The sequence below is a fragment of the Nicotiana sylvestris genome, chromosome 12 (genome assembly GCF_000393655.2).
Source record: "Nicotiana sylvestris chromosome 12, ASM39365v2, whole genome shotgun sequence".
Lineage (NCBI taxonomy): Eukaryota > Viridiplantae > Streptophyta > Magnoliopsida > Solanales > Solanaceae > Nicotiana > Nicotiana sylvestris.
In genome coordinates this window covers 163,617,352-163,689,440 of record NC_091068.1, presented here as the reverse complement: position 1 = coordinate 163,689,440, position 72,089 = coordinate 163,617,352, and the positions used below count along the sequence as shown (strand labels likewise).

The 72,089-nt window shown below is 38.9% G+C and overlaps 2 protein-coding genes across 2 annotated transcripts; one reads left to right on the top strand and one right to left on the bottom strand.

Annotated features, from left to right (window-relative positions):
• Positions 1 to 28,382: 28,382 nt before the first annotated feature.
• Positions 28,383 to 30,060, top strand: LOC138884045 (high mobility group B protein 6-like). The gene is made up of 7 exons (XM_070164784.1): positions 28,383 to 28,463; positions 28,628 to 28,710; positions 28,798 to 28,903; positions 29,023 to 29,088; positions 29,300 to 29,455; positions 29,562 to 29,759; positions 29,968 to 30,060. The coding sequence occupies exons 1-7, from the start codon at positions 28,383 to 28,385 to the stop codon at positions 30,058 to 30,060; spliced, it is 783 nt and encodes a 260-aa protein (XP_070020885.1).
• A 16,983-nt stretch (positions 30,061 to 47,043) lies between these two features.
• Positions 47,044 to 48,057, bottom strand: LOC138884044 (uncharacterized). Its single transcript, XM_070164783.1, has 3 exons — positions 47,692 to 48,057; positions 47,539 to 47,592; positions 47,044 to 47,199 (listed from the first exon to the last, which is right to left on the bottom strand). Exons 1-3 carry the CDS (start codon positions 48,055 to 48,057, stop codon positions 47,044 to 47,046), a joined length of 576 nt encoding a protein of 191 aa, XP_070020884.1.
• Positions 48,058 to 72,089: the final 24,032 nt, after the last annotated feature.

The following is a 72,089-nucleotide window of genomic DNA, read 5'->3' as shown; positions in this document are numbered from 1 at the left end:
GCATGCAATATGTATTTTATTTTATTTTTCATTTCATTATGACAAAGTAAACATTTACGGACATAACACAAGTATTTAACACCACGCAAAATTCAAAAATTACACAGTACGAGAAATTTATTTTATTTTTTGATTTATTTTTGGAGTAGTTTTCGTTAAGGCAAAAATCACGTGCTCACAGCTGCCCCTCTTTGTGCGGAAACTCGAAGAGTTTTCGTGCAAAGATAAAGTGAGCGGATACGAGCGATTTTTGCCCGTTCGAATACTCCGTGGGAAGCATTTTTAGAAAGATTTGACCGAACCTCTGCTTCAAAGGTTTCCTACATATCCTTGGCTATAAAGGAATCAGGTCAGTGTAGTTCGGGAATTTTTGGGTAGCTGGGACTACCGTGGGACTGTGATGTTACTGCTGCTTCGTGCTGTTTTTTACTGCTTGCTGATCTCCTTATTACACCTTACTTCCAAGGTAATACAAAAATTAAACTAGATTAGGGTACAAGAATTATAAAAATCTTATCTAGATCATGCCCTTGCGTTTCTTGTTGTCTTGATATCTTGGTGACTCTTGGGCATTTGGCTTATTCCGTATTCCTTTTGGAACTCTTGTTGTTTCTTGCTAGGGATTCTGTTGGACTCCTCTGCTTTATTGATTCTAAGTGTGCTCCTTTTCCATATGAGCGGGCTTTTGATTTCAACATTTCAATTTCATTCCCTCGTTCTTCAGGTGGGTGCCTTGACTGTTTCTTTTCTTTCTTCATCCTCATTCTCCAGGTGGACGCCTGACTTCTTCAATTCTTCATCCTCATTCTCCAGGTGGACGCCTGATTTCTTCAATTTCTTTATCCTCATTCTCCAGGTGGACGCCTGACTTCTTTAATTCTTCATCCTCATTCTCCAGGTGGACGCCTGACTTCTTCTTTTCTCATCCTCATTCTCCAGGTGGACGCCTGACTTCTTTTTAACTTCTCCATCCTCATTTTCCAGGTGGACGCCTGACTTCTTCAATTCTTCATCCTCATTCTCCAGGTGGACGCCTGACTTCTTCAATTCTCATCCTCATTCTCCAGGTGGACGCCTGACTTCTTTAATTCTTCATCCTCATTCTCCAGGTGGACGCCTGACTTCTTTAATTCTTCATCCTCATTCTCCAGGTGGACGCCTGACTTCTTTAATTCTCATCCGCATTCTCCAGGTGGACGCCCGACTTCTTCTTTTCTTTGTCCTCATTCTCCAGGTGCACGCCTGACTTCTTTAATTCTCATCCTCATTCTCCAGGTGGACGCCTGAATTCTTTAATTCTCATCCTCATTCTCCAGGTGGACGCCTGACTTCTTCAATTCTTCATCCTCATTCTCCAGGTGGACGCCTGACTTCTTCTTTTCTCATCCTCATTCTCCAGGTGGACGCCTGACTTCTTCTTTTCTCATCCTCATTCTCCAGGTGGACGCCTGACTTCTTCAATTCTTCATCCTCATTCTCCAGGTGGACGCCTGACTTCTTTAATTCTCATCCTCATTCTCCAGGTGGACGCCTGACTTCTTTTTAACTTCTTCATCCTCATTCTCCAGGTGGACGCCTGACTTCTTCTTTTCTTTGTCCTCATTCTCCAGGTGGACGCCTGACTTCTTCAATTCTTTGTCCTCATTCTCCAGGTGGACGCCTGACTTCTTCTTTTCTTTGTCCTCATTCTCCAGGTGGACGCCTGACTTCTTTAATTCTCATCCTCACTCTCTAGGTGGACGCCTGACTTTTTTAATTCTTCTTCATCCTCATTCTCCAGGTGGACGCCTGACTTCTTCTTTTCTTTGTCCTCATTCTCCAGGTGGACGCCTAACTTCTTCAATTCTTTGCCAGGTATTTCCTGACACAAATATTGTATTTGCCGCTATTTTTAAAGCAAAGAAAACTTCGTTAGTTTAAAGCAGGGTGGTTGACTGGGGTATTCTTGCCGATGGTGATGCTTCTCTTCATTTCTCTTTGTTGCCTTGGAATGGTTGAAAAGACTGTTTTGTCCTTGTAATTGATTCTTGACTATAGGATTCCCCTCTGTATGTTTTCCTTCAAAACCTTTTAACTGTAATCATATGTCCCTTCTGACTTTGCTGATCCACTTTCGATTTCACCTTTCTTACACCCATATCTTTTATCTCCCACCTTTCGTGGCCGTATTTTGTCACCTTGAATCTTGGTAGTATATCTTGACATTCCTTCTTATTTGTTTGGAATAAAACTTATCTCAAAGCTTTTAGAAAAGTAAGATTATTAGTGACGAAAACACGTTGATTTCGACAATTATAGAATGAAAAGAAAAATCCAATTTTGGATGACTGTTGGAGCAAGAATGAAAACTTATCTGATTGGAGTTACTGGCACCAATGATCATGGTATGCATTTCGGATTAATCAAACCAGTCTTTTAATCAATCTCCTTTCAATTGTCTCATTTTTGTTTTTGCCAAAATTTCCATAACCCAACTTCATTTCTCATTTCACAGACCTGTTGGACTTGCAATGTCTTAAAAAGTCTTCACTGATAAACTTTCCTCATTTGTTTATTTCTCACTTCCTTTTCGCCTTATGGTGCCTACAAAGGTTTTCACCAATAAGACTCTCTCATTTTTACTTTTCTCTCAACTTCCGTCGCCTTATGGTGCCCGTTTGGGTTTTCACCTATAAGACTCTCTCGTTTTTACTTTCTTTTCTTGTTTGTACCAGAATGTTATGAACCATCTTCATTTGCTTGACTTAGCATTTTTCTAAGATTGGTCGAAAGGTCTTTCTGGTATGGGGTCAGAAATGGAAAAGCTAAACAATTTTGGTATGTGTTTAAAATTACGACTCTTGGAATCTTTTCTTGTTTCCAATACAATTCTTGCCCCAGTTCCTTGATTGGGGTCGCTTGATGTTTCTTTTTGTGCACATTTTATGTATATTGTGCACCTTATGACCGAGCCGTAAAGCGCCTACGTATCCTTCTTTGAGGAATCAGGTCAAACGTAGTTCACCGGATGATAGTGATTTTTTTTTCATTGATTCCAAGAGAGGGTAGGAAAGAAACAAGTATGGCTCAAAGGGGAAACAAATGGTATAGTGTTTCGGATAGCAGAATAAATTGCCTTTGTCATTCCAATCTTCGAAATAATGCTAAATACAAACATTCAAAAATTCATGCATAATATCTCTTTACCGCGTCAGAATTGATCGCGATGTCTATGCACTTGCCTTCAATGTCTGTTAAGCATAGTGCACCATTCGATAATACTCTGGTCACAATGAATGGTCCTTGCCAATTCGGGGCAAATTTGCCTTTTGCTTCAACCTGATGTGGAAGAATACGTTTCAGCACATGCTGACCTACTTCAAACTTCCGAGGACGCACTTTTTTGTTGTATGCTCTTTCTATTCTTCTTTGATATAATTGACCATGGCATACTGCAGTCAATCGTTTTTCATCAATCAAGTTTAACTGTTCTAGACGGGTTTTGACCCATTCATCATCATCAATCTTTGCTTCGGCGATGATCCGAAGGGAAGGAATCTCAACTTCCGCAGGAATTACTGCTTCAGTGCCATATACCAACAAATAAGGAGTGGCTCCTACTGAAGTGCGAACAGTAGTGCGGTATCCCAATAATGCAAATGGTAATTTTTCATGCCATTGTTTTGAACCTTCTACCATTTTCCGAAGTATCTTCTTTATGTTTTTGTTGGCTGCTTCTACTGCTCCATTCGCCTTGGGCCGATATGGGGTAGAGTTGCGATGTGTAATCTTAAACTGTTGACATACTTCCTTCATTAAGTTGCTGTTAAGATTAGCACCGTTATCTGTGATGATCACCTTCGGGATTCCGAATCGACATATGATATTTGAGTGGACAAAATCGACCACAGCTTTCTTGGTCACTGATTTGAATGTCTTGGCCTCAACCCATTTGGTAAAATAATCAATAGCTACCAGAATGAACCTGTGCCCATTGGATGCTGCCGGCTCAATTGGTCCAATCACATCCATGCCCCAGGCAACGAAGGGCCATGGTGCCGACATTGTGTGCAACTCGGATGGTGGAGAATGAATCAAATCTCCGTGTATTTGGCATTGATGACACTTGCGCACAAAACTGATACAATCTCGCTCCATGGTAAGCCAATAGTAACCAGCTCGGAGGATTTTCTTTGCCAACACATATCCACTCATGTGGGGTCCGCAAACTCCTGAATGTACTTCAGACATGACAGTTGTAGCTTGTCTGGCATCTATGCATCTTAATAATCCAAGATCTGGTGTTCTTTTATACAAAACTCCTCCGCTTAAGAAGAATCCATTTGCCAATCGCCTAATGGTCCTCTTTTGATCTCCTATGGCTTGTGCGGGATATTTCCCCATTCTGATATACCCCTTGATGTCGTGGAACCATGGTTCACCATCAAATTCTTCTTCAACCATATTGCAATAAGCGTGCTGATCGTGGATTTGAATATGTATTGGATCTACATAAGCTTTGTCCGGATGGTGCAACATTGATGCTAGGGTAGCCAATGCATCGACAACCTCATTATGGATTCTTGGAATATGTTGGAATTCCACTGATTGAAACCGTTGACAAAGATCATGTAGACATTGCCGGTATGGGATGAGCTTCAAGTCTCGGGTTTCCCATTCTCCTTGAATTTGATGTACCAAAAGATCCGAATCTCCCATGACTAAGATTTCTCGGATACCCATGTCTGCAGCTAGCCTTAACCCCAAAATGCAAGCTTCATATTCAGCCATATTATTGGTGCAATAAAATCGCAATTGAGCCGTAACAGGATAGTGATTCCCTGTTTCAGAAATGATTACAGCTCCTATTCCGACTCCTTTCATGTTAGCGGCTCCATCAAAGAAAAGTTTCCAGCCAGGTTTTTCAATTTGTTCCACCTCGTCGATATGCATTGTTTCTTCATCAGGAAAATAAGTCTTCAACGGCTCATATTCCTCATCGACCGGGTTTTCGGCTAAATGATCGGCCAGTGCTTGAGCCTTCATTGCAGTTCGAGTCACATAGATGATGTCGAATTCTGTGAGCAATATCTGCCACTTTGCAAGTCTTCCTGTTGGCATAGGCTTTTGAAAAATGTATTTCAATGGATCCAACCGAGAAATGAGGTAAGTAGTGTAGGATGACAAATAGTGTTTCAATTTTTGAGCTACCCATGTTAGGGCGCAACATGTCTTTTCCAGATGAGTATACTTAACCTCATAAGCTGTGAACTTCTTGCTAAGGTAGTAGATGGCCTGTTCTTTTCTGCCAGTGAGGTCATGTTGCCCCAATACACAACCAAATGAATTTTCCAAAACCGTCAGGTAAAGAATCAAAGGTCTTCCTAGCTCTGGCGGGACCAACACGGGTGGGTTTGACAAGTACCCTTTTATTTTATCGAACGCTTCTTGACACTCATCGGTCCATTTGACTGCAACATCCTAATTTGAAAATTGGCTCACAGGTTGTTGTGAGCTGAGCAATAAACCTTCTGATATAATTTAACCTCCCCAACAAACTCATTACTTCAGTTTTGTTTTTTGGAGGAGGCAGTTCTTGGATGGCTTTAATCTTTGACGGATCTAGCTCGATGCCTCGTCGACTGACTATGAATCCCAGCAACTTTCCGGATGGAACTCCAAATGCGCATTTGGCAGGGTTAAGCTTGAGGTTGTATCTGCGAAGTCTCAAGAAAAACTTCCTCAAATCCCCAACGTGGTCGGCCTGATGCTTTGATTTTATGATCACATCATCCACGTACACCTCAATTTCCTTGTGTATCATATCATGAAACACTGTGGTCATTGCTCTCATATAGGTTGCCCCGGCGTTCTTTAAACCGAATGGCATTACCCGATAGCAATAAGTTCCCCATGGTGTGATGAATGCCGTCTTTTCTGCATCTTCTTCATCCATTAGAATTTGATGATACCCGGCATAACAATCCACGAAAGATCCTATATCATGCTTGGCACAATTGTCGATCAAAATATGGATATTGGGTAATGGGAAATTATCCTTTGGACTTGCTTTGTTGAGATTGCGATAGTCGACGCATACTCTAATTTTGCCGTCTTTCTTTGGCACAGGAACGACATTAGCCAACCAAACAGGATATCTAGTGACTCGAATGACCTTTGCTTCCAATTGTTTGGTGATTTCTTCCTTAATTCTCATACTCATATCAGGCTTGAATTTTCTCAGCCTCTGCTTGACAGGAGGCACCGTTGGATCGGTGGGCAATTTGTGGACCACTAAATCAGTGCTCAAGCCCGGCATGTCGTCATACGACCATGCAAAAACATCTTTGAATTCTATGAGTGCTTTAATTAACTCTTCTCGGATCTTTGGTTCGAGATGGACACTTATTTTAGTTTCCCGGACATTACTCGTGTCCCCTATATTGACGTCCTCGGTATCACTCAAGTTAGGTTTGATTTTTTCCTCAAAGTGAATTAACTCTTTACTAATCTCTTCAAAAACCTCATCTTCATCATATTCTGATTCATAATCACAATATATTTCTTGAATTAATATTTCGGAACCAGATTGATTTTTAAGACTGGGCTGAGGATTCCTCATGCATGCCATATCACTAGAGCCAGCGTAAAAGGAACTGTACAGAAAAGAAGAAAAAGAAAAGAAAGCTATTAGGAATGATAATAAAAAGGAAACTGCTTTTTATTGGATGATGAAAGATAACAAGGTTTTGCACACTTCAAACCAACTGTAAGATAAACTTTGGGATTACAACCTTGAAATAACCCAAACAAACTGAAAGAAAATCAAAATAAACTACCAAGACTCCTTTCGAATTGGGAGAGGAGTGACTTTCCAATTATTGAGCTTTGTTTCTGGCCCAACGAATTGAACTTCTGCGTTGCTACACCCTTCTCCGCTTTCCAACATATTCACATCACTAAACAATTTCTCGAATCTTTCAATTAATTCCTGCTCAGGATTGACCCGGGATTTAGGAATTGTTGTTATCGGGCGATTTTTAGCACCGGTCTTGACAAAAGACTTTGACAGATGTGGTACTGGTTTTGGAAGAACCCATGCTTGGTGTTTCAACTTCCTGGCCCTTATCACGTCATTGGTGGTGGGTATGAACCCTAAACCGAATGTTCCCCAGTTCTCGGGGAGAGATACTGGTTGTACAATTCCTTGCAGAAATAAGCCCAGACCTTTGCCGGGTATAAAGCCATTCTTTAACATTTCATAAGCTATCATGACTGATGCAGAGGATATCCTTGGATTCGGAAGGTATTTCCCTTCTGAAATTTTCTCTATCGACACTGTGTTTGTCACTTGGTATACCCATGGTCCCTGGTCATTTTCTGTTCCCTCGACCGGTACAATGGTACTGCTGTGAGCATTTAAACTTTCTTCTCCATACACGACTACTTCTTGATGATCCCATTCAAACTTGACAGCCTGATGTAGTGTTGACGGGACTGCTTTAGCAGCATGGATCCATGGTCGACCCAATAACAAGTTGTAAGAAACAGATATGTCCAATACTTGGAATTCCATTGTGAATTCAACTGGCCCTATAGTTAGTTCCAACACTATGTCGCCAAATGAATCTCTGCTTCCACCGTCAAATCCTCGTACGCAGATACTATTCTTCTGGATCCTCTCCTCTTTAATTTTTAATTTGTTTAAAGTGGAGAGAGGGCATATGTTTGCACTGGACCCATTGTCAACCAATACCCGGGTTACTACGGAGTTTTCACATTTCACGGTGAGGTAAAGAGCTCTGTTGTGCTCGGTACCTTCCACAGGTAATTCATCATCAGCAAATGTAATTCTGTTTGTTTCAAAGATTCTGTTGGCTATTTTGCCCAAATGATTTACAGAGATCTTTTCAGGAACATGAGCTTCATTCAGGATTTTCATCAACGCCAGACGGTGTTCCTCTGAATGGATCAGTAATGACAACAATGAAATTTGAGCGGGGGTCTTCTTTAATTGATCCACAACAGAATAATCATGGAGTTTCATTTTTCTTAAAAACTCCTCCGCCTCTTCTTCCGTCACAGCTCTCTTTGTTGGCATTGGATTGTTTTTAGTTTTTCTCAACTCTTCGGGAGTAAAACATCTTCCCGAACGTGTCAAGCCTTGCACCTCACACACTTCTTCCTTGATTTCTTTGCCCTTGTACATTACAGTCACCCGTTCATAGTTCCATGGGATGGCTTTGTTGTTGATGACCGGCAGCTGGATTACAGGTGCAACAATAACCCGATCTGTACGGGCTCCTTCCACGAATACAATGGGTTTGTTAGCAACCCCTGGTACTATCACTTTCGGCCTTTCTTGTTTTGCGGCAACTTTGCTCGATGATCCCTCATCGACTATCATAGACGGTTCATCACCATTTTTGTTCTGCTTAGACACCGGCTTCTCCTCCATTAACTGCTTATCTGGCTTGGTTTCATGAGACTTGATCATCATGACAGTTTGTGACGGCTTCTTTGTCTTCCCATCAGCTTGTATGATTTCTATCATATTAGCCTCTTGATGGGCTGGCATTGGATTTCTATTGATATTTGGAGCTTCGGGGGTTTGAACCTCGATTTTATTAGTATCAATCAGCTCTTGTATTGCATTTTTCAAATGCCAACATTTCTCCGTATCATGGCCTGGTGCACCGGAGCAATATTCACAGCTAATGGTGTAATCCAGATTCTTTGGTGGAGGATTGGGTAGTTTGGATTGTATTGGTCTCAGCATGTCTAACTGTCTCAGCCTGTGGAACAGACTAGTGTAAGACTCTCCCAATGGAGTGTAAGTTTTCTTTTTCTGTTCCCTTTCTCCCCTGAATGCTGGCCTAGGCCTGAAACTTGGTCCGGGATAGGCTCGTGGGTAAGTATTTGATGTGACAGGAGCACGCCAATTGGTGTGAACAGGTGGCTGATTGTATGCTTGATCATGGTTAATGGAAAAATGAGGCTCTGAAGGGTGATAGTAGTTTTGGGATGAATCATGGTGGTAAGCTGATGGGCGAGGTCGTTGTTGATTATAGTAAAGCGGTGAACCTCTGGGTCCCGGCCAAATTCCTGAATCAACTACGGCTGCTTCCTCCCTCTTCTTTCTTCCGATTCCTCCTACCCCGCCTTGAATAGCTTGAGTAGTTGCCTTAATTGCTGAATAGCTCATGATTTTATTTGTCTTGAGGCCTTCTTCCACCATACCTCCCATCTTTACTACTTCGTTGAATGATTTTCCAACCGCTGAAACCAAGTGGGCATAGTAAGTTGGTTCCAAGGCTTGGAGGAAGTAGTCTACCATTTCGCTCTCCTTCATAGGAGGATCTACTCTTGCTGCCTGTTCTCTCCACCGAAAACCATACTCTCTGAAACTTTCATTGTGTTTCTTCTCAAATTTGGTCAAAGATAATCGATCTGGGATGATTTCCAGATTGTATTGGAAATGGTATGCGAATGCCTGTGCCAGGTCATCCCAGGTGTACCATCTTCCATGGTCCTGGCGTGTATACCACTCCAAAGCTGATCCGCTTAGACTTTGACTGAAGTATGCCATTAATAATTCATCCTTTCCCCCAGCTCCTCGCATCTTGCTACAGAAACCCCTTAAGTGGGCTACTGGGTCGCCGTGCCCGCTGTATAGGTCAAATTTGGGCATCTTGAAGCCAACTGGCAATTGTACATTAGGGAATAAGCATAAATCTTTGTATGCTACACTGACTTGCCCACCTAATCCCCGCATGTCTCGGAACGATTGTTCTAGACTTTTGACCTTCCTGAACATCTCTTCTTGTTCAGCATTTTTGGCTGGCTTGTCAATTTCGGTTGGGAGATCAAAATGAGGAGTGGCTGAATGAATTTCGGAGGCTTTGAAGGTGGGCTCCGGGGGTAATATTGGTTGTCTTGGGCCTGGAATGTAGGCTCAATAGGAGATTTGTGAAATGTAGCAGGGGGAGGTGCTACGAAAATAGGAGTCATAGGCGGAGGAAAGTACGGAACTGGTTTTGGAGGTGGAGACTGTGGTGTCTGAGAAGTGGTGCCTCGGTAGTGCTGATAAATGGGGAAACTTGGGGATAATTCGGTGGTGATATTATCCTGAGTTTGGGTCATTGATGGAGCAGGGTTATTTGGGTAAGATGGGGGTAACTGTCCTGTAGACCAAGCTTGGTACATCTCAGCCATTTGCTGCTTGAGCTTAAACATCTCTTCTTTCATTTTCCCGACATCCATCTCTTCTATCTCCATACCTGTGTCAACATCTGGGATAGACATACTTTCGGGTATCGGTCCTTTTGATCTTGTGTGATAGTGATAATATGCCAGTATACTCTTTAGAGAAACTAACTGCTTGAATTCTGGAAATGGACAAACTTGTTAGTTTTGAGAGTTTAACACATATATAATCACACGTTGAGATGCAATGCTCCTAGACAAATAATCCCTTTCTATTATGCATTTGCTCGGCTGCTTGTGTCGTCCCAGCCTTCTTGAAATTTTTATTGTTATTCATTTTTATTTATTATATATATCTTTTATCGTGGTGGTCGAATCTGAGAGATTGCCTACGTATCATGTTCTTACATGAATCAGACCTTGCGTAGTTCGGACACAAAGGCAATCATTTTTATTCAATACACAAAGATGGAATTACATTTGAAAACTTTAAGAAAATTTGACGACACACACACTTAAATCAAAATAAAAGATACAATTCTTAACATCTCACAACATGCCCCACTTTCCACTTTTGTTGTCAAATATTGGATTATCTGCTCAATGTGGGGCTTGACCTGGATGGCCTCCCAGCGTACGATACATCCTTTCCAACTCCATTGCTAGATGACGAGCAAAAGTGGGCGCATGCTCAGTAAATCTTTCATAATCCATTCCTTGGCAGTTTACATAACTTTGAGATGTGAAGACTGCCAGGTCGTGGATTTGTGCCCTGAAACCTTGGAGACGTTGGTCTTGGTCTTGCAATTGCTGCTGACGAGTGGTGGCTATATCTCTGACACGGTTCTCACGATCTAGAGCTGATTCTAACAAAGCTCGGAGTCTGGCCTGCTCTAATCTTGCTTGCGCTCTTTCCCTGTCGAGGTCTGCTTGTTGGTGTTCTCTGTTGCATCTTCTTGCCTCTTCTAGTTGTGCACGAAGCTGGTCTTCTGATCGCATCCAATAGTCTTTTTCCTTATTGAATTGTGCCTTGTCTTTTTCGGATTGCCTATCTTGGCGTTCCTTGTTAGATCTGGCTTCTTCGTTTAATTGTTGGATCTTTTCTTTTGCTTTGCTCAATGCCCTTTCATTTTCCGCAAGAATGAAATCATAATCTTGCATTCTTTCAAAGAGATTGGCGATGGTTTTTTGATCCTTCCAGCTCCTCTTTGGCGTTTCAGAAACTCTTTTCATTTTTTGGAATCGAGCATGAAGATTTTCATTCTCACAAGCTAGACTCTTTTTCTCGCCTTCGGCTTCTTGTTCTTGCAAATCTTTCTCCAAACTGAGGCTTCTTAGATTTTCTTTTAGGGCATGGATAGTTGCTTTGTACCCTTTTTCTTTTTCTCCCCAGATCAACCGCTCTTGGATTTTATCATTGAAGTTTTGAACATGGGGTCTTTTTGTTGGCCTTTTCAGCTCAGGTTCTGGTACATCATCCACGCGAGACCGTTTTTCGAACCACCTTGCATATCCAGGATTCATCTCACCCTTTGTAGTGTCTGGGACTTGAGTATCACTTTTCAAGTATCGACATCCATTCCACATCTGCTGAAGTAGAGCTTCGGGAATAGTGGCTTCTGGGTGTAATTCGATTACTTGCATACTCAAATCTTCATCATCAGGAACTATTTGATATCTCCCTAGTTGCCTTAAGACTCTTAGTGGTGCATACGGCTGAATGCTTCTTAATCCCAATAGTAGTAGATAACTATTTGAGGTTGACATATGTATTACTTCCCTCATCGGGAACCATCCCAGAGTCCATTCAATTTGATTTGCCGTTAAAGCCTTTAGATGAGATACCCATGCTTCTATCCCTTCTGGAGCTTGATAATTTTTTGTTCTTTCCTCATAGCTCTCGATGCAATTATCATTTTTTGACCCATATTGTATGATCTTGGGCTGTTGTTGGAGATGCTCCATCACCCACATTTGCAACAAAATTTTGCATCCTTCGAAGACCGTTGCTCCTGATTTACATAAAGTCAGAGCCCGATAAATATCTGATAGAATGATGGGGACAAGGGTGTGATTTTCTTTGGTGGTAAGGATTTGCACAACTTTTGCGGTGCGAATATCAATTGTTCGCTCTTTATTTGGGAAGACCATGACTCCTAGAAAAGCCACCATGAAAGCAAATCGACGGTGAATCTGCCAAGTGTCTTTGTTTTGCTTATTAGTAAGGCCTTTTTCATGAATTTCAAACCCATCTGACTTTCCGAACCTTGAATACAAAAAGTTGAAGGAACAACATCCATTGATGACATTGCTTTTCCTGATTTGACTGCTGATGTTCAAAAGACCGAAGAATCGATGTACTGAAGGAGCTTTTGTGAATATCAAGCTTTGATTTCTTAAACTTCCTTCAAAACCAGTATATCCAGCTATCTCCTCTAATGTAGGAGTAAGCTCGAAGTCAGAGAAACGAAAAACATTGTGAACAGGATCCCAGAAAGTTACTAACGCCGCAATCAGATCATCACGGGGTTTAACTTTCATAATGTCCGTGAGATTTCCCAAATGCTTGACGACCCATTTTTGACCGTCTTCGCCTAAATCATACCACCACATTTGAAGCTGACATAGAAATTCTTCCGTACTTGTGGATGAGGGGCTTTGTGTGGTGCTCATTTTGTATCTGAAATTTAATTTTGATAAAGTCAAAATTCATTTTTTTTTGAAAATTTATACTAAAAAAAATCATTTTCGATTTTTTTTTTATATATTTTTTATTATTATTTCATTTATTAAATACCTTTATTGCAAAATTTAAAAATCATTTTTTTTTTCGAAATATTTTTTTTTATATTTTTTTTTTAAAAAAACAACTCATTTTATTCCTTTCTCCTTACCATGATTTTATTTAAGCGGGTCAACAAGCATGTTCGAGGCAAATGAATGCACAAGTAACAAGTAGGATGCATTCATGATGGTCTTTTTATTTTGGGTTCACCTGTCCTAGACAGACCCAACCCCTGTGTTGAGTCTCCAAGGCCAAATGCATATGATGCAAATATTCGTTCCTACTAGGGATCCGGTACATGGCTGAGTTATTCTAAGTGTAAAACCTTAGGTTGATTGTTCTAAACCTGGCTTACCCAAACGGACAGTTTGAGCCGAAGCGGGGGCAACGTACCGGGAGCACGAAAGTCTGCCCGGCCTAGTTACTTGTCCCAACTCCGTCTTATTTGGTATGACTTTAACAGAAAGGTGGGTCACGCGCACGTGTACACCATAAATTCAGAAGACTCAGAAAGAAGGGGGTTTCGTAGCAGTTGTATATATTCACAATTCAAATAATATTAAAGCGGTAAACAACAACATTTAGCATATTAGCATATAAACAGTTGAAAATCATATAGTAAAAAAAGCCAATAAAAACAGATATTTGAAGCTCGAATTCTTTAAACCCTGAACCAATGGTTCTGGGTTATAATCACTTTTATCCCCAGCAGAGTCGCCAGAGCTGTCGCACCTCCTTTTTGCCGCGCCCGCGGGGCGCGTGGGGAGTTTTCTCCAATTAAAGGACAGTCGAAACGGGATTTGTTTATTTGTTTCAGAGTCGCCACCTGGGAATTTTGAGGCGTCCCAAGTCACCAATTATAATCCCTGAATCGAGGAGAATATGACTCTGTTTATTTTTCTGCGAACCAGAAATCCTGAGTAAGGAATTCTGTTAATCCGGAAGAAGGTGTTAGGCATTTCCGAATTCCGTGGTTCTAGCACGGTCGCTTAACTGTTTTTATTATTGGCTTAATTATCTTGATTTTTATTAAATACTTTTTGTTACGTGATTTTTCTACCACTTTTACTTATTGTGATTAAGGACCCTTCTTTGAATCGAATTACGCGTACGTATATTCGTGTTATAAATTTAAAAAATGCGGAATTGTGTCACGCGTATGTGTACACAATAATTTTTGGGTAATATATTTATTAAACAATCATTTTTCGAAATTATGTCGAATCAAGAATATTTGTGTTTTCTTGAATAGTGAACCGTACATCTCAAGTTTTTATGAAATTAATTTAACGCCTTTGGAAAAATCCTTTTATTAAATATTCGCTCGAAGTTGCGCGTACGCATAATCCGAATTTTTTGTTTTTTTTAAAAAAAAAATATAATCAGGGTACGCGAACGTATCCCTAATTGCGCAAAATATTTGTAATGATATTATGGATTTTCCACAAATTGTTTATTATATCCATACATTTTTATGTGAAAATCGTGATAAGTTCCCATTTAAGGTGCCCTTAAATTCTTTGAAAAGAATTCACAATTTTATTAAATGTTGACCGTTGATTATATTTTCCGAATATAAATTATATTCATTCCAACTATTCAAATTCAAAGGACAGAATAAAATATGATTAATACTATCTTTAAAACAAATATGACATATATATGTATATGCCAAAGAATAAATTGCATATGAAACTGAAAATGAATGATTCATAAAGGAAAGAAATATTTTCCAAGAATTTTTATTATTTACTTAATGCAATTTTTGCTTACCATTGATTTAAAGTGTTGCAATCTGTACATGTACATCTCAACTTATTCTCATATATTCGTTTTTAATCGAATAGGCGAAATTATTATAATTGATTCTGCTTATGGTTAAACGTAAATGTATATATAATCAACCCTTGTTACTAACTTTCACATTATAACCTCCTAGGCCATTTGTTATTTTAAGAAAGAGAACAAATCTACCTAATTGACTTAATAAAGTAATATTGCCTACAATATTATTCACCCTGTTTCGACGTTTGCAAACATAATGGGGGATAATAATGCAACTTCCAACTATTGGTGTTAACCATAATCATTATTATGCCATATATGAATTAAGTACAATCAATCATCGTCTAGCCTTAATCCACAACCAAACAATCGAAATACACTAACCACTCATTTCTTTATATTCCCGGACTACTTTATACCTGTCTAACAATGTCGTAAGACTTAATTAATAACCAACCTCATGCCATATTCCCTATCTTAACAATTCAACCATAACTATACCTTAATGAAATTCTGGAATAGATAAAATTATTACAATACTTGTATGAATTTCAAAGGAAAATGATCAACTGATAATTAACATGTCCAGCATACCTCTATATGAAATAACATGAAACAAAACTGAAATTTATAATAACAAACTTAGATAAATGGAAAAATAGAACTGCAACTCAAACTTCATTGATTTATCATGCCAAATCTCTTTCCAACATAGAATTTAAGAAGACATGTACCTGAAAATGAAGGTAGGAGGAGTAAATTTCAGCAGTAGCAGCAGTAACAAATTCAACAGAATAGCAGTATTTCCACAGATTTGAGCGATAATACGACCCGAGGAAACCAGATGCACAATACAGTATTTTAAAAGACACTTCAGATTTTAACTGAACAGTGGAATCACATAAAGTTGAACAGATTCAACAAAAGAACAACATTTCAGATTTCAGTTTCTTTTCAGTTTCAAATTCCCATTTTTTCTGATTTTCTGTTTCTGCTGCTGTATCTGTGTGTGAGTGTGTATGTGAGTGTTCTATTTTCTGTTTCCTTTACTATTTTTCTTTCTTCTCAGATTTCTGTTTTTCTCTCAAAATCTGCCTTTTCAGATTTTTCTCCTCCAAAAATCTCTTAAAGTCTGCCTTAATTCTAAAAAAAACTGACTGCCCTCTATTATGAAAAGCTGATTTCCCTCTCTCCGGAAACTGATCCCTTTCTGTCTGTCCAGCTCCTGTATTTATACAGGGCTGGTTGCACCCTTTTAGTGCTGGATGGACCCTTTATCCCTTTAAAAATTAGAAAGTTTCCATTAAAAACTACTTTTTAATACTTTATATGATCCTAACATGATTTTCAGCAGCCCCATTATCCCTTGTTTCCCATTAGTATCTTAAACTATAGCCACTAACATTACATTATAATACACTAGCATTAACACCCTGTTTTTACTGTTTCATTCCCAGAAATGCCCCTGACCTACTGTAATTACTGAAAAATCAGAACCTACTGCAAAACAGATTCTAAAATCTGTATAAACTTAACTATCTTTCTGATTTATAGCTAAAACCAATCCTATTAACCTCCTAACACAATTGTATTTGACCAACTTTTGTAAACTTGAATTCAAACTGGACATTACAACAATATTACACTGAATTCAGAACTAACATCATAACAACATATTACTGAAATTATCATAACAATTCAGACTGGATTTAACATTGAATCACAATCAAACACATACAGGATCATTGTCAATACTGACAATGCCCTGAAACTTTAATGTTCAGACAATAACATATATACAACACTTATTTTGACAGATTCATATAAACCAGGATGATTTAACTGACGAGTATTAGTTAAAAATGATTATCTACAATATCTGTCAACAAACAGTACATAATAATAGAAAACAGGTTGTTTCAATCAGTATTATTATGAATGAGAATTCATAATATAACTAATCGACGAACTAAATCGAGTCGATTGCTTACATTATAAATAGTCACAACCAACAGAAATAATTTCATATTTGACCATATATACGGGCATGAGACAAAGATGACAGAATTAATCAAATAAATATGAAAAATTAAAAAGCTATTGACACAGACAACAATACACGTAGAATACACAAAATAATAGAAAAAATACCTTTGAATCTTCAAACTTCATACGGACTCGAACTCAAATTTGGATTCGGACTTTGTTTGAAATCAAACAGACTTTATTCGAAGTATTCTCAGTTGAGAATACCTCGATTAAAGTCTCTTAGACCTCAACCCTTTACTCGAATTGGAAAAATTCCAAGATTGGAAATTTTTAGGGTTTCAGGTTCTTAAATCTTAAATCCGAACATTTCCGGGCAGATTCGAAGGGAACCAAACATGATACAAGGGTGAGGGTAGCCTAGGGGTCATTTGGTGTTAGTTTGAAATGGATCTGAGTTTGTTCTTGTTTGGTCCGAATCTTCAAAAGAAGATTCGAGAAGTTCAGAAGCTGATTCGAACCAAACTAACTTCAGATCCATAACAAGGGTTGTTAGGGGAAGCCATGGTGTTAATTTGGGGCTGATTGGTTTAGATCAGGTTTTCAGGCCAACCTTCGATTTAAGATTCGAAGGGTTGGGGCCTGATTCGAAGGAATCTAAGGTCATATTCGTGTAGAGGACGTTCAGAGGGTTCTGGGGTGTCAAGGTGGTGACCGGCGGCGTTGATGCCGCCGGGTTTCAGGCTTTGGGGTCTTAGGGCGGCTAGGGTTAGCTGGGAGGGTCTGAAGAAGATGGTGAACAGTGAGAGGAGGGGGGGTGTTCAGTTAGGGGCCGGGGTAAGGCTTGGGATTTATATAGGGGTGGGGTGGATTGGTATTGTCCGTCCGATTAAGTAAGATGAAGGGCCAGGATCAATCCACTAATCCAAACGACGTCGTTTGGTTTAACGTTGGGGTCGGACTGAGTCGGGTCAATGGGTCGGGTTATGGGTTGCAGGTAAGGGCAGGGGATCTTGACCGTTGGTTGGATTTAATCCAACGGCCCTTGATGATAGGTGACCAAACGACGTCGTTTGGTCTTAGCTTGGGACTGGGTCAGACTTGGGCTGTTTGGATTGGGCTGTGGGGGGGGGGGTGATTTGATTTGGGCCTGGATTTAAATCCAGGTCCGATTTTTTTTATTTCCTTTTCAATTATTTTCTAATTTTATTATTAAAAAAAATCCTAATAAAATTATAAAACAATTTTTAACCTTACACAAAATATTAATTACTTCATAACAACTATTTAACACATAGTCAAAACATTAATCACACAGTAACACATTTAAAAATAGAACGAATGCATATTTTTTGTGATTTTATTTTTTAATTAATTCTTAAATGCATAATTAAATCCTATATGCATGCAATATGTATTTTATTTTATTTTTCATTTCATTATGACAAAGTTAAACATTTACGGACATAACACAAGTATTTAACACCACGCAAAATTCAAAAATTACACAGTACGAGAAATTTATTTTATTTTTTGATTTATTTTTGGAGTAGTTTTCGTTAAGGCAAAAATCACGTGCTCACATCTATCGTAGGATGCCACACTAATGGAGTCACAAGCGTATTTATAGGTAGGCTAGGGACTCTTAGACAAATATTTTAGCCCTAGGGACTTCTCCATAAATTATAATTACCCTAGAGACTCCTAATATATGGTAATTTGTTTCCATCAAAGAAACTACCATATATGCATAACTACAGAATATTATCTGATATATTATTTCTTTTGGGAGACAAGGTAAATAATTTAGTACCTTATATGTGGGCCACACTAGAAGTCTCTAGAAGAGACGGTAATTTCTAACATCCAGCTCATATTTCCGGGTAGAAGTACTCTTCACTCAAACTGTTTTATGTAGCTTAACCCAGGTAGAACCTTTTCGCCTAGGGGAATCCAGCTCATATTTCCGGGTAGAAGTACTATTCGCTCAGGCTGTTTTACGTAGCTTAACCCAGGTAGAACATTTTAACCTAGAGGGACCCAACACTCTATCAATAATACAGGGCGTCAATCCCTGGCTACATTCCTTCCTAGTGATACAGGGCGCCAACCCCTTGTTATATTTTCTTTCAGTAATACAGGGTAACCCCCTGATTACATTTCCTTTTCTATGATATCGACCGCCATCCCTAGGTTATGTTCTCTCTTTAACATAGGGTACTACCTCTCTGATTGCATATCCTCACATAGCTAGTTTATACTCTTGTCTTTATCTTCTTTCCAACAAATTAGATAGTTTATAGCTTTCTCTAATAACTCACAAAATTTTTCTAGTGTCAAACTGGGGCAGAAAATTTTTGTTCGTTTTGTTCGTCTTTGATGGCTTTGCAGGACCCTACCTTAAAGCACACACATGTGATAATTAAAGCTTGCAGTTTCAGTTTCTCGTCAAAAAAAAGAAGAAGTCTTTCGATCACAAGGTAGTTGGAGTTAGCTTTGATAATGTGTCAGCAACTCAGCGTCTTAAGATTCATCTTCTCAATTTGGATCAGGAAAGCAAGCAATGGAGAATAATCTTTTCTACAAAAAGCATCAAGATTAAATAAGCGACTTAACAGTCGTACGGGATGGACCAAGTCACAATCTCCAATGGTGCATGACCTCACGCTCGTCATCTTATGTGTGTGTCACCTCAAAGTAGCACAACGATGTGAAATTCGGGGTTTCATACCTTCAGGACAATATTTACAATCATTACTTACCTTAATCCGGTCCAAAATCTAGCCCGCAATGCCTTTACCCCTCGACTCTGCCTCAACTCGCGTCGAATCTATCCAAAATCAGAACCACAACATCAATATATGCTAAGGGAACGAAGCACATGCGAAAATAATCAAATAACATCAAAATTCCGAAATTGGTCAAACCCGACCCCGGACCCACGTCTCAAAATCCGATAAAAATCACATCAATAGCATCCTTATATTCCCACGAGTCCGTCCGTACACACCAAGAACATCAAAATCAGACCTCAAATGGTCCCTCAAATACCCAATTTATACTCTCCAATTTCAAGCCCTAATTTCCCAATTTTAGGCTTTAAATCCCACTAATTTCATGTCCAATTAGTTAGAAATCGTCATAGAATCGAGTATTGAGTTAAATAATCTTATCTTCAAGTGTTTCCCTTTGATTTCCTCTTCAATCCCTCTCAAAAAGCTTCAAAACCGCTCAATAATGGTGGGAAATAGACTAAAAATCGCGAAGGCAACTATTTAAAAATTCTCCCGAGGGATAAATTCCTTCTTCGCGAACGCGGTAGCTCCCTCGCGTTTGCGGAGCACAAAATTCCACTGACCAATTATTCCTCCTTCTCGAACACGACATCCTCCAGGGGAACGCGAAGCTTCAACTGTCCAAGCCTTCGCGAACGCGACCTTACCTACGTGAACGCGAAGTACGAAACTTCTGGGGTCCCAACTGCTCCAATTACCCTACGCGAACACGACTCCTCTCACGCGTTCGCGATTCACTGGAATCCAAATCTACGCGAACGCGGCCCCAGGATCGCGAACGCGAAGAACATTTTCTCCTCCAGGCCCATCTCTTCTTCGCGAACGCGGGACTATCTTCGCGAACGCAAAGAACAAATTCTTCTGCAACAAAAACTAGAAAATTTGCAACTTTCCAAAACAAGAATTTGATCCGTTAACCACCCGAAACTCACCCGAGCCCCCCGGGACCTCAACCATACATGCCAACACATCCCATAACATCATTCGAACTTAGTCGAGCATTCGAATCACTCAAAACAACACCAAAACACCAAATCAATATCTGATTCAAGCCTAAGAACTTAGAAACTTTCAAATTCCGCAAACGACGCCGAAACCTATCAAATCAACTTCGAATAACCTGAAATTTTGCACACACGTCACAAATGACACTACAGACCTACTCCAATTTCCGAAATTTCATTCCGACCCAGATATCAAGATTTCCACTACCAACCAGAAAGCGTCAAAATTTTAATTTCGCCAATTCAAGTCTAAATCTACCACGGACCTCTAAATTACATTTCGAACACGATCCTAAGTCCCACATCACCTAACGAAGCTATTCGAACCATAAAAACCAAATTCCGAGATCATTTACTCATAAGTCAATTTTTGGTTGACTTTTCCCAACTTTATAATTAATTTAAGAGACTAAGTGTCTCATTTCTCTCTACAATCATTCCGAACCCGAGCCAACCAACTCAACACAACATAAAAGAGTTGAACCACACAAAATGAAGTAGAAATGGGGGAAACGGGGCTAAAACTCTTGGAACGACCGATCGGGTCGTTACAACTTCATATAATTCAACTGCACGGATCCTAGATCCAAAAATCTCACCCAGTACGAACTTCTCCGGCAATAAGTCACCCTGGTCATGATCAAAAGTCCCATATGATGCCACAACATGCCAATAGGCTGTAAGCTCGAACATGATACGTAATGAAAATGAACTCTGGAAGGGACTACTCAACTCATGCAACTAATATGAACTTTCCTCAGAAAATGGGAAACAAAACATATAAAAACAGATATAGGGAACTGTACTCAACATCACACTGTTGCGGCATGCAACCCAATCCAAACCACATATCTATCGTGGCGTGCCACCCGATCTACATATAAAATTCACATAAGAAGATACATACCGAGCTAAATCGCTCATTACTACAAAATACCGAATATCAGCCACAAGCACGCCAAGTGCATAATACCATCCATGGGGAGACAGATAGCGCCATAAGCTACAAAACCCAAGCACAACTGAAGTGTGATATATGATCTGAATCTCAAGAGCATCCTGCTCACATAACACCATCGCTATGCGGAACCTAAACACATAAGAAATTTATCAAGCTATTTTGTAGCTCACACGTCACAATATAGCATTACATGAAATAGCCGACGACGAAATAACATCCAACATCCGAATACTCCTCCATAAGGAGCGCTATGCTGAAATGAACACATCTGGCCTGATATAGAGCCCATATTCATATTTAAATCCATTCACAAACCTCAAGCCGATTCTGATCGTATCGACCTAGGCCAATAATCTTTCCTGGGTCCATAACAACCCCCTTTTTCCCATAACACACAAGAACAACCATCATAACCGGAGCAATCCTCCACAGTCCACAACCCAATAAACCGAGAGCCCTCTAGGCATAAATTCTCAAATTAACGATATCACCACAATCTTCATACTTGGTTTAATTCTTCAATCAATCAAGTGGCTACATACCACACTTATACAATCTTCCCATGGGGCACGCTCCCACAACCTTCCGTAACAGATAACAAGTCTGTAAATCCATACCACCGGCCGCACTAACGCTAAAAAGCAATCAAGAATCCATAACCAGGATGCAAAGACTTTTTCACAAAACACCGATCTCAAGTGATGCTGAAGACAATGCCAGCTTACTCTGAACATTCAAACCCCTTTCACGCTCATCCCAGCTTGTGACATCCTTGTCAGCACCTAACCACAACCTTGATCCTCACTTTCAAATTCATACCACTCACTGCACTTAACATGCTAATATGCGATAGTACAAGATTTTCATCATAACTCCGGAACCACTAATAGATTAATACTTCGTCATATAGAAACTTTTTACTTAACTCATTTCAGGAGAATCATAGCAATACACAAGTGAATTCTCATAACCGTAGAAGATGCAAATCTTTAAATAGTGGTCTAAGCCACCATAGCCCTTTCTGGGATCCGCCTACATATAGCAGGCCATAATACTAGAATACTTCTGAATAAAATCAATTACGGCGGTCGACAAGCCTTACACGTACCGTCACAAATCACTTGCATAACTTAATCACGCTGAAAGAACTGATCACTGCCACCAGTATGCCAATTTAACCATGGTTAACCAATCCAACCTCTTCCAATTTATCCTTAATTGACTTAGAATAATAATAACTTCATTCAACACATAATGCACTCAACCCGCACTCATCCCGAGTGGCCTTGTAACACGAGACCATGTTGTCTCAAATCCCACGAACCACCTCATACCTTCCTTGTGCGCATATTTGCATCTCGACTAGTACATCCATTCTGATAATTCCTCTACGAATCCGAAGTCATTTTCTCTCATTCCCCCAACTGTTACACTGCAAGCCGAAGATATCATAGAACATTCCAAGACTCTTTTCATAATCTGCTGCAAAAGCTCAATTCTTAATCATACTTATGGGCTCGAAATCATTAGGCACCACACTTTAACTTTTGAATCCACTAGAACCGTTGTTGAGATCCACCCACTCTGACTTGGTCCCGAATATAATCAACTCCATGAATCTTCTAGCACATGAACACCCTCTCGACGAAGCACCCGACCGAATCACTTTCCTTGAAACCCGATCTATGCAAGGCATAAATCCTGAATCCTTCCCCAAGTTTGAACATGAGTCAATAAGGCCAACTATAGCACGCCTTTAACAAGTCCTTTGCTCAAATTACCTCTTATGTTATTTTCCCTTAGCTGAAATAGCCCATCAATATGCTAATAACCAGAAATCTCACAAATAGACGACCATGCAATCCAACCGTAGGCAGTGGGACTCTCCCACTTAGCTTGAAGCCACTATTACACAACTCTAGAATCTACCAAGATTCTTTATCTCTTATTGACATGACCTTGTGCAATTAAACCGCCAGATTCCTCGAAATCTGTCGTTAGCATTTCATGAACACTCTGAATCTCTAGAAACATTCACATATTAGACCTCTTACCGAATAACCAATAAAATCCTTCGCGAGAGCTTCACCATCCATGCGACCGCTGACCCGCTTATAGGAGATAACCCACCTGAGCCCGTGCTCATTCACCAGCTGCACAAGTCCTTTGACTCCTCATGGACATCAACTGAATATGCGACAATATCTTCCAATTCAAAGTTATGTTGTATCCTTCTTCATATCAAGCAACTCCTTTCCGTCATATCAAATCTCCCGTCGTATGCTAGCCAATATTTCAAATTAAGCTCGTAGACCCAATCATTATCCACTAAAATTCTCAAATCACTCCAAACTTTCCTCAAGGGTGTAGTTTTCCTGCCACTGAACCTATGTGATTCTCTGCCACTCTCCCACCTTGGCAAACCCTCTTCTTTAAGCAACTCTTCGACTTCCGCTTCTTACACCTGGCTTCCTTAAAAATTTAGCCATCGCATGACACTTCCCACTTGTCCTTCCCCATCCTTTGTTGCCCAACTATTGCCTTAATTAAATCTTTATCTCTATAACATTTGAAACAACAAATCGTTACTAACTTTAAACTTTTTCGAAGATTATCTTTCTTTATTAGTCCACATTAGAAACATCGATTTAATCCTGAACCACCGCACCCTGCGATCTCTGAAAGCAGCTTCTCCAATACTATTTCATAATATCCTGCCCCATAGGCGAATCGTAGAAGACCATAACACCGGCGAACTTAACACATCCAATCGAGGACAACGATACCACGTCGCAGATGAAATCCCACCACACTTGAAAACACCAAGTCTCGTTACTCCATCGGTCCAAATCAGGACATTCATAGGCCAATTACTTTTTTTCGCCGGAAATGAAATACCGAACCACTGAATCGCACACTGAGTAGACCTCCTTTCAAGTCATTCACTGCCCCAATACATAGGCAAGTATCCTATTATCACGTCAATACCGTGCGATAACCAGTCATGAGCAATCATAGAAATCTACGCATAGCCTCAAGCTCTCAGAAGTGCAGCTACCGAGCCACAATAATAGAATATCTTTCCGCAAGGCGACGACAATAGCCGAACCAACTATGCCAGGAGAAACATCCCGCACCACATCTGTAGTACCATTACAATTCCTCAATTCTCGATTTATAATAAGTGCTTCGTGTCGCATAAGATTGAGTAGGAAAGAAACAAGGGCATAAGCCTCAATGGAATCAAACGGCACGATGAGAAATCAAGAAGGGAAGTGCTCATAACAACCCTATAGCCTCTCAGAGATAAGTGTAGACGTCTCCATACCGATCAGCAAGACTCTACTAGACTCGCTCATGACTCGTGAGACCTAAGTGAACCTAGTGCTCTGATACCATGTTGTCATGACCCAAAATCCACTAAGGGTCATGATGGCGCCGGACACGCAGTCAGGAAAGCCAACCATAAATACTTAATTAAATTCTCGTTTTAATAATTTTGAAAACTATGATTTTCCTTTAATTTAACTAGGAAAAGATAATCTTTACAAAATAAATATAAGAATGTTTAGAAGTTAATACATAATACCCCATAATCATCCCAGAACCCAGTTTGACAAGTGCATGAGCAATTTTTAGGAAATAATGTAATACAATAACCGTCCGGAATACAATTGGACAGAAAAAAATTACAATACTCTAAAAGAGACTCTGCTGGATGCGGGCCGTCTCGAGAAATGTAGCTCACCTAAGTCTCTGTATTAACCATGCCACTACGCCAAACTAGGCCATTAGACCAACATGTGCCTGTGCAACAAAAATGCACAACAAGTGTAGCATGAGTACGATAACAACGTGTACCTAGTAAGTATCTCACCTAATCTCGAAGAAGTAGAGACGAGAGGTCGACTTCGACACTTACTAGTGGCCCAATGATGATATACCAATAATGTAGTAAATCGAGGATTTTCATAAAGATGGCTGTAACTAAATAGAATTAAGCAAGTAAGGAATTCTTTTATTAATAAGAAATTTCCAAATTCATTTTCATCATTTATACATTTATCTCAAGCCAGGGAGAACAAATATCAACATCTATAAATATCAAGGCAAGCAATACAAGCATGCGCAAATCATGCCGAGGTCGTACGGTCTGATTCAACAAATAATTAAATTGTGCACTGCTAGAGGATCGAATGGCGTGAACCATAGGTGCATCTATTACCCCACTCGCGAATCAAACATGCGACGCAGTCAAACATAAATAAACAATCACCTCGCTAGCGAATCATACATGCGAAGTAGGTACACATAGAAATACACATTCAAATAGTCAATCAAAACTTCATCAGGGAGGCAATTATTCAAGGAAGTGTCAATTTCTCTTTTACAAGTCGAGAAAACGAAGTTTAACTCTTTTAGAAAATCATTTACCACTTTGATGCAATTAAAGCAATTTAAACTTTCAATAAGGTTACAATTATTATAAGAAAGGCATGCTTTTGGGTCCTAGACTACCCGGACTTAAGCATAATAGTAGCTACGCACGGACTCTCGTCACCTCGTGCGTACGCAGCCCCCACACATAGAAGCACATATCCAATTAATTCACCTATGGGGACAATTCCCTCTTACAAGGTTAGAAAGGAGACTAACCTCGCCCCAAAGTTCCAAAACCGGCATTCCAAGCCCTTCCGAAGACTCAAATTGATGCCCCAATGCTCCAAAACTAGCCAAATAAGGGGCAAACCAATGAAAATATATCCTAATACTCATAAAATTCAATTTATAACAATTCCTAACCTCGATCGAAATGTTGACAAAATTGCCCTTAGGCCCACGTGCCCGGATTTCGAAATTTTTGGAAGATAAAGCTCACCCAAAACCTCACGAGCTCAAATATATTTCATGCCCAAATTCGTGGTATAAATCCAAAATATCAATTTTTAGGTCTTCTACCAAAAATCCACAATTTCCACTAATTTTCATGCTCAAATCCATATATAATCCTAGTATTTAACTTGCAATAGGTGAGAATCACTTACGTTGACATAGATGACGAAAATCTCCCTTTCAAGAGCTTCAAAAATCCCCCACTCAAATGAAAAATGGAGGAAAATGACCAAGATCCGTCTTTAAAACAACTCACTGCCCAACACTGCCCTTCTTCGCGAATGCGACACTGCCCTCACGTTCGCGAAGGCCAAAAATCAGCTTCGAACAAATTCCTCTTTCGCGAACGCGAGACCCGACTTGCGAACACGTAGCTTCACCAGGCAACCCCTTCACGAACGCGGGCACCACTTTGCGAACGCGAAGGCTAAAAATCATGGGCCTAGTTCTTCTCCTTCGCGAACGTGAAGACAAACTAGCAGCCAACACAAGACCTTCTTCGTGAACGCGGGAACTCCTTCTTGTTCGCGAAGAACAAAACTAGAACCAGACATCAGCAACCCTAAAACATCCCGAATTGATCTGAAACCACCCTGAAATACGCCCGAGGCCCCCAGAACCCTGTCCAATCACACCAACTAGTTCCAAAACATAATGCGGACCTGTTTGAGGCCTCAAATTACATCTAACAATGCTAAAATCAGGAATCAAACTCCAATTCAAGCTTTATGAAATTTACAACTTCAAACTTCTACATTCGATGCCGAAACCCACCAAATCTTGTCCGATTGACCTCAAATTTTGCGCACAAGTCATATTTGACATTACGGACCTACTCCAACTTCCGGAATCGGATTTCGACTCCGATATCAAAAATTCCACTTCTGGTCAAACTCCTAAAAAACCTTCAAAATCTTTAGCCAAATGACTCCAACATGACCCACGGTCCTCCGAATTCACTTTCGATCCGCTCCCAATACCAAAATCACCATACGGAGCTATTCCCACACTCGGAATCCCAAACAGACATTGATAACACTGAAATGCACTTCAATCTAAACTTATGAAATTCTTCCAAAAATGTTAACTTCCACAATAGGTGCCGAAACATTCTCAGGTCTTCCAAAACTTGATCCAGACATACGTCCAAGTCCGAAATCATCATACGAATCTGCTGGAACCTTCAAATCTCGATTCCGAGGTCGTTTACTCAAAAATTCAATCTTAGTCAATTCTTTAACTTAAAGCTTCTGAAATGAGAATTCTCTTTCCAAATCAATTCTGAACTTCCCGAAATTTAATTTCGACCATGCGTACAAGTCATAATACTTGAACTAAAGCTGCTCATGGCCTCAAACTGGTGAACAACGCGCTAGAGCTCAAAACGACAGGTCGGATCGTTACAATGAGTTTCCAACATAACATAGATACAAGATGAATCTTTTTTACCACACCGATAAAATATCAAAGTAGTGAAGAGATCTCTTTTTTTTTAAAATAAACAAAAGAAGTGGCAAGTAGTGAAGTGTTCTCTTGAACTGCAACACTTTGCTTGTCACCTGTCAACCTAGATCAAACTACTTTGTTTAAAAGAAAGCTGAAAAGTGAAAACAATGAATTTTCACAGCTAAATTCTTCTTTTCCTTCTTTCTCTTTTTTGGCAGGAAATTCACGGTTATTAAGGTCCAATCGGAGTCAAGTGAGAAAATTAACGGCAGCAGATAGTCATAGATGTGGAAAAGAGAGATTAGTCATGCAAGCACAAAAACAACAAGAAGCTAAGCATGAAAACTGACAGATACCCACCAAATTCAATTACTATGAAGTAACGCGTGCAACAAAGAAAACGGAAGAGAGAAAATACTCACCTGAGCTCAAGAATACAGATGAATTGGAACCAAAAACAAAGGCAAAGAATATGAATACAAAAGAAGAAGAGTAACTTCTTCCCCCTCTCCCCACAGAATAAATAAATAAAACTCCGATGAATGACTAGCCATCAAGAAGAATTACTAGTCGTCTCTGCTAAAATTATTCTCACTTCTTCAACACCCAATTGGATTTTGAAAGTATCCTCTTGCTTGCACAACACCTTACGCTCAACCAATTGTAACAAAATTAGTAGAATCTACATGACTATTGATCATGTGATTCATGTTTCTCACACAAAATGTTCACCAAATATTTATTGATTTCTCAGTTTCAACTGTTACATGCTTTATCAATTCATCAGGAACAGAAAACAGCTATGGAATTGCTTGAACAATATATTAAATTCCAACAAGGAGCAATTGAAAATGAAAAAAAGAAGAAAAAGTAAAAGTTCCCTTTCCCTTGAGTCCTATTTATTTGGTGCTTACGAACTTAAAATCTTATATTCGCCTCGTTAATTCATTTTTATAGGAAAGAAAAGAACCCCTTGAAACCAAAACAACCAGTGTCAGCATTTTTCGTGTTTACAAAAGAGCATCGCATTGCTCTACTTACTGAGAACAAGAATGTGAAGGAGGTAATGATGAGTTTCATTGTTTGCTCGAACTGCACTACTTGGAATTGAGGCACAGTTGTTGTCGTTGTTATTATTATAGGGATTATTAAATTTCTAAGCTATTATTTCACAATTTATAGGTGGCAAAGATTACAGGCGAAGAATGGAAGAACATGACAGAGAAACAAAAGCCGCCTTATGAAGAGGTCTTTTACTTTGTCTTGGAAAATTGAAATCCCTTTGCTTCACTCAAATATTTCTATTTTTATCGGAAACAACCTCTTTGACCTTCCAGGGTAGGGGTAAGGCGGTGTACATTCTACCCACCCCAGACTCCACTTGTGGGAATACACTGGGTTGTTGTTATTGTTGTTGTCGTTGTTGTTAGAAGCTAAATAAATGCTTTCAAATATGCAGATGGAGCAATATTTGCAAGAAATGGAAGTTTATAAGAAGAAAAAAGATGAAGAAGCTGCTGAACATTTGAAGGAAGTGGAGGAACTGATGAAACTTAAGAAGCAAGAAGCACTTCAATTGCTCAAAAAGAAAGAAAAAACAGAAAATTTAATCAAGGTTCTTATTATATATTGTTGCTCTAGCCATTCTTGATCCAATTACTGATTAGGCTATGAAAAATCGAATTAGCTGATGATTGATATTGGTTTGTTGTGGCGATTAGCAGAAAACGAAAGGAAATCACCAAAAGAAGAAACAAAAGCAAGAGAAAAATGTGGATCCTAACAAACCAAAGAAGTCTGCTGGATCAGTCTTTCTTTTCAGCAAAGAGGAAAGGAAGAAACTAGGAAGAGCGACCTGGAATCAACAATTCTACCATTACTGCTCTCATTTCTCTGAAATGGAAAGTAAGCTCCGTGCAGTGTATTGATTCTTACGCTATTAGTTTAATTTGACCTATAACATGTAAATCTTTATAGCAAACCTATATGGTAACTTGAAGAAATAAAATTAATAAACATATTATAACCAATTAAATTGAATTGACTATGTATATAACTTTTTTCAGTCCAAAGTATACATATTTTTCTTTAGTATGTGGTGATGTGAGCTATTGTTTTGATTTGTAGGAATTGAGTAAAGAAGAAAAGCAAGTGTGGAACAACAAAGCAGCTGAAGCAATGGAAGCATACAAAATGGAAATGGAACTAATTATCATCTAACCTAACTAATTTTGTTCTAAATTGCCATGTGGTCTATTGTGAGACTGTTTACATATAATCGAAATACTATCATATTTAAATTAACTTGTAATTTTAAATTTTTTAGAAATATAAACAAATTAGTAATTTTACCTTTTTCATAAATTTACTGATATTTTTAATAATTTTTATTTTTGTATTATTTGCCATAAGCAAATGAACTTTTACTTTATCTCAACTCAAATATTTCTATCTATAAATTGAAATATATTTTTATCTTTAAATTAGAAATCAAATTATTTTCTTTCTCAAAAATAATATTGGCAGTTTTTTTTATAGATATAGACTACCATATTAGGAAGAAACTACTCCCCAATTTGAATAAGCATTTTTTTTCTTATTTTTTTTATTTTAGAATAATTTTAAGACTCCAACTTTGTTGGAGCTATCCTCGTATTATCTCTGTTTTCATCTTTGTAATTTTTTTTCTACTGTAATATTATAATTAGTTTTTTTTTTATTTTGAATTTTAGATAAAATCGAAATACTATCATATATTATTAACCCGTCAACTGATAAATATTGGTGCAACAATCAGAAAACATATGGGTAATAATATAATTAGTAGGTTGAAAAGTTGTCTAATTGCCCGATCAAGAAATCTTGCTATGGTACAAAATTTTTCAAATTCAAAAATAGTAACTAATTATTAATAATACGTAGAATTTTTTTCTATATTATATGGAATAAACAATTAGACTTTCTTCTATTTTATTTTCAATATAAAGTTTTAATTTTTATATTTTTTATTATGTTGCTTGTAGTAATTTCAATTTCAAATTAGGCTTTTCTTCTATGTTTAGATTCAAATTCAAAATAGTAAATAATTATAATGAGCATAATTTATTTTTGTAAAATTTAAATTCAAAGAAAAAGTAATTACTATCTAACCTAAATAATTTTGTCCTAAAATTGCCAAGTGACTTTTTATTATGTTGCCCCTTGACTTACTTTCAATATAAAGTTTTGATTTTTATATTTTTTTACTATGTTGCTTGTAATTGTTTGAAATTCAAATTAGACTTTTCTTCTATGTTTATATTCAAATTCAAAAATAGTAACTAATTATTAATAACACATAGTGCACAATTTATTTTTCTAAAATTTAAATTCAGAGAAAAACTAACTATTACCTAAGCTAACTAATTTTGTCCTAAAATTGCCAAGTTGCTTTTTATTATGTTGCCACTTGGCTTACTATGGTGTCTTTGCCTATCCTATATATATAAATTTCAATATAAAGTTTAGATTTTTAAAATTTACTATGTTGCTAGTAATGGTTTCAAATTCAAATTAGACTTTTCTTCTATGTTGAAATTGAAATTCAAAAATAGTAACTCATTATTAATAACACATAGTGCATAATTTATTTTTTTAAAATTTGACTTCAAAGAAAAACTAACTATTACCTAATCTAACTAATTTTGTCCTAAAATTATCAAGTGGCCTTTTATTATGTTGTCACTTGGCTAACTATTGTGTCTTTGCCTCTCCTGTTATATATAGATAATAATGGTTTCAAATTTAAATTAGACTTTTCTTCTATGTTGAAATTCAAATTCAAAAATAGTAACTAATTACTCATAACACATAGTGCATAATTTATTTTTTAAAAATTTAAATTCAGAGAAAAACTAACTATAACCTAAATCTAACTAATTTTGTCCTAAAATTGCCAAGTGATTTTTCATTATGTTGCCATTTGACTTACTATGATGTCTTTGTCTCTCATATTATATATAGATAGATAGATAGATTGTTGGGGGGGGGGGGAAGAGAGGTTAGGAGGGAATTAATAACTGTTTCCATTGAATTTTTCTCCAAGATTCGTTGCAATAAATATATCTATTGGAACGGTTCAAATAAACGTTGCAAAATAAAACATCTATCGGAACGGTTTCCACCCAAATGCAACGATTTTATAGCCAAAGTGTGCCGGTAGTACCAATGTCTTATTGCAACGGTTACAACCGTTGCAATAAACTCGTCTATAGTAACAGTTTCTGAACCGTTGCCATAGGCCTATTTCTAGTAGTGAAAGTCAAAGATTTCAAAGGTCACATTAATCTAGAAGTAAACCACTGTATATAACTTAATTTTAAAGATTTTCCAAATATAGAAAGAATGGGTGTAGAACGTGCAGGTCATTTTCTCCAAGTATCATAATAAATATAGTAATTATTAAATTTGTTGAGCTTCGATAGTTATCATATTCCTCCACGTTGCGTGCGTTTGATTATAAATTGGCATTGATGATTGATACGCTCAAATTACACTTAAATAAATATTGTAAGGTGGTTGGTGTCAAATATAATAATCCAACAAGGTTGGGTCGAATCCCACAGATAACATGTGTGAAAATATTACTTGAATAGTGTGAAGCTTGACTTAAGTCGTAACTCTACTCCTTTAGCTTAAAAAAAGAATGATATAATTGTGAATTAACAAGATGACTATTTTGTTGTGAGAATGTTAATTTGATTAAGGAAACCAAGGTTGTGTCCCCATCAATGAAATCTAATGCTACCAGTATTAATATAATATATTTTTAATGGAAGGTCCTTTGATATGCAAATGGTTTCTAAATAACTGCCTAATATTTTTCAATAATTGGGTAGTATTTTCTCTTTATGATTTTTCCAAATATAAAAGAGTTGCAATTAAGAATAACCAATTTATGCCAAGTAGAACCTACTTATTGCTAAGCGATTCTATTAAACAAGGTTTAAAGCCTTGAGTTCTTGATATTCACTTCTACCAAACCCTAACCCACTTTTCCAAGTAAAGATAGAGTAAAATGGAATGAATCAATGTTTGCAACCACCAACAATAAATAAAGCATAAGAAATGAATAAATATCAACCAACCATTATATATATATAGATTCAATGTTAAACACTCATTAACATTGCACCCATTTAGGGTCCACAACTTTAGTATTTAAAACAAGTACAAAAATAAAGCAATAAATAAAGTCATAAAGCTTACAAAGGTACAAGATTCTCTCTTCAAAAGCTTCAAAAATAATGGTATATTCAATGCCTTCAATGTGGTCTCTTTTTTAGACTCAATAACCTACAAAAACCCTAGTAAATCTATTTATATTAGACTAAAAGTCGGGGTTAAGATTGGACAAAGTTGCCCCTGCAGAGCCCTTCTGCAACCGTATAGTGGTCGCGGAACATGTATGCGGTCTGCATAATTGAAACAGGCATCACATAATTGCAAGTCTTGAAGCCCAGTTCTCCATCGCATTCCGGTTCTACAGTCAGCATAACAATTATGCGAATGCAGACTTCATCGCAAAAAGTGTTAAGCCAAATTTCCAGTTGCAATTGCGTGGTTATTATGCGGTCCGCGAAAGTGTTATGTGATCGCATAATGGACTGCATAATCTTCTCTCTAGTGTCCAAAAGAACTGCTTCAGTCTGCGGTGGGTTTGCGGTCCGCACATCACTTCTGCAGTTGCAGACTTGCCGCATTTCCGCCCTTTTATGGATTTTTGACTTCTTTTCCATGTTTTTGGTTCTTCAAGTCTCGTGCACTACAAAACACCAAAACTTCATAAGAATTAACTAAAAATACTTTGAAAGACTAACTAAAATCTATGTAACTGGTATCAAAAGTGCCGAAATTCTACGGCACATCAGCACCTCCAACTTAGACATTTGCTTGTCCTCAAGCAACTAAAACAAAATTATCCTATCCTATACTACTTCTATTTCCGACATATCACAAAACAGCAGTGCCTATAGATAGTTTTGCCTATCAGCTAACAAGCATGTAACCTCTTTTATTTGCCCTTTATGGAAGACAACGATCATTTAAAAATTTGACTAATCAACTTGTAAAATTCGAGCCTCAACCAAAATGACAGAATGCTACCCATAGCTAAGTGTGCACTTGTATTCTACTTCAAGAACCTAACTTCTGCTATGTTATGCCAAATTCCGGATAAGGCCGTGATGGCGCCCAACACCGTTGTTAGGCAAGCCAATACTAATCAACCAATAAATTCTCATTTGAATAATTAGTATGTGAGAACGTTTCCTTATTGATTAAGAAATTTAGAGTTTAAAATTTAAGAATAATTAAATGAAAGTAATATATACGAATTGAAATCATGAAAGTAAGCCAAAAATCATAAGTCTACTAATGTGTGTGCCAAGACCTAGTATCACAAGTGTGTGGGCAATCTAGTAGAATATACAAAATCATGCTATCCTACTGTATAGAAAAGAAATAGATAGGAACATAAAGACAAAGCAGAGACTCCAGCTGTTGCGGAACGGCTCGGAAGGGCAGCTCACCGGGAAGTCTCGAGCTGAGGAGTCCAAATCTACGCGCCGGACTGATGGCCAGATGCACCTGCCTCAAAGCCTGTACATTCAAGTACAGAAGTGTAGCATGAGTACATAAAAATATGTACCCCAGTAAGTATCTCGTCTAACCACGAAGAAATAGTGACGAGGGGTTGACTTCGAGACTTACTAGGGCTAATAATATGAAGTTCAAGTTATAAATCATGATGTATGTAGATGTCACGACCCAAAATCCCAACCCGGTCGTGATGGCGCCTCTCGTGAGGACAAGGCCAACCAATCAACAAAACAGTACATCTCTTTATAATTACTTAGCAGGAATAAGTATAAATCATGAGCAATATAATCTTAAATGCAAAATAAACGTGATAGAACAAGGAAAACCATCCCAACTCAGCCCGGAATCGGGGTGTCACGAGTCATGAGCTACTACAGAGTTTACTAATATTTTACAAAGTCTGGAATTATCATAAATAACAAAGATAAGGGAGAAAACGGGGCTGCGGACGTCAACAGCTACCTCGTTACTCCTAGTCACCGCCTGGTCTGGAAAGAATCAGCGCTCAGGAGCGAACTCAGCTCTGCCTGTATCTGCACACATGGTGCAGGGAGTAATGTGAGTACTCCGACCCAGTGAGTAATAAAAATAAATAACGACTGAAAACATGAAATCTCATAACGGCACAATATAGCGCTATCCCAAGCAGTAAAATCAGTTATACAGTAAAATAGTGAGTATCAGATAATTCTTCTTTTAAAACAGTAAAGACAAATAATTTCCACAGTAAGGATAAATCAAAAGCTTGCCCCTCAGGCTCAATATGTAAATCTCAGTATAGTATCAGCCCCTCGGGCTCACTCCCAACTCACCAGCACACAACATCAGCCCGTCGGGCTCACTCCCAACTCACCACACACAAGCAACGGCCTCTCAGGCCCACTCCCAACTCACCTGGGTACCCTGCGCTCACTGGAGGTGTGTACAGACTCCGTAGGGGCTCCTACAGCCCAAGCGCAATATCAATAGGCTTGAAAGCCTTCACACATCACACACGAGGCCTGAAAGCCTCCTCATATAACACTCGAGGCCTGAAAGCCTCCTCACATCACTCAACATATCCTCACGTATGGCCCTCGGCCTCAATCAGTCCAGAAAATAATCATAAGCCTCTTGGGCATCAGTAAAACAATAGTGCTCAGCTCAACAACATTATAAATATCATTAAATCTCGAGTTGAGTATAAATGTAGCTGAGTTCACAAAATAATATAATTCAATTGGACTGAGTTCAAATAATATTTCAATTCGTGAGGAAAATAGTGATGTAAATTCACAAAAGATTTCAGATAATTGGCACGAAGCCCAAATATGGCAATAAGCCCAATCATAGTGAAAAACAATAAATCTTTATCAATTACGCGGTAAAAATATCAACTGGGATGGACCAAGTCACAATCCCCAATAGTAAATGACCCCGCGCTCGTCATACAACGCGTGTCTCATCTCAACATAGCAGTATGTTGTGCAATCCGGGGTTTCAAACCCTCAGTGCATCATTTAAAATCATTACTCACCTCGAACCGGTGAAATCTATAGCTTGCGACGCCTTTGCCCCTCAAATCGGCCTCCACGCGCGTCGAATCTAACCAAAATCAGAGCAAATATATCACAATATGCTAAGGGAACAATTCCCAATCGAAAATACTCGAAAAACACTAAAAATCACGAAGTTGGCAAAACCCGAGCCCCGGGCCCACTTCTCGAAAAATTATGAAAGTGACATCACCGGATTCGTCGTCTCGCCACGAGTCCGTACATATAAAATTTACCAAAATCGGAGTTCAAATGACCCCTCAAATCTTCAAATCTTATTTTCAAATCCCTAGGCCTAAATCCTCAATTTACTCCTCAAAAACATGTAATTTAGTCGGATTATTCGATGATAATTCAATATTATGGAGTAAAAATGATCACAAGTGACTTACCTCAAGATTTCCCGTGATTTTTCGCTCAAAATTGCCTAAAATCCGAGCTCCAAATCGTCAAAAATGGAAAAATCTCCCGAACTTAACATTCTGTCCGATACTGTTCACGGGTTACTGTTCCGCGTGAGGTCAATGTTCACTGTTCACCTGCGCGGTTACTGTTCACGCGCGGGTACTGTTCACTGCTGCAGAAAATACAGCAGCTTTTAAGAAATTTGCAGCACAACCATGTTTCACTAAAATGGCTCTAACTCTATCATACGAACTCAGAATTAGATGATTCTTGTTCTTATGATTCACAAATAATAATACGAACACAACCCTTCAATCTAAACTCAATTCGGAGCTCGTTTGCCCAGTTCAATACCCATTTCGCTCGTTAAACGATTAACTCACATTTCACGTCAAAAACCCAATCGCGACTTGATGAAATTAAACCAAAATTTCCAGATCAGTCCTATAATTCATGATTTAAATTCTGGAAGTCTCGAAATAAAATTTGGATCTCTAGAACTAAAAATGAACCTTTAGATCATTACATTTATGCTCAAAACGGCAAAAATCTTCCAAAAATAATCCGTTGGGCATCCGAAATACACCCGAGGCCCCCGGGACCCCGACCAATAATACCAAACAGTCCCAAAATATATTATAGACTTGCTCGAGGCCTCAAATCACATCAAACAACGCTAAAATCATGAATCAACCTCCAATCCAAGTTTTATGAACTTTAGAATTTCCAACTTCTATTTACGATGCCGAAACCTATCAAATCACGTCCGATTGACTTCAAATTTTGCACACAAGTCCGAAATGACATAACGAAGCTGCAGAAATTCTCGGAACTCCATTTCGAATCTCGGATCAAAATTTCACCTATCAACCGAAAATTGCCGAAATTCTAACTTCGCCAAAATAGGCTAACTTCTTCACCGGACCTCCAAAATTACTTCCGATTGCGCTCCTAAGCCTTAAATCATCACCTGGAGCTAACCGAATCATCGGAATTTAATTCTGAGCCCTCTAACTCATAAGTCAACATCCAGTTGACTTTTCCAACTTAAGCCTTCTTAAAAGAGACTAAGTGTCTCGTGTCTTATCAAAATTACTCCAAATAAATTCTAACGCACCCAATACCGATAATGAAATATAAGGAAGCAGAAAATGAGAAGAACGGGGTAGTAACTCATGAGACGACGGGTCGATTCGTTACAGTAGATAACAACAATAAGCTCAAGACAAGGATAATAACTGGAAAGTCCTTCCACCATGTCTAAGAATTCAACACCTTCTTTATTTAAAAACAAGTAAACCTTCAAGCAACAAATTATGCAAACTATTAAGAGGTTTCAATTCTGTTATCACACACAAAATACTACCGAGAACGTTTGGCCTGATGCAACATAAATGTAAACTGTGTACTGCAGAGGGTCGAGTGGCGCGAACCATAGATGCATCTATTCACCTCGCTGGCGAATCATACATGCGACGCGGTAAAACATAACCCTGCTCGCGAATCATACGTGCGATACAGCTAAACATAATTTTATAATTTAATCATAACACTTCCTTTATTCCTTTTCAAAAATGAAGACAATTCAACTACAAGCCTTTAAATGTTACATCTCGCGTTTCGTACGTTAAAGTTTCGTCTTCAGTTAATCGACGTAGACGCGGAGGATGAGGTTATCTTGAGGTTAACATATTTATGCTATTTATAACAAGATATAAGTAAGTGCCATGAAGGATAAATGGTACACGAATCAAAGAAAATAAGTTTCGTTGAAGGTTGGTGATTTGAGATAAAATACGGTCTGAGCTATAATACTCGATATTTATGGACTAGTACCATACAAGGTATCATATGACCGTGATAGTATGATGTATAAAGTATATTAAAAATGAGTAGTATTTTATGTAATTTGATATAATTTTTAATTATGCGGGTAATTAATTAATTATTGGATAACGGGACATTACCTAGTTAATTAATAAATTAAGAGATAAGACTAAACCCTCCCCCCAAATGTGACAGCAAGGAAGCTAGGTCATATTGGCTTAGGTAGCTATGTAAGATAACAAGACTTTTAACGTATAAAGTAAAGACATTCAAGTTTGGTTCATTTGGACATAGTATTCTATAAGCTAAACTCTTGCAATGTATAATGTTCTTGAAATTCTATAAGCTATTCTACAAGTTTGGTTCTTATATATATTTCTTCCTAATTCAAAGTATTTCAAGAACAGAAGCTAAACTCAATCCAAAAAAAAGCTTCCAACGAAATTCTTGCAACCAAACAATTCCAACAAGAATTGTTAGAACCATAGCAACGTAAAATTTTACAGTTTTAAAGGAGTACGGTGCAATCTTTTCCAAGAATATTATAGGATTTTTTTCCCCTACTCCATGTATGTTAAGGCTATCCCTTCTTTCTTTTTGGCATGATCTATACACACAAGCGAAATGAGCAAATGCACAACTTCCATAAATTACTCTATTCGTTGAAACGCTAGAGATGTGTATATTCTTATTTCGTTGAAATGCTAGAGATGTGTATATTCTTATTCTCCCATAAGTCTTATTATTCTATCGTCTATTCATGGGTCTCAGAAAATACGTAAGTTGATAAAGTCTATTCCATGATATTAATCAGAGGCAAAATGGTCTTATAACACTCCGAAAGTATTGACGTACTTATCATGCATTGCATTCACTTACACTAACCCATGACCAGATGGCGTTATATACACGCATATATGTAAATATATGTATATGGAATATGGAAAAAGGTTACGGCGTTATATACGTCCCACCACCTGATCAGTTGGTATATGATGATTTTGCCCACAGTGGCCGAGATGATATGATGGAATGCCCTCAGAGGCTTGATGATATTATGTACATCTATACCTATGCATGACACGATATTTATACGTACGTGCATGACATTATAAATGTTTCAGAATTTACAAAGTTATTTAGATTTACAGAAGGATCTCTTATTTCCATGTTTCATCTATGTCTTTTATGTACTAATTTTCATGCCTTACATACTTAGTACATTATTCGTACTGACGCCCTATTTCCCGGGGCCTATATTTCATGCCCGCAGGTGCAGGTAGGCAAGTCGATGGTTCACCTTCTTAGGACCCTTGATCAGCGAGAGTTGGCGTGCTCCACTTGATTCAGAGCTGCTTTTGATTTTGGTATGATATGCTTGTGTGTATATATATAAATGTATCAAAATCCCTAGTTATCAGTATGATGTGGCTCAGTCTCGTCTTTGTACAGTTGTATTTCTATTAGAGGTTTGTAGACAGTTACGTATAGTTAGATAGCATGTGGCCTTTTCGGCTTTCAGTTTTGGGTATATAGTTGTCTATAGCAACCTTGCTGGCTCGCCCAATGTATTCCGCATGTATATGTACATATGCCTTTTTGGCAAGTTTCCTTCATCTATGTTATTCTCGTAATTCAGTAGAAGTCATTCAGGTTTATATCTTAGACGCATTCTTAGGGGTGTTCGATAGGTAGGACTCGAGCACCCGTTGTGGCCCATCGATTTGGGTCGTGACAAAAGTGGTATTAAAGCAGGTTTGTCCTAAGGTTGTCTATAGACCGTGTCTAGCAGAGTCTTGTTTATGGGTGTGTTATGCACCACACTTATAGACATGAGGCTACAGGACATATAGGATGTTATCCTCTCTTTATATCTTAGATCGTGCGATATAAAAATTCATGTTCCTAACGATATGTTACCTTTTTAGCAATGCCTCCGAAGACTACAACCGTCCAGAAAGGAAAGTCCATGGCTGGTGAGACTACTAGTCGAGTGCCATGAGTTACCAGGGCTTGGGGAGAGTCTCATTATGAGATTCCATTTCAGACTTCACATACCCCATCCTCTCTAGAAGTGTTCCGAGGGGCACCAGCTTTAGCGCCCACCCCTGTACATTCAGCCCCTCAGCTAGATGCACTGATCAGAAGATGAGAGATGCTATTCAACTATTAACCCGATTAGTAGCCACATATGAAGTATGTATTGGTCATGTAGATAGGTCCGTCAGTGCGAGGGTTCGTGACTTCATTAGTTTAGACCCTCCGGTATTCACTGGGGCAGATCCAAACTAGGACCCTTAGGTATTTATTGATAGAATGCAGAGGACGTTAAGGGTAATGAAGGCCACCGTGACTGAGTCAGTTGAGCTAGCTTCCTATAGACTCCGAGATGTTGCAATTAATTGGTACAAGTCTTGGGAATTGTCCAGAGGTGAGGATGCCCCTCCAGCAGTATGGCAGGAGTTTACAGAAGCTTTTCTTCGTCATTATCTGCCACCAGATCTTATACGTGCTAGAGTTGATAGGTTCTTGACCCTTCGGCAGGGTAACAAGAGTGTTAGGGAGTACAGTCTTCAGTTTAATTCATTGGCTAGGTATGCTCCCACTATTGTATCTAAGATGGAGGATCGAGTTCACCGGTTCGTGATGGGTTAGATCCATACTTGCTTAATGATTCTATGTCGGTCTCACTTCACGCAAACATGGATATTTCTCATATTCAGGCATACGCTCAAGGTGTAGAGGAGCATAAGTAGAAATAGAGGGCCGATCGTGAGCATGATAAGGCCTAGAATAAGAGAACAAGGTCTTCAGGTCCTTCTGGTGAGTTTTAAGTTGGTCAGAGACAATAGTACCCGAGTTATCCAACCCAGCCATCGACTAGCGCATCCCCTCAGTTTGGCGGTAAGAGATTTGATAGTTCCACATATTCAGGGCCTGATCAGAATTTTAGGGCCTCAGGTTCTCAATATAGGGGTGAGTCAAGTCAGATGAGGCTGCCCTTGCCATGATATGGTCAGTGTGGTAAACAACATGCCGGGAGTGCCGTATGGGATTGGGTGTTTGTTATACTTGTGGTTATCTGGGCCACGTTATAAGGAATTGTCCTACGAGAGGTGATGCAAGCATAGCTCAGCCAACGAGATCTGTAGCTGGTTCGTCCTTATCAGTACGCCCCCTTGGGCATGGTTCACAAGCATCAATGAGTAGTGGTAGAGGCAGAGGCGGATCATCTAGCTCGAGCGGTCCTTAGAACCAAATTTATGCGTTGGCAGGACGATAGGATCAGGAGTCATCGCCTGATGTGGTTACATGTATATTATCAATCTCCTCATATGATGTATATGCACTGATTGACCTAGGTTCCACCTTATCATATGTTACTTCGTTTGTTGCTAGTAAGTTTGGAATAAAACCTGAATTGGTTAAACCTTTTGAGGTGTCTACGCCTATCGGGGACTCAATGATAGTTAAGTAAGTATATAGGGGTTGTATAATAGTAGTTCATAGTTGAACTACTATAGCGGACTTAATCGAGTTAGATATGGTAGAATTTGATGTTATAATGGGTATGGATTGGCTGGCTTCTTGTCATGCCAACGTTGATTATAGATTAAAGATAGTCCGATTTCAATTTCCAAGGGAGCCTGTTTTGGAGTGGAAAGGTAATACGGCGTCGCCAAGAGGTAGATTTATTTCCTATCTCAAGGCATGGAAGATGATCAGAAAGGGCTGTATTTATCACTTAGTTTGGGTTCAGGATGTAGAAGTAGAGTCACCAACCATTCAGTCCATCCCTGTGGTTAATAAGTTTCCTGATGTTTTTCCCGATGACCTTCCGGATCTTCCACCAAAGCGAGAAATTGAGTTTGCTATTGACTTACTACCAGATACTCATCCAATATCTATTCCTGCCTATAGAATGACCCCCGCAGAGCTGAAAGAGTTGAAGGAACAACTAAAGGATTTGCTTGAAAAAGGCTTTATCAGACCTAGTACATCACCATGGGGAGCACCTGTGTTATTTGTGAGGAAGAAAGATGGTTCCTTACGGATTTGCATTGATTTAGACAGTTGAATAAGGTGACGATCAAGAACAAGTACCCGCTCTCGAGGATTGATGATTTATTTGATCAATTGCAAGGTGCAAAGTGTTTTTCAAAGATAAACTTGAGGTCCGGGTACTGTCAAGTAAGGGTTAAGGAGAAAGATATTCCGAAATAGCATTCAGAACCAGATATGGGCTCTTTGAGTTACGTGTTATGTCATTCAGTTTGACCAATGCCCCAGCAGTATTCATGGATTTGATGAACCGTGTGTTCAGGACCTTTTTAGATCTATTCGTAATTGTATTTATCGACGATATATTGGTGTATTCTCGTTCAGAGGCTGAGCATGCAGATCATTTGCGTACTGTCCTAAGAGTTTTACAAAAAGGGAAGTTGTATGCAAAATTCTCTAAATGTGAATTCTGGTTGAACTTTGTAGCTTTCCTTGGACATATCATTTCGGGTGAAGGCATCCGGGTGGATACACAAAAGGTTGAGGTAGTAAAGACTTGGCCTAGACCCACAACACCAACAGAGGTTCGTAGCTTTCTCGGTTTGGCAGGTTATTACAAGAGATTTGTAGAGGGATTTTCTTCCCTTTCAGCACCTTTGACAAAGTTGACCGACGCTTGTAGTGATACCCAAGTTTTCCCTCTTATATTTTTAAATGCATATATGCTTTCAAAATTGCGCATGAACATTAACCAATATTTTTCCATAATTTTTTGTGATTTTAATTAATTTATTCTAGCATTTTATTATCTAAATAATTACTAATTGCATAACAAGTAATTTTATAATAATTTATTACTTGATTTTTTATCTTTTATATTTATATTAAGATTTATTCATTTTATGCATAATTATATTTGTATCTTTAGGCTATAATTGCAATAACTTTGCAATAATAGTCCATATATGCATAATTACTTTATTTCTACAAGAAAATGACCTTTTATATTTTTATAATATTAAGTAATTATTTTGAATCATTTTTATGCATAAATATCATTTTTATCATTTATTAGCTATTTTTATAAATTATTTTATCAAATTAATTGGGTATTTAACAAATAGCCTCTTTTAATTTGATTTCTTTTCGAATCTGGCCCAAATTATACCCCAACCCAATTTAATCATACCCATGACCCAATCTCCTATAACCTGCCCCAACCCAGATGGAATCCTTGCCGTTGATCTCAGAAGATCAACGGTCTAGGATCCATTTTCTTTTTTAATTAACCCATAACCCCCATAAACCTAATCATTTCTAAAAATCCGCCGCCCCTGAATCCCTTCCTCCTCTCTTCTCTCTCAACCTTCCCCTAACCCTAGCCCACCGTCACCTGAACCCCCTTCAATCCATGGGATTTCTCTTCGATCTTGGGCCTTACTTGGCCTCATATCTCTACTGGTTATACGATTTCTACGCTACTTGATGTGTATCTCAAGAGACTCGAACCAAATCTGGTTCAAAGTCTCTCCTTTCTCGATTATTCCGTCTATGTTCACCCCGATAGCTGTGAGTACGAGCTTCTTCGTATTTTTGGGGTTTCAAATCTCTGGTTCAAACCAGAATTGATTCGCTTCTATATATTTTTATGGACCTAGCTATTTTCTGGTTGAATCCATTTAAATCTCTTTAGATCTGAAACGATTTTGTGTTTGTTTGGTATTTCTCTCTTAAGATTTTCTGTTCTTACTATTATTATTGACTGATTTCGTTTATCCTAAAAGCTAGGGTTTTGATTTCTGATGGATTTCTACAAAAAAAGGTTTTAACCTTTAAATATTTTCATCTCTGAGAATTTCTTATTTACTTTTCGACTGATTTTTACATGATTTAATCAAGCTCCATGTATATGTATTTGTATTTCTTAGGGTTTTGATTATTTGACTATTTACCCTACTGTCTTTTACCCGTTTACCCTTAGTTCTGTCAATTAAGTGTTAATTGATTTTATTACCCAAATTAGGGTTTGAATTTAGTATCTGCATTTCCTTATTAAGATTTTACCTATTTTACCTTATTTATGTGATTAATTATCCGTGCTACTGGCCTAATTTTGTGTTCTGACTTTTAATTGATCTCTATACTTACTACCTACCTTATTTAGACCTCAATCTTGACTGCTGATTTATTCCGTATTAATTTAAGTGATACTTCCGTGATTCTGCCTGTTAATTGATTCCTGTTTGCCTTAATTGACTGATTAAGTGATCTCTTTGCCTTATTTGTGTACCATTGATTCTCCTACATTATTTGATTTTACTCTACTATATGCTATAAAACCCTTTATTGTTCTGATTTTCAAGCACACACTAAGACTCAGACATATACATACTAAGACACTTACACACTTTACAACTTAAAAACTTTCAACCTACCTCTCTCTAAACTTGAGTTTTCTCTTTCTATTGTTCTGATATCTGCACTATTTGGCCAGCTGAAAGCCAATACCAGATTCTCTGGATTCTAACTGCTACTACATTCTTGTTTGCTTTCTTCTCAACTGGTATGCCTTAACTCCTATTATTCTATTCTGTTCTATATGCCTTATTCGATTAGTCTATTTAAATTTTCAGCATGTTTCTGCTTTCTATATGACTACATGATCCCACTTAGTGATAATGCTAAACTAAGTTACCTTCAATAATGTGAAACCCTGTCTAATTCAGCTGTATGTTCCCTATTCTAACTATTGTTAGATACTGCAAACATGTAATATGTGGCTAATTCTGTATGTTAGTTCAAGTTTTTTTGCTTTTATGATTACTTTAAATGCTGGTATGAGTATCTAGTCTGAACAAATATCAACTTAGTTGAACTATATGCTGAACATGAGTTTGTTTGTTTTCTGGTGCAGTTCTATTACTGTTCTGTATATACTGATTTCTAAACTTGTTCCCCTTACCCACTATGTACTAGTTTTCAAACTTCCTCTCTTAGTTACTTAGGTTTCTACCACCCCCAGTGTGAGCACTGCTTAGGGTCCTTGAGACTCCTTGGAACTCTCACACATTGGGGTTGGTTTCCAATCTCTTCTGAATTCTGTGTTGAAAGTGTGGTTCTAGTGTGAGCATTGCTCGGGGTCCTTGAGGCTCTTTGGGAACTTTGACACACTAGAAGCTTGTTTTAAGGTATTGTGGATCCCTGCTATTGTTTCAGAGCTGTTGTGTTTGAATTCCTAGATCCCAGGTATATATTGGGCCTGCTAAGGCTCCCTATAGTGTAATGGATACTGTTATAATTTATTCATTCTAGGCTGTAATAATCTTTGTAATAAATAGATTTGGGGCTTACTAGTAAAATCAAGGGGGAGTTTTTCTTATATCTTTAAACTCTGATAGAAATCCTGCCTATAGGTTCCTTGGTTTAATTATGTGAATGTTATTACTTGTTTAGATATCATGCCTATAGGTTCCTTGGTTTAATTATGTGAATCTCTTATCTCATAATTCATGGCACGGGACGTCATGGTCTAAGGACGTCATCTTCACTGTCCAAAGACAATCTTCATGATCCAAAGGGAATTTGCATCATGTTTAAATTCTCACAATAATCTATATACTTGCATGCATCGTGTTATAAGTTTTGCAGGTAATCCAGGAAGAATCCGTTCTTTAAACAGGAGCAACTTTCGCTCTGGTTTCCGCTTGTACCACTTATACGTTGCCATTATTACATATGCAACCGATTCCCATCAATTACTCGCCTTTACTCTGTGACCGTTCAGATATCTGCCCTATGATACATCCGTTACGATTCAGATTCTCCTTCATAACTCCGTATAAACCCATCCGATACCACCTTTCATGAAAGAAACATACTACCATTCTTATAACAATTCCATTGGTTTTATTCACTGTTGGGTCCAGAACTACACGTGGCCTAATTCCTGTAAAATCAGGGATATGTAGGCAGCTCAAAAGACCAGGGTGTGGCCTATATTTTTTCAAGAAGGTAATTTACCAAAAAGGTACCACTTGAGCTCGTAGCACGCAATTCTACAGCTCTATGAGGCCCCACACTTGCCACAACAAAAGGACCTGCCCAATGAGACTTAAGCTTTCCGGGGAATGTGAGCACATGATTTTTGCTCTATATGAATTTCTCCTATAAAATCAAAGAAAATAGATTTTTTCCAATTATTTACCATTTTATAGGATTTTGTAAAATTTTTATTTAATTGTTTGCATTTTGTGCATGTTTAAGTTTTATTTAAATCATGAAAAAATACCAAAATATCATGCATTGCATTTAGGATTTATTTTTTATATTTTTAGAATTAATCAGTAATTATTTGCTTTATAAAAATTTAAAAATCACAAAATAGCTCATTTTTATATTTTTTATCTTTTAATTTTAGTTTATTGATTTTATCTTTTAATTTAGAATTAAGTAATGTTTACAATTTTTATAATTAGTTAATTAGTTTAATTTCACATTTTTAAATAATCTAGGATTTTAATTTTAGGATTTTAATTAAAGAAAAAGAAAAACAAAACAAAAGAAAAGAGAGTAATTGAAAAGAAAACACAGGTTTAAATTTGATTGGGCCAAAATTAATGCTGAGCCCAAATCCCTACCCAAATCTACCAACCAGCCCAATTTCCCAGGCCAAAAACCAGATCCGACCCACATACCCAACCCGTTTGACCCAATTCTTTTATTAAAACCTAGACATAACACACATTATAGAAGATCAAACACTCCTAAGCTTCAACGCCGTTTACTCCTCTCTCTCTTAACAGAAGAAACCATCAGACCCTCCCTCCCTAACACCCAACGCCGTTCCCCTCTCAAATACACGCTTTAAAATCCTGTACCCCTTTAAAGCAAGTTTCACTTTCGTCTTTTTCAACAAGTTGTTGTCTCTCAAGTAGCGTCTCCGGCGAAGCTTCTGATGAAGGCAGCAATAAAACAGTGAAAAAGGAACAAAAATAAGAAAAAGAAGCTAGGGCAAAAAGAAAAAAACAGAGTTCCCAATTTTTTTTTGTGATGATGGCAATGCCAGTACATATAGGTGACACTTACACGCTAGAAGACAAAACACATAACTAATTCTGACATGGACCTAAAGTATTTGATCTTACTAGTTCCATGGGCCTAATTACAATTAAGACAACTTAAGGAAGAAAATACAGAGAGACTAAACTGTCCATTCTTATAACTTTGAAAGAGCCCTATTAATAATTGAATATAACAGCTACGAACACCCTCTAAAGCCTTAGGTACTAACTTCGCAAGCTGGCCTAAATCTCAGTTGCATCAATTCTTCCCCCTTAAGAGCTTTCTGTCCTCAAGAAAGGAATGAAGCGAAACGAGTCTTCAATGCTGAATAGTCCTCCCAAGTAGCTCGATCAGGGGGTAGCTGGTCCCATTGCACTAAAACTTGAGCCACTACTTTGTTCCCCTTTTGAATCATACGTCTCTCTAAAATCTGCTGGGGTTGTGGGCAGTAAGGGCTTGAGAGTTCAACTATAGGTGGATGAGAGGTTTTCTCTGGTAGCTTGTGACATTTCTTGAGCTCCGAAACATGAAAGGTGGGATGCAGCAACAACTGAGGTGGAAGAGAGAGTCTGTATGCTACCTTCCCTACCTTTCGCAGTATCTGATAAGATCCATAGTACTTAGCGTATAGCTTAGAAAACTGTCCCCCTGACATGGTGACCTGTCTGTAAGGCTGGATTTTGACATACACCCAATCCCCATCTTCAAACTGCCTATCTGATCTGTGCTTGTTAGCTTGAGTTTCCATTCTTTATTGAGCCCTTCTGATATGGTACGTCAAAAGTTGCACCTTGAACTTCATAGTAAGTAAGCTCCTGTCCACTTCTTCCATAAGAGAATCTCCTGCAGCATAAGGTAGATGCAGTGGAGGAGGTTAGCCATATAGAGCTTCATATGGTGTACACTGTATAGATAAATGGAAGGTAGTGTTGTACCACCACTCAGCTGCCTCTAGGTAGTGCATCCAATCCTTTTGTGAGTCTGAGCAAAAGCACCTTAGGTAAGTTTCTACACACCTGTTAACTACCTCCGTCTGACCATCTGTATGTGGGTGATAAGCAGTAGAGGTATTGAGGCTTACACCTAGTATACCAAACAGTTCCTGCCATAACTTACTTGTGAAGATGGGGTCCCTATCACTTATAATGTCCTCTGGCAATCCATGTAACTTATAGATCTGCTCCATGAACACCTTAGATAACTCATTGGCGGAGTATGGGTGGGACAATCCTATGAAATGAGCATACTTGGTGAGCCTATCAACCACCACCCCTTGATATTTTGGCAGTCCTTCAATGAAGTCCATACTTATACTGATCCAAGCTGATTTAGGAATTCTAAGAGGCTGTAATAACCCTGGGTATGAAGCATTATCATACTTGTGCCTCTGACAAACATCACAGTACTTTACCAATCCTTGGATCTCTTCTTTCATTCTCTTCCAATAGAACAAGGAAGAAACCCTTCTGTATGTATTATCTATCCCTGAGTGTCCCCCAATGGTAGAATTATGCCACAATTGCAGGATCTCCCTTCTCAGTGCTAAGTCAGGGCCTACCACTAGCTTGCCATTCTTCCTTAACTATTGATGTATGAAAGTGTACCCTGCTTCATTTACTTCCTTGTTCTTAAGAGTTTGAATAGTGGCCTTCAGCTCTTCATCTAAGTCCCAACTCTTCATAATGGCCTCCAATAAATTAGACCTCACAGTGGATAGAGTCATAGCAAACAACTCTACCAAGGGAAGCCTAGAAAGTGCATCTGCAACCTTATTCTCTTTTCCCTTTTTATATTCAATCTCAAAGTCATACTGCATCAGCCTTGTTATCCACTTCAACTAGTTGCCACTATGTAATTTCTGCTCTAAAAGGAACTTCAGGGCCTTTTGGTCTGTTTTGACAACAAATGCTTTTACTGTCAAGTACTAAGACCATTTATTGATAGCCATGACCAACACAAGCAGTTCTTTGTCATAAACTGATAGAGCTTGGTGCTGAGTTGATAACCCTTTGCTAAGATAGGCAATTGGCTGTCCTTGTTGCATCAATACAGCTCCAATGCCTACATTTCACGCATCAGTCTCTACCACAAAGGTCAAGGAAAAGTTGGGCAAGGCCAGTACTGGGGCAGTAGTCAGGGCCTCTTTCAGCTTGTTAAAAGCTTCCTCAGCCTCCTTGTTCCAGCAAAAGCTATCCTTCTTGAGAAGATTAGTGAGGGGTTTACTGATGACCCCATACCTCTGTATGAATCTCCTATAGTATCCAGCAAGCGCCAAGAACCTCCTTAGTTGTGTGACTGTTTGTGGTTCTGGCCAAGACTCCATAGCTTCTATCTTCCTAGGATCTGTTGAGACTCCATTAGAAGATATGTAATGCCCCAGGTACTCCACTCTTTCTGTACCAAACACACACTTACTCCTCTTTGCCAACATCTGATATTGCACCAAAAGATCAAAAGCAATTTTAAGGTGTTGGACATGATCTTCCAAACTCTTACTATAAATTAAGATATCATCAAAAAATACCAAAATGAACTTCCTTAAGTGTGCTTGGAAGATGTGATTCATCAAACTTTGAAAACTGGAAGGTACATTGGTTAACCCAAAGGGCATAACCAAATACTCATAGTGTCCAGAGTGGGTCTTGAATGCAGTTTTAGGAACATCTGCAGGGGCCATTCTGATTTGATGGTACCCTGCTCTTAGATCCACCTTAGAGTATACTTGAGAACCTCCCAACTCATCCAACAACTCCTCAATTATAGGAATGGGAAATTTGTCTTTGACAGTCACCTTGTTCAAGGCCCTGTAGTCCACACACATTCTCCAGGTCCCATCTTTTTTTCCTACCAATACTACAGGTGATGCATAAGGGCTGGAGCTGTGTTGAATGATCCCTTGCACTAGCATTTCCTGTTTTAACTTTTCTATGACATCTTTCTGAACTGGTGAGTACCTATAAGGTCTAGCATTAGTTGGAGAAGTACCTTCCAACAAGGGAATGTGATGATCAAACACACCCCTGGAGGGAGTTAGCTGAGTTGGTTCCCCAAACACTCTGTCATAGTGCTTAAGGACCTCATTGATTTCTCTTGGTACCTCCACTCCTGTAGGTTCCAATTTCTCTTCTTTGACAGTTCTTACCTTGACCATAAACAGCTTTGGGTTGCCTCTATCCACCTTCTCCAGAGCCTTAGATTGGACAACCTTGAAATTAGGTTGAATGCCTTGTAAGGTCAATAACTTGCCCTCATGCTCCAACTCCATGATCAACTTTTTGAAATTGAACTTAGTATCCTCTAAGGGATATAACCACTGAATTCCTAGCACAATATCACTGCTACCAACAGGAAATACTAGGAAATCCCCTTGGAACATTGTGCCCTGCATAAGCCACTTGAATCCCTTGCATATCTTTTCTGTAGGAACTTCCCTTCCATCAGCCACCTGCACCAACTATGGCTTGATCTTACTAACCTTTCACCCTAACCTTTCTACTATATCCTCATCAATAAAGTTGTGAGTAGATACACAATCAATAAAGATTTCTAAGTGTTTCTGCTCAGTAAAACCCCTGAGCCTAAGTGTTTGGAATCCTGGAGTGCCATTAAGTGCTTGCAGGGATATGGCACAATTTCCTGGGGTCTCTTGTTACTTCCCTTCTTGTTCTTCCACAGGTTCTAAGGTTTCCTCCTCTACCCTTTATTCCTCTTCCAGTTCTTCTATGGGTCCTAATTCCAAAGAATAGATATGTCTCTTGGCCTTACATTTATGGCCAGGAGTAAACTTCTCATCATAGAAAAAGTACAATCCCCTTGCCCTTTTTTCATCCATCTCTGCAGGAGTCAGTCTTCTCCTCCTACTATTATCCATCTTGGCAACACGTTGCCTTTTGATTCCTGCTGAATTGTCTTTTTGCCAATGATCAGGACTGGCTCCACTAGCTCATCTACTCAAGGAAGAAGCTGAATTCAAGCTCCTGATTGCCCTGATCTGAGTAGCAAAACTTGCTTCGTGCAACCTGGCTAAGTAGTAAGCCTGGGGCAAGGTGCTGGATTCCCAACTCTGACAACATTGCTGAGTTCTGGTTTCAGATTGTTGATGAAGATACTGATTGCATGTCCTGTTGCTATATCCAGCTTATTCATCACACTATTGAAAGCTTGTTGATACTCTTTCACAGTCCCAGTATGCTTCACATTCATTATCTCAGTCATAGGGTCAGTGTACTCTGCCCCAAAACTATCACATAGTGCCCAAATATACTCATCCCAAGTGGGAAGGGGCATCTGACCTACTGGGACCGAGTGGTACACCTACCATAAGATATATAATGAAATGGGAGCGGGTGGTACGCCTACCACAAGATATATAATGAAATGGGAGCGGGTGGTACACCTACCACAAGATATATAATGAAATGGGAGTGGGTGATACGCCTACCACAAGATATAATGAAATGGGAGCGGGTGGTACGCCTACCACAAGATATAATAAAATGGGAGCGGGTGGTACGCCTACCACAAGATATAATGAAATGGGAGCGGGTGGTACGCCTACCACAAGATATAATGAAATGGGAGCGGGTGGTACGCCTACCACAAGACATAATGAAATGGGAGCGGGTGGTACGCCTATCACGAGATACATGAAATGGGAGCGGGTGGCACGCCTGCCACGAGATACATGAAATGGGATCGGGTTGCACGCCTGCAACAAGATGTGAAAAGAAAGTGAAATATGCTTTTGTTTCCCTTATTCTTGTTAGTGATTGGATTTTGATTCCTTTATAATTCTCCTTATATTCTATTTTTACTTTTTTTTTTATATATGCTCAATACTCCAAATTTCAACAATTGTTACATTTTTTTTAACTCAATTGATTTCTCAACTAAATTTTTCTTAAACCGTTTGAGGTTGTACTGTACAAAAAAAAAGGAATTTCTACTATATTTTGATTTATTGATTTCTCGTATTAAAGGTGAAGGATTCATTCGATATTGTACTTTAATTGAAAAGGGTATCTTCTTTATCAAATGATTTCTAAAAATAACTTCATATTTTCTTGTTGATTTCCTAATTGGGTTGGAAGTTGTACTCTACTTTATGTTAAGTGAATGAGGCGTCACAAGGTGACATTTACTCGAAAGAATTATATTCGAAAGATGCTTATTTGAAAGATATTTTATTTAAAGGAAATATATTCGATATATATTCATTGAAAAGCATATTATCTTGGAGATTATTACTTGAAGGATTTATAGGCGAAAGATTTATATTTGAAGGACTTGATGAATTGATTGCACTTGTATCTATTATTTGTTGAGAAGCATTTATGGTGTTCTTGTGGCCTGCTATTTACATCACTGGTTGATCATTGTTGCCATCATTGTTATCTGCTTCCTATTATTTTTGTACGCTATATTGCACAAGTTTATTTGGTAGCCTGGTCCTAGCCTCGTCACTACTTCACCGAGGTTAGGCTAGACACTTACCAGCATATGAGGTCGGTTGTGCTGATACTACATTCTGCACTCTTTTGTGTAGATCCCAGTGTTGTAGACTTCGGACCGCAGTGAGATTGCTGTTTTCTTGTTCATCAAGCGATCAGAGGTAGTCCTGCAGGCGTCCGCAGGCCTTGGCGCATCTCCTTCTATCTACTATTCCTGTTTCTTTCATGTATTTCCAGAGACAGTATTGTATTTATTTCTTTCAGACTTTTATTTGTAGTACTCCTACACAGTCTGTGAAGTTGTGACACCAGTCTTGGATAGATTTGTTATGGTTTGGTATTAGCAGTATTATTAAATCTCTACAATGCAGTCTTCCGCTTATTCAATTCTGTTGTTATCTAATTGGTGGCTCTTAACTGTTATCGGATTAAAAATGGAAATAAGGTAGATAGTTCAGTTGGTTGGCTTGCGTAGCTTTTACTAGTAGGCGCCATCACGACTCCTGAGGGTGGGAAATTCGGGCCGTGATAGGTGCTCACCATCTGAGCAACCCTCTCGTTGCCAACACAGAAGAGATAACAACTAAAGTTGATGCAAACTTTCTGAAAAGCTCTTCAATTTTTGTCAAATCCAAATGCTAACACCTTAAGCTCATGCTCAAAAACTTCCATTTCTTTGTCCTTCAAACAAACCCATGCGTCTATTCCACCACCATCTTTTGAATCCATCAAGAAAATAACATTTTTGTGACGTTCAATTGGACTAACCCACAAAGGTTTTCCCCAACCAAAACCAATATCATAAAATTGGTAACCACACCAGCTATTAAGATGTATATCTACCCAAGTGGCGGAGGAAGAATCTCCTCGAAGGGGGATCAAATTTTTTTTTTGTAGCTAGTGGGAATTGAACCCATGACCTTATGTAAAATTTGAACCCCCTTGACCACTAAACTACACTTTGGATTGTGTTAAGGGGGTTCAAAACTTAATATATAGAGGTAAAAAATAGATTTTGCCTTATATATACAGCGTAATTTTTCGTCAAAGGGGGTTCGGGTGAACCCCCTTGCGCCCCCCTAAATCCGCCCCTGTATCTACCTCTCGACGCCTAAATGCTCTTGTGAGCTCCATGCTGTTGTAGCCTTGTAGGGAATGGCAAAAATCGCCTTATCTCGTTCTTGTTTATCCTTATATTTGGGAGTCAGTTCTTATAAACGTTTTCTTATACAAGAGACCAAGGTAGGCAAGTCACAACAGTCATTCTCACCTTTGCAGGCTACGCTAACTGCAACGACATTTCCTACACAATGTTTTGGCATTGGAGGGACGAACCGTTTTCTCATGTTGACATTTTGCATCAAGCATGACGAACTTCTCCCAATCCCTGGCGTAGCAGCCATGGCCATTTCCATATCACAGCTGATGCAACTTCAAAGCACGTGGGCACTGGCACTACATAGCTGTACCTTTAGCCTTGAGCGATGCAATAGTAGAAGCATCAAAGAAAAACATTTTACTAATATGTTGGTTATTATCACATGAGATTTTTTGTGATTCAAGCAATGTAGGCAAAACTCGAGGATTAGGAGGTGGCAAGAATTTTGCAACAGCAATAAATTCTGGAACTGCACATTTGGTGCCACCTCGAGTAGTGATTGCCCAGGCATTGTCGCGCCCCCTTTTTTCCCCTTTTTGCGGGGAAGTCCGGGTTTCGACATTCATGGGGAAAAACTTGTTTCCTTTTGGAAATTGGGTATTTGAAAAGTCGCCACCTAACGGATTAAGGTGCATTAGGGCACCTAGAGCAATTAACTCATGTAATCAGGTTTGCATTACCAGAGATTAGGGTAAGAGATTGAAATAACATTGAGGGGAAGGTGTTAGGCACCCCTCGCGGTCCACAACGGTGGGTCCCGACCGAACTTTAAACTATGCGAATTAGTCAATTAACAAGTAAGCAGTCTTAGCACATATTTGCAAATAAAGGTAGTTTTCACAGTCTAAATACATATATGACCAAGGAAGTTGAGATGGTCCAATGCACATATATGAGAGAAGTTTAGATAATTTAAACACATATAGGAATTGGGAAAGGGAAGTCCTAAGTTGATTAGCCTATAGGATCAATCTGTGCAATGCCCGTTAATCCTCCTCAACTAGAGGGGCTACATGTGACATTAGCGCGCAAGTCATCATATCCTTTTACTACCCATTACCCCCCTTTAATGGTTATATAAGCGAGTTTGATTAACGACCTCTAAGCGTGCTGTTACCCGTCCCTTCCTTGTGGGCCCGGAGGAATTTAGGACCTCTAGACTTAGACAGTTCTAGACAATCTTAAGGTGTTTAAAAGGGAAAAGTCTAGGCGACAGCAAATAACACACAAGACTGTCAAATAAGGAAGCATGTAAAGGCTCATAATACCTCCATAGATACATAGGCAAATAAACATCACGTCTCAAGCAGCTGATTTTGAATAAGTTCAGAAGGCCTAGGAACATGATATCTAGATGAATGTCACAGATACAGGATAAACAAAGTTTGTTTTAAGGGAAGTGGCGGAATCCTAACCAGTTTACCTACTGGTTTTATAGCCTGTTAAGCCTGGACAATTTCACACATAAACAGAACTGGTTTCACAGTTATCTAACGACCTAAGGCTTGCCTAGGTGTGTATATTCAGTCACAATTTGGGGACTTCCTAAACAGTTTGAAGTTCTTTCATCCTATAGGCATGCTGATCTAAGTGATAAATATTATAACAGGTGATTTTATACTGATTCATACCAGGGACATGATACGTATGTGTGAGGGCTATTTTAACCTATTTATTTTAGTGACATATCTCAAGGCAGATGCACTTGTAGTCCTAAAACGGGATCTCTAATGCACATGGAGAAGGTTATTTTATTAAACAGTATTAGTAACTTAATGACAGGATTTCTAAGTGATAACGACTTATACAGAATCAGAAGTGAGATGATGAACTATAACATGTGATATGCAGAAGCAATAAACGTGATTGTCCTAAATCAAGATATCTAATGCACAAATTTTGCATGGTTTAATGCGAGTAAGCATAACAATCCTAAAGCATGATATCTAATGCGTCATACAAACCTAGAACATGATTTCTACATCAACTGAACATAATGTAACACCTAAAGCATGGTTTCTACCCAATACCCCACAGAATCATATAACAACCCTCCCCTTTCACTAGTTACCCCAATATCTGTTTACAAATAATTATTACAGACCAAGATTGAATAAATTACACAGATGAAAATGTAAAATGATACTATAGGGAGCCTGAAGCAGGCCCAAAGTAAACCTGGGAGTACCAGGCCTTCAATGTAGTCACAAATGCTCAGAAATCTCATAGCCAACAAGTGTCCAAGTGTGTCAGAGTTCCCTAAGGACCTCAAGGATCCCGGACAATGCCCTCACCACGACTTTTCTCAAATAGGGACTGGTTATGTGCAATGTGGAAGAGCCAACCCTGATATGCCAGAGTTCAGAGAGATCTCAAGGATCCCTAAGCAGTACACATACCAGAGGGGCAGAACTTAATAACCTAAGAGTAAGTGAGAGTGCTTGACATATTTTGAAAGACTTAGTGAAAATAGTGTGGGGATAATGATCACGCCCAACTCTAGTCCTAAAAAGGATAAGTGGTCGCTGCAAATATAATCCGGTCTAAAAGTCTGGAGTCGAATCCCACAGAGAACTAAGGCTTAGCTATATCTGTTTAATATCACTAAAAAGACAAGTTTGAACAATTTTCTAAATTATAAAGATTGAGATTTATATTTCTAACTAATTAACTAGCAAATACTAGAAAACGGTAAAATTATCAACTAACTAGACTAAGGGTTGGAGACTAAATTAAGGAGGTCTAGAGTTATGATTTCCCCAATTGTTGGAATCCTTCTAGCTATGTTCCCTACAATTTTGCCAATGTATTCTCTACTGGTCGTGAGCACTTTAGATGCCGTAATTCTCTCTCGAGCAACTACAATAATTTACTAGACATATTCCCTCGAACTACGCTAGTTGGCTTTATCTAACCGCTCATTATGACCACGTCAAGGATTTGTTATTTCTAAACTTGCCTTTAAACCCACTGTATTGATTTCTCACATACGTTAGGAGTGACGTTGTTCAACAACTACCTAAATATGTACTCTCTCTCGAGCACTATACGCTAAATAGGCACAGTCAATTGATGGTCATTCAATCAACAACAACAAACACGTAGTTGAACAAGTAGAGAAATCCAACGACTCAATTATATAAAAACATAATAAGAATTTATCCTACAAAAGGTTCTATCAAAACCCTAGATAACAAATTAGCTATTCATAATAGTATGTAAAACTACAATACTAAAAGTCATAACCACAATGAAAAAATAGGAAGAGGAAGGAAAAACTCGTAGAAGAATTCTCCGCCTTGCTCCTATTGTGTCTCTGCCTCCTTAGGTCGAATCTGTGTCAAAAATTGGTCTTCTCAGCCTCCCTAGGTCTAAATTATGTCCAACCCCCTTAAAAATACCGTTTTTCCTTGTATATATACCAAGTAGGGTCGGGCCCAAATAATTATACCTTCTCCTACACGAAAAAGGACAATATTTCACGTCTGGACTGCTGCGGTCGCGGTCAATCCGCGGTACGGACGCGGTACATTGCAAGGCTACTGCCTCAGCCCACCTCAGGTCCGCGGTCGCGGTTTAGACCGCGTTTTTCACCCTGTTACATTTGAAAATTGGAAAAATGTAAAACATGAAAGTTGTATCCCTTTGAGTTAGATTTACAATCATATATTGTGGAGCCCAAATGGAGTTATGAGCAAAAAGTTATGTTTATTTTACTAGACAGTGCGCAATATGCCTACTCGATTCTTCGTTTTGTTGCTCTATCATATGTCGATCCCCGAATACGATCTCGGCCTAATTCCTTGGGCTTTTACTCAGACTTCAAAGCTCCAAATCACTTGAATTCATTCCATAACATCTACATAGCTCGGAATCACTCCTACAAGGCATAAACACACAATTAGTGCAAGACACTTGCGATTAAAGCTCAAACTCAATTAAAGTGCAGTAAATTTTAGTGTAATAAGCGACTAAAATACGTAATTATAGCCTATCATCAGATAAATTTTTAGGAGTGAAAAAATATTTTCTGGAATAGACCAGTTTTAAGAAAATACTAGGAATGAAAACCAGTTTTTTTTAGAAGAATACTGATAACATTTTGAAAACAGTTCTGGAGAGAACAAATTCAGTAGACATCCAGTCAATCATAGAAGGTTCAGATTCACCGGCACTTTAGCAAGCAGGTTTGCACACAGGGGTGAAAGAGATTGGGAATATATAGAAATCTCATTGAGGGTATACGAATAGGGTGCAGGGAGGTATGTAGACAGCAATATGCATAGAACATTTAGGAGCTTCACAGCCTTAACAAATTAACCAGGATAGAAGGCAATTAAGACATGGAGAAAAGATGTAGTGGGCAGAATCAGACACACAAGTAGGATCATGATCACATAGTTAAGGGGTTAAACATAAATCAACAAATAGGCTGGTCAAGCATCAGATAAATAGGTGAAGTATAGACATACTAGTTGTACATTGAACAGGGCAGGATTTAGGCATGCTAAGCAAATAAGTAAATAAGAGGATAGATTAAATTCATAGTCAATGAACTAATGCAGGAATGAAACACATATAGTTTGGGTTTCAAATTTAACTAGAGACATACCAGTTGAGGAAAAAGATTGCAGAATATAGAGCAAGTGTAGACCCACTATCTAGCCTTGACTTTCAGCCGGCTAGACCCACAATATCACAAGTAGAAAAGAAGGAGATGAGTTTGAGTGTATGTGTGTGTTGTGAACTGATGTTCGTGTGTCGAGAAGTAAAACAGAGGAGTCTATATAGTAGTTCAAGAGTAGAGCCAATAAGGTAAATGAATCAACTTCAGTTAATCAAGGGAAGATCACAGAACCAATTACACAAAAAATTAGCATAATCTTCCCTTAATTAAGGGTAATTAACCAACGGTAAGGATAAGAATTATTTAAGAAAAGAAATTCAAATCAGACTTAGGCAAAGAGTGAATAAGAATCTAATTAAGGAAATAATCATGCCAAGAATCAGTAGATACTATAGGCAACTAAATAAGGCAAGAAAACTAATTAAAGTCATCAACAAGGTAACAATCAAGAATCATACACATGAATGTTAACATAGCAAATCACTCAACAATTCTGGAAAGAATATATCAATTTCCATAAATAAATAGGCTAAAATAAACTTTAAGGACACAGAGAAATTAGGCAAAAAATAATTCAAAACCCTAATAGAGGTTAATTAGAATAAAAAATCACAAAGTAAGGAATCCGACTAAGGAAAGGCGTGTAAATTAGAATACAGAATGAACCAACATGACTGGTAACTTTGAAAAGTTCAAAATCGAAGCAAAACATCAGACAGTTAGAGTTTTAACACAAATCGACTTAGGGCTTATACAACTTTAGCATAAATCAGTCAAAACACTTAAGAACAAACTACTAAGCGTTCAAAAGTCCGAAAAACCTTTTGAGAAGATGACTTAGGGTAAACCCTAGTTTAGGAAAACGGGGAATCAGTTGAAAATCAGAAACTTTCAAGGAAAACATGTGAGATATGTTCGATTCGTCTCAGATCTATACAAATCTGAGAAGATCGGAGATAAAAAATTAGGGTTTTTTAGAAAGCATGACAGAGACGAGAACATAGGTTTAGAAAATCATGGATTCATATAAAAAATAAGAGAGGCTTCTTACTCATGGTCGAGCAAATGGCTTGAAACAGGCAAAAAAAATCAAAGGTGCAAACTTGACCGCCTAGGTCCCTTGAGATCTTCCCAAGGATCTAACAAACTGATGAACCATAGCAAGTAGGAGGCCAGTATAAGCCTGAGACGACAAAGAAACATCATAGAACGGAGGGCTAAACCGGTGATAGCGCCCGAGGATTAGGGTTTAGGTGGAGAGCGTTTGAGAGAGAAGGGAACAGGTGATGGCGGGGTATGGTGGAAAATGATTTAGGTTAGGAGAAGGTCGTTTGGAGTTAAAATTGGTAAGAATCAATATGGGCCGTTGATCTTAGAGATCAACAGCCAGGATTAGGGGGCCTGGGTCGGGTGTAATTGCATTTGGGCCTGTGGTGAATTGGGTTAGGAATTTTTTTTGGTCCGAAAATTAGGGAGATTAATAGGCTATTTGTTAAATACCATTGAATAAAATTATTTTATAAAATAATTAACAATGAGAAAAAAATATTTTTCATGCATATAAGTGCTTCAAAATAATTATTCAATATTTTAAAAATATAAGGGACCAATTTCTGGAAAATAATGCAGTGATGTGTACATGGGCTATAATTGCAAAATCAGTGCAATTGTAACCAAAAGGTGTAAATATGGCCATTTGTGAAATAATTGAAACTTAATAAGACTATTAATGGTAATATTAAATCAAGAGATGTTTTAAAAATCATCTATGATGCAATTTTGTAATTATTTATATGAAGAAAATATTGAGATAAATAAATTTAAAAATGTACAAATTATGGAAAAATACCTATTGATGCTAATGCATAGTTTTAAAGGTATATATAGATTTCAAAAAATATTATAGGGAATAATTGGATATCAATAGCCACCCCTCTTTACCCGGAAAGGATGAAAGAGTTTTCGAGTAAAGAAATGATGACCAATTTTGGCCGAATGTGATGTTTTAAAAGATAGAGGCCAGACTCTGGTCTTTGAGCATCCTACATATCCCTTGTTTTGCAGGAATCAGACCATGTGTAGTTCCAGATCCATCGGCGTAATATACCGATGAAGTCATTACAAGAACAGACACGAGATTTCAGAATGGGTGAGAGAGTGGCAAGTTTGAGATAGTTGAAGGAACTGGAGCGAGGTAGCTCCTGTTGGGATAGCGGTTGCTTACTGGTCACCTATGGACAAAGAGATGCTACGAACATGTATTTGTGCGGAAATTTAAATATGATGCAGATTTCCTTCGGACCATGAAAGTTATCCTTGGACGGTGCGGATGATGTCCTTAGACCATGATTTCCTGGGCCATGAATTGTTCAGTGAGTGATTCACAGGCCATGAAATGATATTCTCGGTCCATGAAAATGGTGCCTCCAAACCATGTCGCCTTTGAATAATGATATTAAAATTCGAGAGATCCTCAGGCCATGGCATGGTGTCTTTCGGCTATGAGGATGATGCCTTTAGACTATGATACCTTTGGACAGGTTGGCGATATTTCAGCCAATGAGATGCAACAATATGATGCTAAAGTCAACAAGACAAGGCTTAGTCTTGTGAGGTTGAGGGCAGAGCTTAGCCCGAAAGATGAGCAAATAGATAGTGCTGGAATAGAGAAACATTTATGCAAGGAGAGACAATGCTTAGTCCCATGAGAAGACAGTGCTTAGCCTTATGCCGAATGGATACAGAGCTTAGTCTCATGCAAGATGCAGGACAAGGCTTAGTCCCATGCAAATGGAAGGCAGAGCTTAGCTTTATGCAAATACGGAGGCAGGGCTTAGCCTCATGCAGGATGCAGGATAGGGCTAAGTCCCATGCAAATGGAAGGCAGAGCTTAGTCTTATGCAAATACGGAGGCAGGGCTTAGCCTCATGCAGGATGCGGGATGAGGCTTAGTCCTATGCAAGTGAAAGACAGTGCTTAGCCTTATGCAAATATAGAGGTAGAGCTTAACCTCATGCAAGGATGAAGGCATTGTTTAGCCTTATGCAAGTATGGAGGCAGGGCTTAGCCGCATGCAAAATTTGGGACAGGGCTTAGTCCCATGCAAGTGTAAGGCAGAGCTTAGCCTTATGCAAATATGGAGGTAGAGCTTAACCTCAGACAAAGATGAATGCATTGTTTAGCCTTATACAAGTATGGAGGCAGGACTTAGCCTCATGCAAGATTCGGGACATGGCTTAGTCCCATGCAAGTGAAAGGCAAAGCTTAGCCTTATGCAAATATAGAGGTAGAGCTTAACCTCATGCAAATATAAAGGCATTGTTTAGCCTTATGCAAGTATGGAGGCAGGTCTTAGCCTTATGCAAGATTCGGGACAAGGCTTAGTCCCATGCAAGTGAAAGGCAGAGCTTAGCCTTATGCAAATAAAGAGGAAGGGCTTAGCCTCATGCAAGGTGCGGGAAAAGGGCTTAGTCCCATGAAAAGAACGAATAGCAAATAAGAGTAGAATGTTTCTTAGCTGGAGATATGTTCGGTATCTGGTGGCCCGATTGATAGTGATTGCACTGTATGTATATATTTTCAAGTGCTACTGTTACGTCAGATGTGCCTGCGCTCAAAGAAAAATTGTAAGTTTTGTAAGGGGAGGTTGGTTCCTGCCTTTCGTCTGCTGGCCTTGCTCCTCCGTTTTGGATGCCTTGTTTGAGTTTCCCTGGGTAACACCTGGCTGTTATAGAGTTTTCGAAAATATGCAATTATTGGTGAAAAATAGAGTTATTTTAGAAAACATAGTGAAGTATCAAGTGATTTTTAGATGAACTAGTGATTGTAGCATATTTTAGAGACATTGCGGCTTTCTTGTGTTAGAATTTTGAGGGTCCTCCTCAAAATTCTGCCCCAGTTTGGTAGATTATTCTTCAGCCGTTTGCGAGTGACGGAACTTGTTGAACCTTTTTCTGAATTTTGAGAATCCTTCTCAAAATTCTGCCATAGTATCTTAACCAATTTCTGACTTTTTGGCATGCGATGGCGTTGGCTGGACTTGCTCCGGAATTTTGAGGGCCCTCCTCAAAATTCTGCCCCAGTTTCTAATCCTGAGGGGACATGAAAATTTTATTATGATATGACCGAACCTACAGGGCTGCCTACGTATCCCATCTTAAATGGGAATTAGGTCAAATGTAGTTCAATTACATCTGATGAGAAAATGTAAATAGTCTAAACATAGTATCTTTTGACTGCGTCTAAATTGATTGGTTTTGGCCAGACTTCTCCGTCCATTTCTGCAAGTATGAGAGCTCCTCCTGTTAGAACCTTGTGAACCATGTAAGGACCTTGCCGGTTGGGAGAGAATTTCCCTTTGGCTTCATCTTGATGTGGGAAGATCTTCTTCAACACCAGCTGTCCTGGTGCAAACGGGCTTGGTTTGACCCTTTTGTTGAAAGATCTGGACATTCTGTTATGATAAAGCTGACTGTGACATACTGCGTTCATTCTTTTTCCATCTATAAGGGCCAATTGCTCATATCAGCTCTGTGAGCACGTGAATTTTGCCCTATGATAACTACTCCCAAAAAATTCAAATAAAAAAACGGTTTTGTGTTGTTTGTGATTTATTTGTGCATGTTTTAAGGAAAATACAAAATATGTGCTGCATGTGCATTTAGCATTTAATTTTACAATTTAGGAATTAATTAAACAATCAAGTTTGTTTTACAAAATGGAAAAATCACAAAAATATGTACTTTGCATTTTTTGCATTTAATGTCCGAATTGTGTGATTTTATCTTTATTGATGTTTAATTTCGTGTGATAGTTATTATTGAGAGTCAATATTTTTAGTTAATTGTCGATTTTATAATTTAATTAGGATTTTTAGTTTTATTGTTGAAAAGGGAAATTGAAAAAAGAGAATAAGAAGAGGAAAATTCAGTTGGGCCAATTTGGCCAAGCCCAAATCCAAAACACAGCCAAACTTGGCCAAAAACCAGCCCATACCCGCCCCAAATCCAGTCCACATGCGACTAATCTAAACGACGTCGTTTTAAGTCAGTCAATCTCAACCATTCGTTTGATTGGATCGAATGGTCCAGATCAACTCCTCCAATACCCGACCCATTCCCATCCAAGACCGATCCGGTCTCGAGGTAAGTGAAGCGACGTCGTTCCCATTAATGAATGGATCCAAGCCATTGATCTTATCAGATCGAGCGGCCTGGATTCATTCCGCCCCTTCATATATATACACTTCAAACCATACCCCTCCCCCCAAGCCAACCCCCCTCACCTCTTCGTCTCTGAGCTTCAGAGACCAAATAGATCCTCCGCCTCTTACCACCGTGCTTCGCCCACCGAAAATCGCCTCACGGCGGTTCCGGTGGTCCAAGCGACCCCATCTTTACACCACTGATTCCCCTCGACCTCCCCAATCAGAACCCCTATCCCTTATCCCTCGAATCCCAGCCGTTTGCTTCGAATATTAGATCGAAAGTAAGGCCGGAACCCTAGTTCGTCCAATGACCCCCAATTTCACATCACAGCTCCGCCCTGACCTGTTCTATCCAAATCCACCCTCCCCTTCCTTCGAATCTAGTCCCAACCGCTCAGATATTGATTTTGAGGCAAGAACCCTAGCGCCGCCACAAGATCCCCTGGTGGCGGTGACTAACCTAAACCCTCCCAAACTCACACCCACTGAACCACCTAGCTACCCCCGTCCCAAATTTCACCTAGGTTCTGCCCAAATCTTGTCAAAGCCTTTCGAATTTCAAATCGAATGCAAACCCTAGAGGAACCAGCTTCAGGCTATGTACGAAGCTAAGGGTTTGAGGTCCTGACCGACTTTAGTCAAGTGTTCTCAGTCGAGAACACTCAATTAAAGTCTGTTTTTACCCCAAAAGGCTCAAGTCGGAGTTACGAGCAGAGCGAGTAAGAGATAGGTCTGAGTTCGGAGGTATTTTTTCTGTTTTCTGTTTTTGTTTTTCATGTTTTGTTGTTTGTTTGTTTAAGATAAGTTCAAATTCGTCTTTTCTTTCTCCCTCAGACCTTTTATTTGGTCCAATTTTATCATTGCTTATGTTTGTTGTCGGTTGTTATATGTTATAATTTGTGTAATCGATTGAATAAGTGTCGTCGATTAGTCTGTTATACTTGAATGTTAGATTAGCATGATAATAGTTTAATTTTTGGTTCATTCCCGTAGGTTTACCCTCATGTTTCTTCTCTGTTCTAATTTTGTGTTGAAGTAAGCCTATTGGTATCATTTGTTTCAAATTGTTCCAATTTCCCTTTCTCATTGTTATTCACCATTTTTTTTTCATATGAGTTCAGTTTGTTTCGTTCAGTGTTCATTTGTTCTTGTTTAGGTTAGAATTGTGTTAGCTTAATCCCTGTATCAGCGCGATGTTTGATTAAGTTTCAGTTTCAGCTTCAATGATTCTGTTGGGGTCCGTGTGGTGTTAATATGGTTTTGATTCAAGTTCAGTCTGTTGGTTCCAATTAGAATTCAACTTTAGTCATTTAGTTGTTAGGAATTTGATAGGCTGGATTGGTTATAGCTGAGGTGTTTAGAGTTTAAATTCAGCTCATTTAGATAATTGAATTAGTGTAGCAAATGGCTTAGTTGAGTATTCTGACAGTAGGGTACTAAAGTACCATTAGACTAATGAAATAGTTTAAAACAATAATGGGGGGGGGGGTTGATGGCTGTGTAAGGGATCATGGGCACCATTTCACAAGGTTTAAGGGATTTGAATAGAAAAATAGGCTACCCATACCCGTGTGGGATTAATAAGTAAAAAGAAGTTTAGTGGGGAACAAAACATATTCTAGTGGAATTGAAAAAGAGATCATGGGCAGAATTAGTTTAAAAAATTATGCCTAAGTGCTCTTGAGAGCTGGCAAGGTCAGGGTTGGGTATAAATGGGGGTCTTGGTTTTTCTTTAAAAGAAGAAAAGAAATGAGTTCTCTTTCAGTTTTTTTCAGAGAGTCTAGGGGCTTTTTGAATCTGAAGAAAAAAGATCACTGTTTGAGAGTTTAAAAAGGGTTGGCTTTTGAAAACACCACTCTTTCAAGAAGTCACACGTTTGAAAATTGATGGAAAAGGGTCCTAAAATCAGTCTAGGATAGATGTTAAGTCAGTTCTTGTTTCTTCTTTAGCTTGGGTGAATCAGTTGAAAGGAAAAAAGGTTAGGCATTCATGGAGTTTGTTACTGTGCCATTGGAGTCCAGAGTTGTTGCTGATTTGATTTTGAGTAAGGTGGGTCTGTCGTAGCTGTTTGGTTTCCTTCCTGAAGTTGAAACTAGTGTGCTGTCTAGTTAAAGTTGACTCTTGGACTGCTTTCTGCTACTCTTTTGGTTTGAAGTTGGTTTCAAGTTAGGTTTATTTTGGGTGCTGTTATTGCTGTGTTGGTTTGTTTGTGTTGCTGTTTGGTATAGCTGGGGAATTTTTAATTGGTTTTCCTGAGTTGCTGCTGGATATCTGTTACTGTTGCTGTTGTGTTGTGCTATCTGTTGTGCTGATCACTCCTTCTTCTCCTTCATTGTATTCCATTTCCAGGTACACATTCTAAAAAACCTGTGTTGATGTAAGCTCGAATTTGAAGTTGAAGTCGAGATGAAATGGAAATGCAGCTGTTAGTTCTATTTGACATGACTGTATAAATAAACTGAAACTATTTCTTTATTAGCTAGATTATCACTCGATATGTCTTGAATGTATATAAGCCTGTGATCTCGAGCAGTGGTTGTATTTAGGTTTATGTTAGGTTAATAGGATAGTTAGATTAATTTTCAGTTTTGGTAATTTGTTTCGTGAAGTTATTTGAAAGAGATTCACATTGCAATAAACCTTTAGTAATGGTCGTCATGTGTTTTGTACTAAAATAGGACTGTTTATTTGCTACATCATGGCATGTTAAAATTGGCCCATAAAGAGTGTTGTGGTTATTTTGTTCAAGTTGTTCCAAGTAGAACGACGTACTGCTTTCACCATAAAATCAGGATGCTTACCTAATGACCTACAAATGAATAAGTAAATGCTTGACTTCAGGGGCTCGATCTCTCGATCTCTCCTACGCAGCTTGGCACGCCCCATTCGGTTTTGGGCTTGCCTCAAGGCCCACCTATTGTTGTTCGTTCACAAGTAGAATTAGTTGGCCCATTTAATTTGGGCCTGATTTAAAGGTTTCAGTATATAGTTAACACAATATAAGTTTGGGGCTTTGAGTTAGGTAGCGGGTTCAAATTAAAAGGTCCGTCCTTTTGTTTGGACTCGAACTTGAACTCGAAGCCCGCTTTTTATAATATTAACTAATTAGGACCTTCTCTTTATCTTTAGAAAAAAAATAGAAAAATCTTAGTCGCTTTAGGATATCCTTTAAATAAAATATGAGACGAGCCTCGCCAAATAAAACGTACAAACGGCGGGGCCCTCAATAAATGGTTATTTTAAATACTTAGACTTCGGGATGGGCCGTTTAGCAAAATTTCACGGCCTTCCCCAAAATAATAATACGCTAATCGCTTTAGGCATGCATTTTAATAATCATACCTTCTCAAATTCGGGTGCGCATATATGTGATCCAAATCCAAATCTCAACAGAGTTGAAATGTGTCAATAACCACGGGTGCATGGATGTGACGTGGTTCGAGATGTATTTTCACGACGTTGCAATTCTCGTGAAAAATAACAATAATAAAAGCGGTAAACAGTTAAAAATTGCACATAGGTTCGACATGTATTAAAATCAGATAAACAAGCCGAATATGACAGTTGAGCGACCGTGCTAGAACCACGGAACTCGGGAATGCCTAACACCTTCTCCCGGGTTAACAGAATTCCTTACTCGGATTTCTGGTTCGCGGACTGTAATACAGAGTCAATCTTTTCCTCGATTCGGGATTCAACCGGTGACTTGGGACACCATAAATCTCCCAAGTGGCGACTCTAAATCTTTAATAATAAATCCCGTTTCGATTGTCCTTTAATTGGAAAAACTCCCTCTGCGCCCATTGTGCGGGTGCAGGCCAAAAGGAGGTGTGACAGCTCTGGTGACTCTGCTGGGGACATAACCTAGAATCTCCGGTTCAGGGTTCAAGAATTCGAGCTTGGAATAATTGTTATTATTTGGCTTCATTTATTATTTGATCTTATTACATGTTTTGGCCTAAGTGTGCAAAATGTTGCTTTTATCGCTTTGATATTATCTGAACTATATATAAACTGCTACGAAAACCTTCTCTTCTTACCTCCGGGGATGTGCTTACTGGTTGAGACTCCCTATTCTGTTAGTGTCATACCCTAAAATAAGAAAGAGGCCGGACAAGTTACAAAGCCGGACGATCTCGCGGGTCCCCGGTATGTAGCCCCCTCCTCGATTCGAGTTGTCCGCTCGGGTACATAGTCTAGAACAAATACCCAGGTTACGAACCTAGAATAACTCAGCTTCATGCCGGATCCCTAGTAGGAACATTTGTTTGCATCATGTGCATTTGACTTTGGAGGCTCAACACTGGGGTTGGGTCTGTCTAGGACATGTGTACAAAAATGACAAAAGACCATCCTGATGCATCCAACTTGCTACCTGTGCATTTGTTTGCTTCGGACTTGCATGCTGACCGACTTTTGAATACTTTGAGGAAAGAGAGATAGAGGTAGTTAATCGCCTGTTTTGAGAAAAAATCAATGTCCAAATAGCGTCGAAACTCTGTCGAATTTTTGAGAAAAAGAAAAAAAAAGAAAGGGGGTTTTGTTTATGAAAAATGGTTTTATTTTCCATTGAAAAGAGTTTTGTTTTCAAAAGAAGTTTGTTTTATCTACCCGAACTACTCCGGTTTGATTCTCACTGGGTGCGGGATACGTAGGAAACCCTCATCGGGTCCAACCTCCCCTTTTCAAAAATGTCAAAATTTTAATTTTCGTCATAAATAAGTCGGGTGACGCCGTTTTTGTCAAAATAGCCGAATGTTCCCAAAAGGGACGCCGGAAGGCTGGCTTTGCATAAACGGCCACTTGTAGTCATTTTTGGATTTTTGACCGGTTGACTCACCCAGCCTCAAAATCTTTGTTCCCGAAGTGCTGAAAGGTCGTATTCGGAACCGGATCTTTCTTTAAATATGTGAAAAATTAAAAATAGCCAATTGGTTGAGTCAAATAAATTTTCTTTTTTTCTTAATCACCTTAATAAATGTGCAGGAGGAGCACAATGCAAAGTGAACCTTTTTCAATAATGACTAAAATCCCTTTCAAGTTGTGGCTATGGTGGGATGATTTAGGTGGTGAAGGGCAAGATGAGGTCAAGAAATATCTAAAAGGTCTTACGGGTTTATTGGAAATTCAGCCTCGGGGGATATCATAAGAGCTTTGGTCACCTGCTGGGACCCGGCACACAATGTCTTCCACTTCTCCGATTTTGAACTCACCCCGACTTTGGAGGAAATAGCCGGGTACATCGAAAATGCTGAAGTTCCGTTGAGGCAAAAATACCTGGTTGCTCCAAGAGCTGTCACTGTGCATCGGTTTTTAGATTCGTTAAAGATACCCAGGACAGTCCATAACCCAGATTTGGCTGCAAGTTTTTGTAATCCGCGCTTCATATATGACAGATACGGTCATGTCGGAGGATTCAACAACTCGGGTAACAAGTTATGTAGCAAAAGTAACCGTCAGAAATGGGACGAGCATAGATGAGTGGCTTTTATGATAACCTTTTTGGGCCTTTTGGTATTTACAAAGAAAGACGGAAACATTGATCTGAAAATAGCTGGGGTCATCAGTACCTTGCTCACTCAAAATGAAAGCACTCTTGCGCCTATGATAGTATCTGATATCTTCCGAGCTCTCACAGCCTGCAAAGCCAGATGGGACTTTTTCGAGGGGTGTAACTTGTTGCTACAAATATGGATGACTGAGCATCTCTGCCACTGTTCCCAGCTCTTGAGTTATGGTTCCTCAAAGAAAACTTGCATAGAAGAGTTCTACATAAGAATCAAGGGGGTCAGTCTACCCGAAGGAGTTACGGCGTGGACATCATTCTTTCGGACCCTCACCGCCAGCCAAATACAGTGGACACTAGGATGGTCGCCCCTTGACGAGGTCATCCATATACCGGCAGCTAGGACCCACTTTCTATTGATGGGGCTCAAGAGCATTCAGCCTTACGCGCCATATCGGGTTTTGAGACAACTCGGGAGATGCCAAACAGTACCACAGGAGGATGATCTTAGTGCTCAAGTAATTGAGATTAGCCTTGACAGACTGTTCCTTAAAGCAAGAGTCCGTCAGATCTAGAGTGAATGCCAATATTTAAAAGCAGATACTTGCGTGCAGGATCAGGCCAAAGGCGAAGTGGCGCCAGGATACCTTGCTTAGTACATGAGAGAACTTGAGCACGAAAGGCCGTCTAAAAGACCCCATCTCCAGGAATTTGTCAAGGCGTCGCAAAAACAGTGGGATTGGTTGGCTAAAGAGCACGAGTACAGGGTTACAATAGGCAAGTTGGAGAAGCAAGTTATAGATTTGAAATTTGAGAAAGATTTGCATATCGCTGCAGATGAGGGAGAAAAGAGAAAACTAGCTCAGGAAAACGAGGTCCTCAAAGCTCAAATCCAGAAAATGAAAATAGCTACCAGAAACCCGAAGAGAAGCCGGGCTGATGAAAAGCTCATAAACGGTCTAAAGAAGAAAGTCCTCGAGTATCAAGAAGACCTGGAAAAAGCTAAAGCTAGTAAAGAATCCAGGTGAAATGGATAAAGAAGGCAGAAGAACGATCACGGTCTATGCAACAAATGAAGAGATACTACGAAAGGAACATCGCTATATTGAGAGGAACAATATACACTCTCAAAGAGCGGATCTTCAGACAAGCCCGAGATGCCAGAGCAGATAGGAAGCGCCACTATGATCTAATGGCCCGAATGGAGAAACAGATGAATGAGTTTCAGGATCAGCTCCTTTACAACACTCAAATGCTGGGGACGCGGAATCAACAAATAGAGCGATTGCTTATGGAAAGGGACAAAATCAAGGGAAGAATCGATGATATCGGGCACTACATCACCATAAAGTGCCTAGCTTGTGAGGATATGCCCCATACCGCCCTCTTTGCTTCAATAATGACTTGTATCCACCAGATCATGGAAGATTTGAAAGATCTGCAAAGGGGTCTTCCACCAAAGCCCGCGGCGAGGCCGAACGACGCCCCGCGGGCGTCAAAATTCAAAACTCTGAAACATTCATAGTTTGAGTCTGTATTTTCCTTGTTTTCAGAGTCTGTTGTCCATCGGAGTTTGTATTTCCCTTTTTGGCATAAAATCTGTAGTCTGTATCAAGTATGTCAATTTCCTTTCAAAAATATTTTGCCTTGTAATAAAACGTTTTGCTAGTAAAGGTTGAAAAATCCAAAAAATGGTGTCTTTATTTTCCGCACTTGTGGCAGAACTACACGCGGTCCGATTCATGTGGGGATGTGATACATAGGAAATCCACATAAGATTCGACCACCACTAAAAGAAAAAGAGAAAAGGCAAAGTGAATAAAAGAAAGGAAAAGAAAGAAATAAAAAGAGAGATAAAGAAAGTTTCAGAAACACTTAAATGAGGCACAAACAAAGTAAGCCAGAATGACGCGTGCGGTCAAAGCAAAGACATGTTAGAAATGGTTAAACTGCCTAGGAACATTACATCCCCCAACATGAAATTGCAATATGTGTTAAACTCTAATGCTAACAAGTTTGTTGTTTTTCTAGAGATTTCGAACCAGTTAGTTTGTTAGAACGTTCTGGCAGATTACCATTACCAAACAAGATCCAAAGGGCCCATACTAAAAAGCATGACTAGTTCAGACCAAAGTGTCGAGGATAAAAGGACGGAGAATCAAATGCTGAAGGAGGAAATGGATAAGATGAGACAGGAGATGAAAGAAATGCAGCTGGCCTTAGCTAGGGTACAAAAAGTGCCTGGCCCTCCCGTTATTCCCACTCTTCCACCAGGACATACGCCAGAATACCCTCCCCCCGACCCTTCGACAAGCTTCCCCAGTCACCAATACTATCAGGGAAGAAATGCTTGTGATCCCCAAGCTTCGCAACCCAATCAGAACCCTCCTCCACCAAATGTTCCTGTTTTCGTGGCACCCCCACCAGCCACGCTGCAAAGATCATCCAGCGAGCCGTTGTTTCAGGCTCACGATAACTAATATTACCCCCTGAACCAACCTTCAAAGCACCCGAGCCTCATACTTATAATACTCACTTCGGGATCCCAGTAGAGACTGAAAAGCCGGCTAAGAGCCCAGCGCAAGACGAAGTGCTTCGAAAGTTTAAAAGCCTGGAGCAGTCCTTCAGGAATATCCATGGGTTAGACAACCAAGTCAGTGTGGCCTACAAAGATCTGTGCCCATTCCCCGACATTCAATTGTCGGCAGGGTTCAAGATGCCAAAGTTTGATCTATACGAGGGGCACGATGATCCAATGGCACATCTGCGAGGTTTTTGCAGTAAGATGAGAGGGGCCGGGGGAAAAGACGAGCTATTGATAGCTCATTTTGG

Excerpts from the sequence above, each read along its gene's own strand:
- LOC138884045 (XM_070164784.1), top strand. The coding sequence starts at position 28,383 with ATGACTAGCCATCAAGAAGAATTACTAGTCGTCTCTGCTAAAATTATT. Across the intron at positions 28,464-28,627 it reads CACCCAATTGGATTTTGAAA|GAACAGAAAACAGCTATGGA; the intron begins GTATCCTCTTGC and ends TCAATTCATCAG. Across the intron at positions 29,456-29,561 it reads AAACAGAAAATTTAATCAAG|CAGAAAACGAAAGGAAATCA; the intron begins GTTCTTATTATA and ends TGTGGCGATTAG.
- LOC138884044 (XM_070164783.1), bottom strand. The coding sequence starts at position 48,057 with ATGGAAACTCAAGCTAACAAGCACAGATCAGATAGGCAGTTTGAAGAT. Across the intron at positions 47,593-47,691 it reads GGAACAAAGTAGTGGCTCAA|AAAGCTCTTAAGGGGGAAGA; the intron begins GTTTTAGTGCAA and ends TCTTGAGGACAG. Across the intron at positions 47,200-47,538 it reads GATTTAGGCCAGCTTGCGAA|AAGCTTCGCCGGAGACGCTA; the intron begins GTTAGTACCTAA and ends TGCCTTCATCAG.